Source organism: Magallana gigas, chromosome 6 (assembly GCF_963853765.1).
Source record: "Magallana gigas chromosome 6, xbMagGiga1.1, whole genome shotgun sequence".
NCBI lineage: Eukaryota > Metazoa > Mollusca > Bivalvia > Ostreida > Ostreidae > Magallana > Magallana gigas.
In genome coordinates this window covers 42,464,728-42,536,816 of record NC_088858.1, presented here as the reverse complement: position 1 = coordinate 42,536,816, position 72,089 = coordinate 42,464,728, and the positions used below count along the sequence as shown (strand labels likewise).

At 33.6% G+C, this 72,089-nt stretch overlaps 3 protein-coding genes and 2 long non-coding RNA genes across 7 annotated transcripts; 1 reads left to right on the top strand and 4 right to left on the bottom strand.

Moving 5' to 3' along the window:
* Window positions 1-13,358: 13,358 nt before the first annotated feature.
* LOC109618092 (uncharacterized) lies at window positions 13,359-15,954 on the bottom strand. The gene is made up of 4 exons (XM_066088713.1): window positions 15,810-15,954; window positions 15,534-15,661; window positions 15,281-15,441; window positions 13,359-14,908 (listed from the first exon to the last, which is right to left on the bottom strand). The coding sequence occupies exons 1-4, from the start codon at window positions 15,882-15,884 to the stop codon at window positions 14,475-14,477; spliced, it is 798 nt and encodes a 265-aa protein (XP_065944785.1). The 5' UTR covers window positions 15,885-15,954; the 3' UTR covers window positions 13,359-14,474.
* LOC136276388 (uncharacterized) lies at window positions 15,955-18,097 on the bottom strand. Its single transcript, XM_066088280.1, has 2 exons — window positions 17,464-18,097; window positions 15,955-17,109 (listed from the first exon to the last, which is right to left on the bottom strand). The coding sequence occupies exon 2, from the start codon at window positions 17,107-17,109 to the stop codon at window positions 15,955-15,957; it is 1,155 nt and encodes a 384-aa protein (XP_065944352.1). The 5' UTR covers window positions 17,464-18,097.
* Window positions 18,098-35,911: 17,814 nt separating this feature from the next.
* Window positions 35,912-39,048, top strand: LOC136276186 (uncharacterized). The gene is made up of 2 exons (XR_010714611.1): window positions 35,912-36,744; window positions 37,155-39,048. It is a non-coding gene; the product is annotated as an uncharacterized lncRNA (long non-coding RNA).
* Window positions 39,049-40,146: 1,098 nt separating this feature from the next.
* Window positions 40,147-51,829, bottom strand: LOC105317118 (uncharacterized). Of its 3 annotated transcripts, XM_011413654.4 has the most exons (4): window positions 51,719-51,829; window positions 50,240-50,416; window positions 42,025-44,015; window positions 40,147-41,151 (listed from the first exon to the last, which is right to left on the bottom strand). In XM_011413654.4, exons 2-4 carry the CDS (start codon window positions 50,245-50,247, stop codon window positions 41,060-41,062), a joined length of 2,091 nt encoding a protein of 696 aa, XP_011411956.3. In that variant the 5' UTR covers window positions 50,248-50,416; window positions 51,719-51,829; the 3' UTR covers window positions 40,147-41,059. The 3 variants fall into 3 exon arrangements, with proteins under 3 accessions (XP_011411956.3, XP_011411955.3, XP_011411954.3); XM_011413653.4 differs by lacking the exons at window positions 50,240-50,416; window positions 51,719-51,829 and adding an exon at window positions 47,485-47,655; XM_011413652.4 differs by lacking the exons at window positions 50,240-50,416; window positions 51,719-51,829 and adding an exon at window positions 44,234-44,368.
* Window positions 51,830-52,735: 906 nt separating this feature from the next.
* On the bottom strand, window positions 52,736-55,591 carry LOC136276185 (uncharacterized). The gene is made up of 3 exons (XR_010714610.1): window positions 55,509-55,591; window positions 55,018-55,117; window positions 52,736-54,610 (listed from the first exon to the last, which is right to left on the bottom strand). It is a non-coding gene; the product is annotated as an uncharacterized lncRNA (long non-coding RNA).
* Window positions 55,592-72,089: the final 16,498 nt, after the last annotated feature.

Below are 72,089 nucleotides of genomic sequence, written 5' to 3'. Positions count from 1 at the left end.
TAAATACCTTTTTAAAGTGAAAAAGAATACCAAAGGAAATTGCCTGGGTCGTATAAGACTTGATATTTTGAAGAAATACAGATGCGCTGCATATGTGGGCAAGTCACTTGGGGTCAGCAGAAAGAAAATTAGATCAGTAGGAAGCAAAAGAAAGTGCAACACGATGAAGCAACGACTACAAGAAGTTGTAACCAGTTTTTTGGAGAGAGAAGATAACTGTACTACACTCCCAGGTAAAAAAAAAGATGTAAAAGAATCAAAACAGAAAGTGGTACTTTCAAATTATTTGCACAATCTGCACGAGAAATTTAAGATTGAAAATCCAGAATTAAAAATCAGCCGCAGTTGCTTTTGTAAGATGAGACCATCTCATGTATTGTTAGCTTTTTTTTCATCCCGCAGAACATGTCTTTGATCTACACATCAAAACATGGCCCTGAAAATCAAGAGCTTGTTACCACATGGTGAAGTATGTTCTAAGATGCCAGTTGTTTTCATAAAACAGTATGAAACAGATGAAAAACTGAAAGAGGAGTTAAAAGAAAAACTTGGAGATGAAGTTGCTTTCAAACAGTGGAAGAAAATTAATGATGGTGATAAATATCGTTGGAAAGAAGTTGAAGAAAGAATGCCAAAACACACCTTTGTGGAGCAACTGCTAAAAGATTTACAATTATTCAGGTGTCATGTGCAAAGAGTACAATCACAGTATCGTGAAATTAGACGCCTTAGAGAAAATCTTCCAGCGGGAGAAATATTACTATGGATGGATTTTGCCGAAAATTACACTTGTGCTTCAATGGAGGAAGTTCAAAGTGCATATTGGAACGCAAGCATGGTGAATCTTCACACTATGGTTGCATACTTTCCAGGAGACAGAGCCCCAAGAAACTTGCAAAGCTATGTAGCTGTGTCAGATGTAATTTCTCACAATGCAACAGCTGTTTATGACATTCTGAAAAAGATAATGCCAATCATCAAGGAAGATTACCCTGTCACCAAGAAAATACACTACCTAACAGATTTACTAACTAGTCAATATCGCAACAAAACAATTTTTCAAGTTCTTGTTGACCATGAAACCGATTTTGGAATGCAGGCGCAGTGGAACTATCTGGAAAGTGGCCACGGTAAGGGACCCTGCGATGGGTTAGGAGCTAGTGTTAACGAGCTGCTGATATGGCCATCAAACAAGGAAAAGCCACAATCCAAGATGGTATGGATTTCTACAATTGGACAACCAAGGAAAGTGGAAGCAAGGTGAAGTACATTTATTACAGTCAACAAGACTATGATGAAGCAAAAACCATCCTTGAGAGCAAACAAAAATGTCAAGCTGTTTCAGGTACTTTGAAAATTGCATGCTGTTGTGCCAGTTGATTCAGTGAGCATTGCAGTAAGAGACACATCTTGCTATTGCTCAACATGCATCAAAGATGTCCTAAACGGTTGTCACGGTTGGAAGGTCAACAGGTTAATCAAGCCGGTAAATGAGCAAGATAGTGAACATCCTGAAAACACTTCAAAGGCGAAGGAAACAGAGACCACAAAACCTGTTCAAGCAAATGAACCTGTATGCTCAATTCCAGAAATTGGGGTTTTTGTTGCTGCTGTGTATGCCCGCGAACGGTATATTGGATGGGTTACAGAGGTGAATGAAGAAGAGCAAGAGGTTCAAATAAACTTTATGACAAAAGCGGGCAAATATGGAGATACATATAAGTGGCCATCCGAAAAGGATGGATCCATTCCACCCATATTTTAATGGAGATAAGCCCCCCAAATTCTGTTGGGAAGACGTCCAGATTTTTCCGAATTGAAAAGGAAGTTGAGGAAGCTATAAGCAATAAATTTCATGACTATTGTAAAACACCATAGGATAAATATTTGTGAACTGATACTCTCTGACATCCGTAACAAACATATCAAAGCTTTCAATTTAAAAAAAAGAACTAATGTAATATATTGTTGTCTTTTAATATATGGTAATTGTGTTGGGCATATCAATCAAAACATTTAATTTAGTACAATTAGGTAATTCTCTATTTGAATGGCATTTCATAAGTCGTAATTTAAAAATATATATTGATGTCGATTACAAATTAATTAATGGCAAGAAACAGAAAGAAATGTGCATATTAAGTTCAAAATGTAATAAATAATTCATAGTTTCTACAACGAATAACATGCATTTGATTTTTTTTCTGATACTTGATTGTAAAATGTATTTGAAATATGCTGTATAAAAATGTTCACCAGCTGACTTCCGTAACTTTTGGTCATTATCTTTTAAGATCCCTTTGTCATCAATTTGTCATCAATTTGCGATGTAGAATCCCTCAACTTCTCTGTATAAATGTTCTGTTGTTTCATTGTTGATATTTAAAGTCATTGAACATATGAAATTGTTCCTAGTTTGTAATTAAATTTGAATGAAAGTTGATGCATTTTTGTGTTTTTTATTGTTGAAAATGAAGATGTTTTAAAAATTTGACTATTTTTAAAAATATGTAACCCTTAAAGTAAAACTCTTCACGAATCTGTCAAATATAAAATTGGTATTCAGTATAATATCAAACAATAGTGCTAAGTATGTTTACTGTTATTGTATAGGCCGATGCTTACTTGCATTAGTTCACTTCTGACTTCCGTAACAGAATATTTAAGACTGTCTTCAAAATCAAATATTTGGTGAACGAAGAAATTCTCGTGGGTCAAATTTCATATTTATATCATCGAATGGTTGTACTTCAATATTATTACAATTAAAACACAAAAATCACAAGTTTATTTTTCATGTAAAGCTATTCCATATATGGAACCATTTCTGGAGAATGGCTGTTCTATATATATATTAATTTGAATGATGTTTTGACTGAAGTAATGGAGCGTATACATCACGGAATAGAGAATTGGCCTAATCAAAAGATTTATTCACATCATGTAATAAAGTTTAGACAAAACGTTAAGATATTTTCGCTTCAAGTAATGTACTTTTGAACTAAAGTGATAAAGTGTTGACATAATGAAAGGATGAGTTAACGCCATGTATTAAAGTGTTGATAAAATGTAAGGATATATTGATAACATGTTATAAAATGTTGACATAATGTAAGGACAGAATCGCGATATGTACTGCAGTGTTGATATATTGTAGGGATATATTGATAGCATGTAATAAAATGTTTACATAATGTAAGGATACATTTACCCATGTACATGTAATACAGTGTCAAAATTATGGAACGCCATGGCTGCCTAATGTTAGGTGATTTTTTTATATCCTGTGGGTCTATTATTATATGCTGTGGGTCTATTATTATATGCTGTGGGTCTATTATTATATGCTGTGGTTCCCGTATTATATGATGTGGTTTTATAATTATATGATGTGGTTCCCTAATTATATGCTGTGGTTCTATTATTATATGCTGTGGGTCTATGATTATATGCTGTGGGTATATTATTATATGCTGTGGGTTTATTATTTTATTCTGTGGGTCTATTATTATATGCTGTGGGTTTATAATTATATGCTGTGGATCTATTATTATATGCTGTGGCTTCGCTATTATATGCTGTGGGTTCATAATTATATACTGTGGTTCAATTATTATAAGCTGTGGGTTCATTATTATATGCTGGTATACTTAAATTTTACACAGGGGCTCTTATTATAAATGTTCCTTAACAAAATGGCGGCAGGTTCCATAGGGTTGATAGGAAAGGTATTGGAGGATTTAAACTTACATCTGTTTCACGACAGGTTCAGGGCTGAAAAAATAACCACAGATATTGTATGTAAATTATTTGCACACGAATTCCAAACTTTTGGGATCTCAAATACAAATGATACGATGAGATTAAGAAACGAGTGTGTGAAATATGGAACTGAAAAGCCAAAAAAGGTATGGCCTCAGTGTGGTCCTCCGGTGTATGATATTTCAAAAACAGTATTAGAAATGTCCCTTGAAAATGGATGCACAATTACTTACATTTCAAACCTTCTCTCAGTGTCAAAAAGAACGATTTACAGAAGAATTGCACATTATGGACTTAGTAAAATGAATTTTTCAGAAATATCCGACAATGACCTCGATTTTAAACTCGGGGAAATTTTAAAAGATTTCCCCCTCTGGAGAAAATCTCTTAAGACAGATGATAACTTTAAAAGGGATAAGAGTTCCTAGGTGGAGACTAAGAGAAAGCATACATCGAATGGATGAACGTGGTGTTTGTGAGAGACAAGCTGGCAGACTGCACAGACGTGTTTATAATGTAACGTGACCAAACCATTTATGGCACATAGACACTAATCATGAACTTGTGCGTTGGCGATTCATAATTGTTGGCGGAATAGATGGTTTTAGCAGACTGGTGATGTTCTTAAGATACACAGACAATAATACAGCTGAAACAGTACTGCAGTGTTTTTGTCAGGCGTGGAACAATATGGTTTACCAAATCGGGTTAGATCAGATAAAGGTATGGAAAATATTTCTGTGGCTGACTACATGTTGTCCCAAAAAGGTCATGGGAGTATGCTTACTGGAAAAAGCACACACAATCAGCGCATTGGGAGACTTTGGAGAGACGTGTATGACGGGGTTCTTGTATATTTTTATAACTTATTTTATCATATGGAGAACATTGGTATTCTGGACTGCCTCAACCAACTTCATTTAGCTGTTCTCCATTATTTATTCTGTTCAGAAATCAACAGAAAGCTTGCATTTTGGAGTGATGCATGGGCTAGGCATAGACTACGCACAGTAAAGTCAACCCCATTAATTTTATGGACTTCAGGGCAGTTACAAAACCCAGTTGGTCTGGATGAACATGAAAATATGCAGAACTATGGAGTTGAGGGATTTGTAGATGAATTCATTGTTGAGGAAGGCAGGCCAATATTTGAATCCCTTTCCACAATGATCAGTCAAGAATGCCAAAATGCTTTAGAACAAGAATTTCACAGGGATTGTCAAAGTAATGAAATAGCTGATTTTCAAAGATGTTTGGATATTGTTGAAAGATACACTTAGAAACTGTGACAGCTCAGATATATACATGTACAATTACAAGATATTAAACATACCTACCAGTGTTTCACATCATACACACCTATATATACATATATTGTTTTACTCTTGTTACCTGTCTTTTGCGTTTGGGCAAAATTGCTAGAAAAAAAAATATACAAAAAATATTGTGTGGAACTAAGCTTCACATTTTGTAGTGCGTTACCTTTTCTATACATGTACGCAATGTTGAAAACACTATCTTTTATTTGTTTGAGGAACTAAAGTAGAGATGTGCATTCAGCCTCGCCCAATGCCCGGAAATCCAACACAGATTCAATTTTGCGGTTGGGGATCCAACTCAATCTAGTGGTAATAGAGTACGTGCAATATTCTTAAGCAATAGCAGTTTTATTTTATGCCACTGTCATCGAAGATTTGGGGGTACATAGTTTTTGCCCTTTCCGTCCATCGGTCTGTCTGTTTGTCCGCAAAAACTTTAAAATTGCACATAGCTTTTGAGTGGGTTGGGCTCTGGCTTTCATATTTTACAAAAGTATCCCTTATGAGCAGGCCTTTTTTGCGGTAACACCAAATTTGACCTTTTGACCATGAAGTTTGATGAACTTTTACAAACATTTTCACACTTAAACCTTGGCCATAACTTTTGAAAATTGGTGCTAAGGCTTTCATACTTCACATATGTATTCATTCTGACAAGACCTTTCAATGGGTATATTTTTTAACCTTGACCCAAGAGTTTGACCCACTTTTCAAAACCTTGAACATTGGTCATAGCTTTTGAACATTTAGCACTAGGGCTCCTCCAAGTCCAACGTTACAAACATTGCAGTTGCCGCCATTTTTGTGCTTGTAAATGTAAACTCCAAAAATTATAACGAGAAATCCGGATTCGAATAGCTAGTTTCGAATAAACCGACAGAATATATAATAATTCACCTACAGCATATAATAATGAAACCACATATATAATTATGAACCCACAGCATATAATTATGAACCCACAGCATATAATTATGAACCCACAGCATATAATAATGAAACCATGGCATATAAGAATGAAACCACAGCATATAATTATGAACCCACAGCATATAATTATAGAACCACAGCATATAATTATAAAACCACAGCATATAATAATAGACCCAAAGGATATAATTATAGAACCACAGCATATAATTATAGAACCACAACATATAATAATAGAACCACAGCATATAATTATAGAACCACAGCATATAATTATAAAACCACAGCATATAATTAGGGAACAACAGCATATAATTACATACACACAGCAAATAATAATAGACCCACAGCATATAATAATAGACCCACAGCATATAATTATAGAACCACAGCATATAATAATAGACCCACAGCATATAATACAATCATCTAACATAAGGCGGCCATGGCGTTCCATACGAAATAATGTCATGATGTATTGACCTTTGGTTGTACAAAGTTGGCATAAAGTATGGATGATTTTACATTACAACATAAAACGTTGACATAATGTTAAGAAATGTTTACTTCACCTAACGTGCTTTTGACATCACGTAATAACGATTTGACCAAATGTAAAGATATATTCACACCACGTAATGGACTTTGACATAATGTAATGATACATGTAAGTTGACATAATGTACCTATAGTTTTATGCTATAAGGCAGCGATGGCATTCCATACTTTACATATTCATTAAATGTTATTTCATTGCAAGTATATATTTTGATCAAGACTATCCATGACTTTGATCTGCCAAAGCGTGTCCACCACATTACTCTCATTTTTGCTATTTCGGGCTTGTTTACCAAAAATGAAAGTACATTGTAGGTTTTTGATCAATTTCACAATAATAACTTATCAAGTTAAATTCAATTACAAAACATGTGTTAAAATACGGTGTAAGCAAGTACTCTGGTGCATGCATTTTGTAATTTATTTGCAAAATGCATTAATTTATAGGTATAAATTGTTTACGTGACAAAGAATGATGAGCTCTGTATTTTGCTTATAACTCTACATTTGGTTTATCATTAGAAATGCATTTCTAAAGCATTATCAACACTAAAATAGAAAAATGAAATTTGACCAAAATCATGACCATGCCCTTTTAAAACAACATTGTGCAATTATCTGTTTTCATGTCTAGGATATCAAAGACTCGTTGATTTTTTTAATTTAACTCATTGTTCAGATTCCTATATAAAGTTGTGTACAGTTAACGTTGTCAATGGGCAGTCCGAAATACAGCGGCTAACTTCGGCCACGTCCGATTCACCCGGAATCTTGAGTCCGGTGTAACGAAGAATATTGACCCGGGGGTCATTTTTCAACGTTGAATATTGACCCGGGGGGTCATTTTTCAACGTTGAAAACTGAGACCAAAATCGTGAAATTTATACCCGGGGTCATTTTTCAACGGTATGAGGAAGATTTTTCTAAACTCTGATGACCTCGACCCGTTGAAAATTGATCCTGTTGAGAATTGACCCAAACCTCAGAGTTTTGATCTGAACTGGAACTTACTCTACACGGTTTAAATGTACAATCATACACATATTTGAAAGTTTCAGTTTTAAAATGTACATACTGTCCGATACATATGCGGACGTGGCTAATTTCTTTTAGGCTGTTATGTCCAATTAATCATTTAGTTTTTAGATTGAAAATATGATATCCATTTATTATTACAGTACTATGTATAAAAGCTAAGAAGATGACCGTTTGCTTCGGAATGGAGCAGGCGAGTAGGGCTAGAATACTTTTTGACATAGATGACATGGTTTTTATTCCCTCACGTGACAGAATTTAAAGTTTAAACTTGTCACAATCTCTGATTAATATATATAACAAACATATTGCCCGTTATCGTCACTTTTAAGGCAATTCAACAGAGCTCTATTCGACAGGCACCTGACGTTGTATATTTTTCTAATAATTGAAAATATATAACCTCTATACTGCTTTATTGGGTAAAGGGTATATATATTTTTATCAAGACAAAAGGAGGTAATGTCAGATACCTATGCTTAATTTGAAGAAGTCAGAATATTTCACTGACAAAATAATAAATGATTGGTTGTCATATTTTTATCCTTTTTCATATATACTGGGTTTTTTTTTATACGTATATATACAGCATATACATTTTTACACATGTTTTCAATTTTTTACGACTTAAAAATAATTTTTCATAAACTTGACTGATTAACTTTATTGAAGCACCATCCAATTTTTTGCATATACAGTCATGGTTCTTCTTAAAAATGCAATTTATTTCTATTATTTTGAGTTTTCAATTCTATTATTTACCTGTAAATTAGAAACACAGGCAACTGACGTAATATATTTTCTCAAAATTAAAAACATATACCCTCTACAGCAAAAATGTTATCAATTTGAAAAAAGTAGGTTTGCATCTAAATGTACAGTCGGAGGATTGTTGATCTAATTATATTAATGGTATATACATGAAAATGTATGCGAAAAGTATACAACTGATAGATATGTTGTTTGGAGCACACTGGCGTCGGAAGCAAATTGAAAGTGGGGGGGGGGCTAGACTAATCCTCAGAAATATTGCGAAAAAAAACTATTTCCCAAAATCAGGGAAATCCTAATCCGGGGGGGGGGGGGGGGGGGGGGAGTATACCTATCCAAAAAATTTTTGCCTACCAATATTTTATTTCCCCCCACTGAAATCATGAAATTCCTAATCCGTGTGGGGGGGGGGGGGTAGGGAGTAGGCCTATTACTCCAACTTTCTCAATCTTTCAAGGTTAATTTAGGAACAACTATATTTGCGGCGATAAAAAGTGGGGGGAGGGGGGTGTTCTAAACCCTCTATGATGCTATAAAATATGCTAAGCCCCCCCCCCCCCCCCAGCCTCCCGGTTCCGACGCCTATGGAGCAGCTGTATCAAGGAAAAATCCGAATTGCTTAAACATGTACAAATTGAAGCAACCAGGACAGTGACGGGGATCAGAGTTAATTCTTCTAAAATAATTTTATATAGTGAGCTTAATTTGGAAACCTTGCAATCTCGAAGGGATAACCATAAACTAATTATATTCTACAAGAATATAAATGGTTTAGCACCACAAGATATGTAAGATTGAATTCAATCATATTTTCTTACTGAACATGCATATAATCATAGATCGAATTAGCTTTTTTACTATTTACCACTATATACTTATTACAATAGCTTTGCTCCGTCTACATGTAAATTATGGAATAATCTTCATGCAGAAAAGAAAATTTCATCAACTTTATCTTTCTTTTAAGTCAAAACTTAAAAAACAAAATATACTTAGAGCTTACAAACCTTTCAGTTAAGACAATATGAAATATTATTTTACGTCAATTACGGAATAAAGCTAGTAAAACGTACTTATTTAAGGATTTTTTTTCTGATGTGAGTCAATGTTTATACTGTGGGTCTGAATCTGAAGGAAATGTGATTTTTCCCATGGATATTCAGATAATTATTTAATATTCAAGTACCTCATGTCTTATATACACATAATATACACATTTAACACGTTTGAATTAAATTAATGATGTAGGTGGCTGTGATAGGAAGGTCAATCAGCTACTCCAACGCTGCTGTATGATCTTCTACTACTTACAATGTATTTCTATTCAAAAAATGCAATTTACCAATTTATTGACGAAAATTACTGTATATTTTTGTGATCAAAGCAATTTAGAAACTTTAAAGCAAAATTCTATTGTCATCCTATACAAAAATTAGGTTGCTAACTTGCTACAGATTCCATGAAGCAGAATTGTTAATGCCTAGAAAAATGAGCGATTTGATGATATTTAGTTACATCAAAAGTTATTCTAACGGAACAAACAAAACACCAAAAGCCGGCTTTCAAGATATAGTTACTACAGCATTGTTCATGAAAGAGTACAATCATGTTAGCATATCATCATTTTGTAAACTGTTATTGGCTGGATGGGTGTGAATACAAAATTCAGATAGTCACAGTTCAAACAAACTGAGTGTGTGCAAACAGAAAAATCTCAATATGACATACTGTAATTTTATTTATTTACACCCACTCAGAAAATTTACAATGAACAATATCAAAGTTTCAATTTACTGGGTGAACGTAAAACCAAAATTAAATAATATGACGTATTGTACACTTCTCCAGCAAATTAAAAAAAGAGTTTTACTGAATTGAATATTTTAACGTGTAACCATGTATACTAATATTATTAAAAACATACATTTCTTTAAAAATATATAGATATCACACAGCAATTATACGCGAAAAGTTTAATATGAATAAAATAGTTATAACATGTACATATTTAAAGGGATACTATGTAAATTCAAAAAAAATTATTTAAGTCTCATTTTAATCTAAAGAATGAATATATAAAAACTGATAATTTTTAATGAAATAAACTCAAGTTATAATATTGATTCGCTAATTTGTGCTTCTTTGCTGTTGAATTTTGAACCGGATTCATGATCAAAATTCCACGATGTGGGTCAATTTTCAACGGATTAGGGTCTTTATTCAACACCTTTGGTCTCAATATTCAACGTGGAAAAATGATCCCCGGGTCAATTTTCAACCCGGGTCAAAATTCTTCGTTACACCGGATGCCACTACTGGCCATATCCGACTTGTTTGTAACATGACTGTTAAATTATTATAATGTTTTCATCGTTAAGTCTCGTTCAAAATATTTGGTATCCAGCATCAATTGCCTGTTTATTTTTCTGGAATTACATATTGGTGGACCTTCGGGAATACGGCACACCTACCCTTCGTTTTTACCGTACGGCCCACAGCGCGCTTAAACCTTATACCCTCGACGCCAACATTCCCTCACCCCGTTCTGATGCAGTTCCAGATGAATTACCTTGTACCGTACGAATCTACGCGGTCACATAAACATGGGTACTTTGCGCAAGAGTCCCTGAAGGTTAATTAATCATAACATTTCAAAGTGGAAGAAGGCCGAGTGGTCATTGGTGCTTGTGATGACATATTTAACAGCTAGAGTTCAGCATCGACTGACCCCCACGGAGTGGACGTATACTTGGCCATTTTAAACCTGAAACTAAAACTATAGCATTTTTTGTTTATACACGAATCAATATCAAATTGTACGACTTTAATCAAGTCGATGTACTGTTTTTTTTCATATTTGGTCCGCAGTGCGGAACATGAAGGCTAGGACTATTGGATACGCTTACAAGGGAAGTAGAATTACTGGTATTGAAACCTAAAGGGACCGCTATTGGTTAGCGTTAGCATACCTGACGTGGATGGAGATGCGTCGCTTTGATTCCCGGGGATGACCCAGAAGCAGAACTTGATAGGATCGCAGAGGCAGGAACATGTGAGGATCCTGAAGCAACGCTAGAGGGCGAGGATTGTGGCATTGAAACTACATTGGTTTCGTGGTCAAATAAGGGCCCGGATCCTAAGGCAATCGCATGACGAGAGCCAGAGGCAACATTGGTGGGCCCTGTTTGCGTCGCTGTCACAGAACTAACTGGCTGCGGGAACGCTGGGTATCGTTACTGTTGCATTGCTGAAAGTGGGCCGGGTACCAAGCGCTCTGGACGGGCGGACATTTGGCGACGTAGACTTTAGCTCTCAACATTATGTCTTTAGGGAAAGCAAAAAAAATGAAAAATTAAAATTTTTATTTATATCATTCATACTTTTCTTATGTCAGTAAGTAAATTAGCGATATTTTAATTGACCACGTGCACGGACGTGATTACAAAAATAAAAGATAGGCCTTAAATAAGCAGATATTGCATCGAGATTTTTGGAAAAAATTACTCTATAAGTAAGGCAAATAAAAATGCGCCAAATGAAAATATAAGAAAAAGTAATATAATATAAACTTAGAAATTGCCCTTAACTGATGATTCCGTTAGATTGGATAAGCGATCAGATTATGCGTCTTATCCTGGCCAGTGTTAGCAGCAAAAGGAAGTCCTAAGGCGGAATATTGGTGCATGTTCTCACCGAAATTTCCTAATATGGACAAAAGGGTTTACACGGGATATTACAAGGGTCCTAACAACAGGAGTTATCTTTCCTGGACTGGCTTACTCTGTTTGTCTCCATAAAGGGACTTAACACATTGTGAGTTAAGTCTGATTAATTCAATACAAATATTTGTTACGATTAACCGATGAAAACTTTCAAATTGTTTTATAGTTTCTTATTCCTTTTATAACACAAAACTTTCGCTAATAAAACGGAAAACATCTGCGATTATACTGTAAGTTTAAAATATACGTGAACGTTCGCTACATATTGCAAAACTCTCGCGTTATATCGCTACAATTAAGCACTTTATTTACCGTTCGCTTAACAGCTTATTCCCAAAAACAATATATTTAAGATAGAAAGTCAAATTATTGATGTTATTAATATCTTATTTTCTTCACGTGCATACATAATAAAACTAAAAATCTTTTTTAAACTGTTAATTAAGATAATAAACAACTTTCTCCATGATACAATTCATTAAAAGCAGATGCAACATGATTTCTATTCATTCACAAAAATATTAAACTACAAGGATTGATCCAAAAGCATAGCGATTATTTACTTATATTCAATCTTGAAGTACTTTTCGAATGGGGGGGGGGGGGGTGAGTATTGTACCGGTCCACTGTCACAGAGTCATCACTAAGGCTAACAATTCCTCTTTGTCCAAAAATTGCATGAATATTTTCTCTCTACATTCCCCGGAACATCATATCTAACATATGTATTTTTTAAATTTTGTCGAATGTTGTCATTCATATGTTTCGTACAAAGAAGGTGTGTGGCTTTTTGAAAAACATTATGGATGGCTGTGTTGGTGGCTTTCTCTTCATCACTGCCAAAAACTATCTCTACATCTCTAATCTTCTGCTTTATGTGAACAAAAGAAAAAAACTTTTTATTGTAACTTTCGTAATAAAGCATTACTGGGCCTAGGAATATTGTGAGGTCCTTTGCTTCTCTTTGTATAACATGTTAATTCTTGTATGTGAGGGTGGAGACGAAATAGGATCCTAAATTGAAAGTTATGTCTATGCCAATAATAATACCACACTTTTCAACGCAGTTTGCTTTCTGGTCTTAAATTTGTTCTTTGGTATATAAAAGAATTGGGTCTCTCCTTGGTGGTGAATACTATTTGTTAAATGAAATCATAATCTGGTAGGGAGCAAAGTAGCTAATAAAGGACTTGAGCCACGAACACCCAAAAATGGCCCATTCTCAGATTTTAATGAAATTTTCTATAAATGTTGTTAAGGTAGTCTACTTTCATAATTGAGAAAGTATAATGGGTTTTGGGTCACTAGGGGTCTGTACAGTGGGCTTTGATTTTAGGTGTCAGATGGGCCAACTTAGTGCAAAATTAAGCATAATTGACACAATGATTGACACAACACTTGTAATCAAATATAAAACTGATAAATATTTTAATACTGTAACAACTTGGTAACTTAATCAACAATAACAATAACATTCTGAGAAAAAAATATAACACATTTGTGTGCATGTATAAAAAAGAGTTTCTATGGCAACCAGATAGTACAAAATCTCCACCTTCTGGAAAAGCAAGATTGATTGAGTAGTTTTTTTCGCCTTTATCAAAATCAAGTTAAATATGAAATATTTTCAAACAGAGTATTGTTTTTAAAATGTTTTTACATCACTACATTACATGTACATCATTTATGTATATATCTTAATTTGTAAAAAAAAAAAAAAAAGAATAGTTTCCATGACGACAAAAAGTTACAAATTTTTTCAATGTTAATAGCAGCTGAAGTTGAAGATTGTGAATGTTATTCTTTTAATCTATATTCCAAAAGTATTATATCAACAAATGAAATATGGTCAATAAATAAATGTAGTTCAAGAGATGAAAATACACACACAAATAAGTTTCCATGACAACATAAACTTATTCATACAAAATGCATTACACTCAAATAAGTTTCAAATATTCACAGCAATTTTAACACCATTTATCAAACATGTTGTTACATGCATGCATGATCAGAGGTCCTTCAGTTCTTTTTTAAAGATACTGTATAGGTTTGTGCACATACAAATGATTTAATTATGGATAATAGAAAAAAATAAGCAATCTAAACTTGTGCACATACAAATAATTTCATTATGAATAATAGATAAAATTAGCAATCAAAACTTTTGAAAAAATATCATTTGGGTGTGTAGTGCATTAATAACTACAGTTAAAAAATAATGAAAAGTTATATAAATGAATTATCTTTAAAATTCTATTGATCTGCATGGAAACTGTTTTGAATATTATTTTTATTATTGCATGGATTTTAGGATCTGGGGATAAGCAGTTGATATACAATTGATATTTAATCTAACAATGTTTACAGTTAAATGTCATTCTTCCGTCCCGCTAAGTTCTCCCTCAGAGGACTCACTTTCATCAACTGGAGTTGGAATGTTGTTTGCATCGTCAACAAAGTCTCCCAAGTTTCGAACTCCAAATCCACTTGAGATCCTGTGCCTCGCATTTCCCAAAAACCATAAAATGGCTGCAATGTGGGAACACATCCCAACAACTCTTGCCCCGGCTCTGCATTTACAGTACCATGCTGTAACACTTGCTTCATCATATCTTATCCATAACTGGTATGATCGAGATGATACATGTCGACTCTGTAACCGTACCCTGACAAGACCTGGCTCCTCTTTGTGGACATGTATCTGGCAGTTGCCTTCCAAGTGTTCCTGTGCATAACTGGGTGAGAGTCGAAGCTGGTATATCCCACAAGTGAGATTTCGAAGCTGCTCTTCATCAAGATACGGAAAGCCTAATAAAAAATATATCAAAGTAATTAAGGTCAAATAAATACATGCAGAGAAAAATATATGCTAGCTAGGCTAATCCACTGTACATAAAATCAAAGATTAGCATTTGATTTGGATTAAAAAATGTTATGAACACTCAATACAAAAAATTATGATAATTTATACATCTTTATTTTTCATAAATGAAAAAAATATATCAAGTAATAAGATACTATAACCTGTTAATGTTTTCAAACATTAGGAGAAGACTATCTAACCTGTTTAAAACTTGTGTCTTATCCTTTTGATTTATTCAATAAATTCAGTTCAAACATTTGAAGCAGGACAGGCAAAATTCTGTGTTAACTAGGGTATACATAGTTATTCATACATACCTTTTAGATCATCTACTGGTTCCCAACACACAGAGCGCCGATCTAGGTGATGTTCCTCCACATGTTGTTGTAAGGCGTTGACTTGCTTGGATAGAAAAAGCATCTTACATCCAAGGGACTCATCCTCAGTGGCATTTCCATTAGAAAGTGGTTTCATGTATCTGTAACCAACAAAAACATAAGTGTTAAAATAGTAAAAATATCAAATAGTATAGAGTATTAGTATAAATAAATTACATTGTTCTATTTTTACCTATTGCAAATAGCACAGACAATCCTTATGAAATCCCCTATGTATGGAATCTGACTTGTTGGCAATACATGCTGAAGGTATTTCCATTGCTTGATCCGGGAGTTCGCGGATTCCACAACCCACCTTATCTATAAAAAAATAGAGGATTCAATTTCAATCAATGCTTACATTTAAAAATGTGATATATCATTTCATATGCAGATCTTGGTACATATACTCGCTCTCTCTCTCTCGCTCTCTCTCTCTCTCACACACTACTGAGTCTTTCTCTCTCACCTTTGTAACAAGACGACTTGTATTGGCACTCTCTGTTGTCATCTGTTTCTCTCCTTTGGACATAAAAGAAGGCATGTGGGCTTGGATCCCAAGCTCTTCCAAAAAATCCAGTGAGTCTCGAAACCCCCGATCAACCACGAAAATATCATCTGCAAATGTCCTCTATGTTGGACTTCATGACGTGCTTTAGGATACTTGCGTCATTGTTCCTTGCAAGGTAGGGGCCCATAACTGATAAATAGTAGCCAGTCGTTGAAACAATTATCAATGGCTTTACCAAAGGACGTCCCTTGTGCAAACTATATGATTGCCTTTGGAACTGAAAGTTTCCACTCTTGTTAATGTAGATGTAGGTACCATCCATTACCAAAATTGCTTGATTGCCTGGGCTGGTTTCGAACAGACTTTGAGTTAACTGTCTTGTATGGTGCTGTATAATCTCTGCACGTGAGATGTGCTGGAAACCCAGGTTTTCATGGACAAATCTTCCAGAAAGGGCTGAGCGTACAGAACTAATGCATCTTCGAATACTGGACTTAGATACATTGAAGAGGGTTGAAAGTACTCTGTTTGATTCACCTCCCCTTAATTTCATCAGGAAAATAGCTAAGCTAGTCCGTACAGATCTTGTTGGAGTAGGCCGAACTTTTCCCTCCACGAAGAGCAGAAGATCTTTGAAAGAGTCTTTGGAAATTCCCATGAGATCACGGTACTCGGCATCACTGAGAGTTTTTTCGCTGTTAAAATCAAGTCTTGTTTTCTCTTGCCTCTGAATTTCTGACCTTAAAAACTTGATCAGCTGGGTGATTGTTGATCTATTCACTGTTGTTGTATCAGCTATAGGTTCAAGATCCCCAATATTTCCATGGAGATGGTTTGGACAACACCTGGCACCAGCTGGAATAATGATTTCCTTGGATATAAATATCTGGTGTCTGATATCCACAGGAACAACACTGAGTTTTGGTCCAGGCCTCTTGCAGATGCAACAGGAGGAGTGTCCTCTAGCTGAGCTAGGGAATGGCAGCTGTACTGAAGGTGGGCTAACAGGTGTTGCACATGGCTGAGGAGTACATGTAGAAGAAGTACATGCCTGCACTTTTTTCTTTGCTTTCTCAGATCCCTTAACATATGACTTGCACACATGACGACACTTGTTGCAGAGAAAATCCCCATCACTTGGTGTTCGTCCTGATATTCTGTTAACAACAAGTCTGTGACTTTTGGATATGGCAAATCTGTCAGTCCTTTTTGTTATGCGAGGACAAAGGAAGCACTTGTAGGATTTTTTACCAGGCATCTGTAGCAAAATAATTGAAAAACTAATAAGATTATTCAAAGACTACATGTACATGTATATAATTATAGATTTTTGAATTTTCCTCCTTCCAACTTTATATTTAATGTTTGCATACATATATAAATCCCTTTTTAGTTAATATGGCTAAGACTTCTTTTTTGTTATTACCTATAATAGTTAAGATAAATGTGACAAAAATCTGTTATGCACAGACATACAAGGGCAAAATAGCCTAAGTATACTCCCTATCTCCTTTGATTCAGAGCAGGGGTCTAAATAACAATACACATGTATGTTGTATATACAATATCCGTACTAAATATTATTGAGTAGATGCATAGACTAATTAAATACCTTTAACTCTTATCAAATCAAACATCATGAAGGTCGTAATCTGCTAAATCTTTCATTTTCAAAGAGGCCACGAAGATCCGCCACATAGCGCATGATGCTTTAATTATTTGCAGTTATGAAGATACTGATATTCTGAAAAAAAATTGTGCAAGAAGTAAGGCATATTAGATTTTACAGTACAGTTTGTTATTTAACGTTTCATTGTAACATAACTTTATGAATTCAGTTAGAGTCAGGTTTATTAAGTGAATTAAGTATCTCTTAATAGATTAAATGGAAAGTGTAATTGGCATTTGACTGACTCATTATGATCCATTTATCAGTTAATAGTTTTATAAAAAAAAAAGAAGGGAATACTAGGAATGCTGCACATTCTTATGTTATATAATTACTGAAACTTCATTCATATGTAAACATTAGAATTATCAATTTAAAGACTATCAGTTTCAAAGAATACCAGGAAAATAAATAACCTTATTATAGTTTATTTAAGACATGTTTTAGAATTTGGGATTAAGCATTATACATGTGTAATGTATATCAAGATTTGTACATGCACACAAATATTATACAAGCATATTCAAATTGAAATATTTAATTAAAAAATTAATAATAATAATAAAGAGTAGCAAACACATTTGATAGCAAGTTCAAAATTTATTAGAATAATCTTTATCACTTTGTTTAACAATGTTTGATGAAAAAAATAGCAATTTGATGAAATGCTTTTAAAATGGAAATAAAAGTTTTATTAAGAGCATTGGATTTGTCGATTTGTGAATTTTCTTTTAAATAAAGTGGTAAAAATATTTCTTTTAAATATATGGTAAAAATTAATGAATTAGCACAAAGTTACAATTTCTCTATTAATTATTAATTTTTTCCACAAAGTAAATACAATTTCCTAATTAATGTAGGTGTAAACTAGAGCAGAGCTCGTGGCAAAGCCACGAGTAGGTCTTCCGTTGTTGCTGCGAGTTAAAAATATATGTGATGTGGTGTCAAACGATTATAATTACTAAACTTTCAGTTCTGTTTTTGTTATAAAAACGTGTTGTGATTGAAAGCCTGCATATACAACGTGTATTGAAAAAGAAAATAAGAAAATGTTTTAGGAAAACTATTTGTCGCACACAGTTTATGTAATCGTAACAAACATAATTAAAAAATGAGATATTTATTGGCGAATTAAATTTTCAGAGGGTAGCAAGCATTGTTGTAAACAGTATGTACTCATGGGTCATGTCAGGAATTGTGGTTTTTTTTTAAAAACCGAACCCGTTTACAAAACACGTAACCTTTTCTCTAAGATAACTTCTTTATCTAAATATTTCTAAATTTTTGAAAACAGTGAACAATTTAGAATTGTTGCGTGCTGACAAAATTTACAGACCCTGAAACTTACTACTACACCAAAAAAGCGTGCGACTTACGTGCAAGAAACGTTTCGCGTTAACCGTTTAGGTTTCGTGTGAATCGTGAAGCGTTTCGTGTAAACCGTTTAGCGTTTCGGACAAAGCGTGCAGAGTTTCGGACAAAGCGTGTGAATCGCTTCGAGCAAAGCGTGCGAGAACCATGTGAAACGTTAATCAGAATTTATTCGGAACTCTCTGACAATTTGTTTCATAATGGCGCCCGTGTTTTACATTACATGTACCTTAAACTGTTTGTAATTGGCAAAACTCTTTTGTAGGTATTTTCATGAAATAAAATCTAGAGGAAATTATATACTTATCTTTTTACAACGAATATTTGCCAGAATCGAATAATTTTTAGAAAAATTACTAGTGGAAGACGAAGTTGAGGTTTTAAAAAATCATAGCTAGGTAATTATAAAACAGAAATAAATATTCTATCAGTGCGTGAAGTTGTTTGCCATTTGCACGATTATTTACCGAATTGTTTACAAATTAAAAATGTGACCCAGATATGAGCTGCCGGAAGTTCAAAGCAGAAAAAACGAAAATGTGAAAACAATTAAGCCTTACTATGAAAATAAGTTTGTTATTGATCCCTATTTAGTGGATAATAAGTAAATATATAATTCATTTAAAAAGATAATGCATCATATCAAATAATAATGGAGCTTTGAATGAAATTACGACTTCAAATAGAACCACGTGTAGTTTTCCTAGTTTCGGTTCATTGCGACAGAAGTATTATTTGGCTTCATATATTGATAGATATACGGGAAAAACAAAGGGAAATGGCATCTACTTATCATCAATTACTATTATAAAGTGTTTTTATGATAATTCAATATTATAAAGTAACGCAAATGAAAGCTGTTCAAGTCCAGATTTAATTTGACGGGAAAACGGTATGATAAAAATAACGATCATATTATTTGTTTAAAGGACATATTCCCATTATTGTTTTTCCTTCTTCATTTATTCTCTATTAAAATGTACCTCTAGTATATTTTTGAAATTAATTCGCCTCAAAATATTCGGTCAGAAGTGATAAAGGGCGCTTAATTCGATACTGGAAAACGAATTCGAAACTAGGAAAATGAAGGGGGTGTTGAAATTACTTCCTTTATATTTTTGGAAGTTTGATACTACAGTTTAGAAGGACAAAGAAACGCGATTTAAACATAAAAAAATAATTATTTGGGATTCCGATAATAATAGTTGCATGCACGAAGAAACCGCATACTGATTCGTTACCGGTAAAATGACTGTATAATATTAAAATTCGCTATACATAAAAAATATTAAATACAATTAGCAAAACATGATTTCTGTTGGAACAAGCCTTAATCAACTTTAACTTACACGAGCATGTTTTGATAAGCATGTATTTTTTTTTTTTTACATCGATAACTCTTACTAAGACCATTCGGCTTTGTACAAGCGGCACACATAAACACATAACCTCGGACATCGGGTGAGACCTGCACCTGGCTGAACCTGTCAATCCAACTCTGTGTATTTGTTTTCATTGGATGGTCAAGCGTCCCTTTTTTTGTCAATAGCCAATGGAAAAATGAATGACTTCAAGGTAGTCGGAATCAGTATTTGATGAAGCACACAATTAAATGATAGAAAATTTATTAATTATTTGAACAAAATTAAATGTCAACATAGAAAGAAAACATACTGATCATTTCTATGAATTGCGGTAAGTAAGTTCTTTGGAATCCCGATTATAGATATTTTTACAAGTAATTATTATAATTATTTAAACCACTGTTAACGGAAAACAAGAGGTCTTAGAAGTAATTAATTCACAGGGATTTGCCTACAATGTACACAGTCATGCAATTAATTATTATGGGAATCTTTACGTATGGTACTTAATTCAAATAGATCATGATAATCTATACAATGTACGCCGTTATACATGTACATGTAAGGGTCGCACGTGGCGATTGAATTAACACAGACTGACCGAATAAACAAACGGGTGGGAAAGTGAAACAAAATGTTACACATAAGGCGAAGCCACCAAAAATGATTTTCGACAGATCTTGATATCGTTTCGCCAAAATAAAAAAATACAGCGCGAGCTCCGGTCAGCGGGGCAGGAGGAGGGAGGGGGGGGCAGCAATGAGTTCGCTTCCACAATAAAACGAACATGTAAAAAAACTACAGAAGTGATTAATATGTGACCGATAGCACTAATCTAAAGTTGTTTAAAACTCATGTGAATATTCTTTTAAATAATCATCGAATGCCTCAACTCAGGACATTCTTTTATCGTGCTAGCACCTACCGCAAACATGTAACATGGAACTTTGATTATAATTTGATTTGATTTTTAAACTACCTTGTACGCTATCGTATACATCAATGCTTAATCAACTGTACACGTAAAATAAATTTATCGTTTCAACAGTTGAAAACATAATAAAATATAGTTGTGTCCGTGCAAAATATGAAACATGAACGCATGATAAGGTACATGTAGAAGATCACGAACCGACCGCGGATCACTTGTCCACTCGCGCCGGATCTCCTCAGCCATGTGCGATGGATGATCATCATTTAAATGTTTAATATTTAGGGTTTGTTGTTGTTGATTTAAAGCATTATTTGTACAGTTTATAAAATATTTTACATAAACAAACCAACCATTAATTTATGTCTGACGATGTTTCCGATTTGGAGTAATATCGTTCATTAATATTCATTTACACTCAAATTTAATTAAAAAAATACAAAATGGACAAACTTTGATAACATAAAATTAAAACAGTTCTTGTATTTACGGCTATATTAACTCAAACACGTTCATATGCATGGAAGTGTGAGTCTCGGTGTGCGAATCTTGTGTATTAAATAACCGCTATGTAGTGCAGCCGTGGCCGAGATCCTCGGCCGTGGGCGAACGATAGATTACGTAAAGGTACAACGCACAGACCCGCACAGCTCAGAACCCAGGAAGCTTTGAAAAGATTGCAGTATAATGACCATACTCTATCAAATAGAAGTTATTTATTTTAAACTTAAAACCCACAATTGATCTATGTCTATTATTGCTTTAGATTGAAAATGACATTCCTTTATTAATTAACTGAACGATTTCTTAATTGACACCCAATCGTTTAATCCATAAAAAAATATGTATAATTAAAACGAAAACAATTCTTGAGTTTGCGAATAAATAAAGTCATATATGAGAGACGCAACTCTCGTGTATTAGATAACCGCTGATCGCTAGGTAGTCCAGCCGCGACCATGGTGACCGATTTTCTCGGCCGCGGGCGAGGGAGAGTTTACGTAATGGTACACACACACAGCTCTGATTCAAGGTAGATTTTAAATGCATGGAGTTAATAACTAAAATGTAATGCATAGCTTTTTTTTAATTCCATATTTTGTGGTTTACTAGAAAAGAAAAACAATGATTTGTTTTCCAAATCCCGTTTTTTAAGGATTGTGCATTATAAGAACTTAACAACAATGACTTAAACTCCTAAAATAAAGCACGTATTCTAAAAAAAAATTCTTATGAATTAATGCCGTTTGTATAAACCAGCATACATTTTTTGCGGTAACTTTATGCCAGTTGTACGCGCAAAGACTTTCGATAACTTGTCAAATGAAAACAGGTACATGTTAACATGTAAAGCTTTTTACACTCATACTACACAAATCTCATACAAAATAACATTGTAACGACCTTTATGAGATCCCAACAAACAACTTTTCCAGCGACAGCCATATCAAAATCCTAACCGTTTTTGAGTTATTAAGCAAAAACTTTTAGGGGCCATTGGCCCTTAATTTAAGGGGCCAGCCCTTTTTTATTGGTGTCAAATGAAAGCCCTTAATATTCTGTACAACTTTTATTCTACATGTCTTAACAAAATATTTTTTGTTTAAAAGATATAAAGGAAAACATGTCTAAATTTTTGCACTTTTTTAAATCCTGTTTTTTGACCCCCTACCTTTTCCTAAATAAAAAACGTAATCTAAAAACAAAAACCGATGTGCACCACTACAATGTCTCTGCTATTCAAATTCGTTGGATTCCCATTCCCTGCTATCATAGTCTCAGAGCCTTTGTCTGGAAACAAAAGGCCCTAAAAATTTTTAAAAGGGGAATAACTCTTTAACGGAAAGGGAATTCTAAACTTTATGAATTGCTTAAGATAGTGTTTTTTAAAGTACATTAGCCCTGAAAATTTGAGCAAAAACCGTTCAGAAATGAGCAAGATATGAAGCCTCAAAGTTCGCGTCTAGGAGACAAAAAAATAAAAGAAAAATAAGAACTAGAGCAAAGCTCGTTGCAAAGCAACGAGTGGGTCTTCCGTTAATGTCGGAAGTAAAGCTGGGAGTTCCTGTAGGAAGCAGAGCTCTTAAACCAATAACAAGAGTAACTTAAATAAAAAGATGAAAAAATCGAATTATTCCTGGTACGACTTAACAAAATACGAATGATTTTTAGTACGACTTAACAAACACCTTTCCGATTTTAAGAACGACTTAACAAAAAAATTTCCGAATGTGTTCAAGTACGACTTAACAATTATTTTTGGTATGAGTTAACTTTACTTTGAACATTACGCTATTTTTTAAACCAAGGACGCGGAATCAAAATTTCCGGAAAAATCGATTTTCAAACCCCGATATCTCTGTAATGCATCGTCCGATTTTAAAACGGCTTTCAGTGTTAGATTCAGCTAAATAAGCTCTACAAAACACATATTCATTTTTGATTTGATCAGAAAATTCATTTTTTCGAAAAATTTGTTTCACTTCCGGTTTGGACCGGAAGTGATAGATTTTCATTTCGAGCCTTATTACAGAGGTAAATCGACCAAATCATAATCATTGAAATTTTCAAGCCTCTATCTTAAAGCGTTTTCGAGAAAAGTCCGGGACAAAATGACTTTTTAAAATTTTTAAAATTGACGTCACGTCAAAACGGACGTGACGTTCTCTTTAAAATTTTAATACTTTTGAGGGACGCCAACTTGCAAAAATCTCTGAAAATTTCATCAAAATCGGTTAAAAACCTTTTGAGTTATGAAGCAAAAAAGGAGTCAGAAGAAAAGAAAAAGAATAATAACTAGAGCAAAGCTCGTTGCAAAGCAACGAGTGGGTCTTACGTTAATGTCGGAAGTAAAGCTGGAAGTTCCTGTAAGAAGCAGAGCTCTGTAACCAATAACAAGAGTAACTTAAATAAAAAGATGAAAAAATCGAATTATTCCTGGTACGACTTAACAAAAAACGAATGATTTCAAGTACGACTTAACAAAAACCTTTCTGATTTCAAGAACGACTTAACAAAAAAAATCCGAATGTGTCCAAGTACGACTTAACAATTATTTTTGGTACGAGTTAATATTACTTTGAACATTACGCTATTTTTTAAACCAAGGACGCGGAATCAAAATTTCCGGAAAAATCAATTTTTAAACCCCGATATCTCTGTAATGCATCGTCCGATTTTAAAACGGTTTTCAGTGTTAGATTCAGCTTAATAAGCTCTACAAAACACATATACATTTTTGATTAAATCAGAAAAATCATTTTTTCGAAAAATTTGTTTTACTTCCGGTTTCGACCGGAAGTGATAGATTTTCATTTCGAGCCTTATTACAGAGGTAAATCGATCAAATCATAACCATTCAAAATTTCAAGCCTCTATCTTAAAGCGTTTTTGAGAAAAGTCCGGGACAAAATGACTTTTTGAAATTTTTAAAAATGACGTCATGTCAAAACGGAGGTGACGTTCTCTTTAAAACTTTTACATTTTTAAGGGACGCCAACTTGCAAAAATCTCTGAAAATTTCATCAAAATCGGTTAAAAACCTTTTGAGTTATGAGGCAAAAAAGGAGTCAGAAGAAAAGAAAAAGAATAATAACTAGAGCAAAGCTCGTTGCAAAGCAACGAGTGGGTCTTCCGTTATTGTCGGAAGTAAAGCCGGAAGTTCCTGTAAGAAGCAGAGCTCTTAAACCAACAACAAGGGAAACTAAAATAAAAAGATGAAAAAATCGAATTATTCCTGGTACGACTTAACAAAATCCGAATGATTTTAAGTACGAATTAACAATTATTTTTGGTACGAATTAATTTTACTTGGAACATTACGCTATTTTTTAAACCAAGGACGCGGAATCAAAATTTCCGGAAAAATCATTTTTTAAACCCCGATATCTCTGTCATGCATCGTCCGATTTTCAAACAGATTTCAGACTTGAATTGACCATGGCAAGCTCTATAAGACTGTAGTATTGTCTTATTTTGTTCAAAAAAATGAAAATTTCCAAAAATTGGAACTGCTTCCGGTTTTGAGCAAAATTGATGAACAAAATTTTAAACCCACCAGTACATTATAGAATTGATACGTCTATCATCAGGAAAAATTTCAAAGCGATATCTTTAAAGTTTACGGAGATTTCTTCCGGACAAAATCACTTTTTTTAAATTTAAAAATGGCCGCCAAATTTGAACGGAAGTGACGTAAATGCTGAAACTTTAACATCTTTTAGGCACGGTAACTTTACAAAAATTCTGAAAATTTCATTGAAATCGGATAAAAAATTTTTGAGATATAAAGCCGACAAGGAGTCAGAAAAAAATAAAAAATAAAATAATAATAAAAAGAAACCAAAGAAAAACAAGAGGGTCTTCCGTTGGAAACGGAAGACCCTAATAATAATAAAAAGAAACCGAAGAATAACAAGAGGGTCTTCCGTTGGAAACGGAAGACCCTAATAATAAAAAGAAACCGAAGAATAACAAGAGGGTCTTCCGTTGAAAACGGAAGACCCTAAAAATCTTAACCCGCACAATAATAGAAAGGTCTTCCGTTGGAAACGGAAGACCTTAAAAATGCAAGATCCACCACTGCAACTTTGTTAGAGTTGTCCCCCTTGCAGCTATTTAGAATAGTGCATTCAATTTTTTATGTACGACATTTATTTATTATAACTAGCTAAAACTATGTAACAACAATGACTATTGATAATATTAAATCACCTTTCACAATAATAAAACTACCTATCTGTTCTAAACGTAGTTTTATTCTACGTGTTTCAACTACATATTCCTTAAACACCCAATGACAGACTTTCAAGTCGAATTCTCCGATTGTAAACAAACTGTGTACGATGTACAAATTCTATCTATGAAAGTAAAAAACAATTGATTTTAATGAGCACGTATTTTCTTTTATTATTTACACTTTTTATATGCTTACTGTACATCAGAAACGTCAAACAGTTGCAGTACCCTTGACATTTTCTCATTATAAACTATAGGCCCCTACTTGTTTGCATGGTTATTTAAAAGTTGGCGTTTTAAAACTTTAGAAAAAGAGATACAAGAGTGAAAAAGATGTTTAAACTAAAGTTTTGTATATACTTACACATTATATTATTGCGAAATGATATCAGGATATCTCATATGCAGACATCAACACTCATCATGTTGATCAGTTCATCACAAGCTGACAGACGACAATTTCTCCTCTTCCCGCGATAAGTCCAACGGTATTATTTCGATGACAGCGCATTCCTCGCTGATAATTTTTTTCGTTGGAAAAATTTTCTTTTGACTTTTTCTTTTAATTACACTTAAAATATTTATCAGCGAGGAATGCGCTGTATAAGAAAAAATGTCTCTAATGTTGAAAAAAGCCGAAATTTCCGGGAAAACTACAAACATGTATAGGTTTGACTTTTGTTATGTACGTCTAATGTCCGGTTTGACCAAAAGTTAATACACATGCGATTAGGGTAAGTGTCAGAGTTGACAATGGGTGGTAGATTTTTGTAATAAAATGTACTTCATTTTTCACCCAAAAGATGTTTAAACTAAAGTTTTGTATATACTTACACATTATATTAATAATTATCAGCGAGGAATGCGCTGTCATCGAAATAATACCGTTGGACTTATCGCGGGAAGAGGAGAAATTGTCGTCTGTCAGCTTGTGATGAACTGATCAACATGATGAGTGTTGATGTCTGCATATGAGATATCCTGATATCATTTCGCAATAATATAATGTGTAAGTATATACAAAACTTTAGTTTAAACATATAATATAATATAGTATAATAGGCCATATTTGGTAGAAAGTGGTTTTAGTTCTTTCATCTGCTGCATTGGTCAGTTTAACTGGGGTTGTCTTTACAGTTGCAGGATATTTCATGTTTCTAAATTGTTTGGAGTTTTTCGGAGCTCGAAAAGAATCGTCCCGCCTATCACTTCAATGATTTCGTCTGGTTTCTTTCTTTTTTCATTAAGGTGGTAAGCTTTCTCTAAGATGTCTGAATCGGTCCTAACATACTTTTCTTGACAACTTTTGAATTGCCCATGGGGTAAGGCTATGTCCTAATATTGTCCACGATACTCAACTAATGCCATGCCATTAGTTTTGCTTCTAAGGAATGAGACAATCTTTCAAAAGTTGTCACCCTCATTTTGAACTGATGATTTCCTTTCTGTTTTGTGTAATACCGTCGGATTTGTATTAAAGTTTCATTTGTAGGTTAATGTTCCAGAGGTTCCCAGATCTGTGATGTTTTTCCTTTTAAACGAAACACTTTTTAGATTCCCGGACTTGTCATTGTCATATGAAGTCTTCCGTGTTGGTGTCCCAGGTACCACAGTCATCCAAAAAGTCCGAGCGAATATTGTTTTTACGTTCTTCTCTATTTGCAACGTTGTTTATTACGCAGTAAGAGTCTGATTTATCGCCATTTGGTATTTTTTGATTGGACATGACACACTTCAGGTTATTACTTAATGGTGTGTCACTTCCAAAGGATTATGTGTCACTTCGAGAGGACTCGCATCTATCCAAGGAAGGCAGAAACTCATCATCATCACTGAAACGAACTTGGTTTTTCGTCTCTTGGTTGGCTAAACACATTAGGAATCCGATTAGGATTGACTTGAACAGGAAGACCGGGAGGACATGGACTCCTGACTCCTTCCTTTCTTCCAGGATGCCTTGGTCATCTTTACTTCCCTGTTTGGGGTAAAAATTCCACAGAGTCCACGAAAGTCTCAGTGTCTGTAGCATTTAAACCCAGGGATTAGGAGGACATGGGATTCTGACTGTTTCCTTTCTGCCAGGTTGCCTTGGTCTTCTTTTTTTTCTTTGTTTGAGGTGAAGATTCCATAAAGTCCATGGAAGTCCCAGTATCCAGATCACTGAGATGGTCAAATCTATTGAAGACGCATACATCCTCCTCCACAACACGAATTGTGATATACATGTAGGCGTGGATTTTCTTTTATGCTTTCTCTACTGGTCTTCCTCCTTAGTAGTTTTCTCTTAATGCTTCGTCAATAATTTCCTAAAACCATCGCCACCTCAAGTAAATGATTTAATCATACTTTTACCTTAGACTTTATGCATATATGCAAAATACCTAGAACAATGACAAGCGCCATTTCAGCATCTTGCCGTATTCAATTCATAAAATCACACTTTTTCAACTAATAAACGTTACATATACTGTATAGAGGGAAATATTTGCCCCTGTTTTGTTTTCGCTCCTTTCGCCTTCGTTGTCAGAGGGCGAATTAAAGACTGGCGAATTTTATGTCACAAATAATATCTCTGTTGACACAACTGCATCTGGGCGATTTCAAGACGGGTGAAACCGTTTTCAAAGTGCGTAATTTTTCAAAGTGTGTTACCACATAGCATCCAATACTTACATTTGGATATCGTCGGTCCTTTAACACAATAGGCCGTGCAGACAAATTGCATACCATGCGTTAAATAAACCAATCTAATAAAATTGCATATTGTAATGTCGGGGACAAAATGATCTTGTGTTGTAAATGTATGTAATGTTTTAAAAAGTTGGTCTTTATAATTACTGCTACTTACAATGACCATTGAAACTGACTGTATCTTAGAAAGATCATAAAGTCCTCTACTAAAAGTAATATACAGTTTTCTACTGCATGATACTTAAACATCCATGAACAATATACTGCCAAATGCCGGATTTGAAGATAAAGACCAGTTTTAGTCCTCTACTAGTGACACAGGGGAGTAATTTAGTCTTCAGTGCAGTCTTTCCGTAAACCCTCAGTGATGTTGTCCTAACTTGATTTTCTGGACTTTAATCCGTTATGGTTTGGTGAATTCATTTTAAACTAGCAGTGCAGTTTCGTAAAAATAAACTATAGATCGAGTTTGACTTTCGTTAATTATCATAAATGCAGCGATTGATTGTTTAATGCGACTCGTATTTACGCTCGGCCGTCTACTACGCTTAATCAGTGTCCATTTAATCGACTTGGAAAATAGAGAACACGTTAGGTAAAGCCTCAGTCACAACTGGCCGTACGTGTTTGATGATCGTGCGTATGCTACGAATTTTGTCAGTCGTGGCTCCACTGCCTGACAGTAGCGTTAAAAATCGAATTGAAATGATGAACGTAAGGCAATTGGACGTTTGAAGAGCCAGTCGAGGGTGTCACGTACACTTGTTTGGAGACGGGTTGCCACTCGCAACGTGCGATGCCCTTAGGAACCGTACTTCCTTTTCACGATTGTCATGCACCAAACGTACGTTTGCCTTGAGAACGCAGTTATAACATCCGCGTTGTAAGTCACCTGCAACTCAATCGTACTGACGTCTTTCTGTGCTTTACGACAGCTGCACGGACAATTTTTAGTGGTCATATTGAATAATAAATATATTTTTCCTTATACATGTACTGAAATATATCTATTGTAAGCAAGGTATTATTGAAACGTCAAAACAACTCGTAGAAAAAGAAGACTATTATTATGTAATTGCTGCTTTAGTGATCAGAGTACGTTAACTGGCCGAAACAAATTAGGAATGTTTTGAAAACATAATTTATTTTTTTATCTTATACCATAAAATATTTAAAACTTCTCTGAAATCTAGAAAACATAATTTATCTTTCGTATCTTATACCATAAATTTTTTAATAACTTCTCTTAAATCTAGTAGAAAGTCTGAGTCAAAAACTAATTTTAGCGATTTTATTATCAAACTGATAATTTACTTGGGCAATGAAATATCTTTAAGGGCGTTGGATCCTGCGATCAAAAGTGTTAAGTTTTTTTTTCTAAAGTATTTTTTAAAAATTTACACAAAGCTTAATCAATATTCAAAATGGGGTGTATATGTTTCATTTGGCGCTACGGTGTATTTAATATGACCTTTCTGAACAAAAAGTGCAGATTTGGCATAAATCGTTTTTCTTCTATATATTATGATTGGAATGAACCATGGCATCAAATACAAATTTATACTATTGAAAATAAATAAAATTGAAATTATCATAACAAAATGTTACAATTTCTTCCCCTAATTGATACTGTGACCTTTTTGCACTGATAAAACGCTATTCTTATCCATTACCAATTCAGCATGCAATGAAATTATTTAAAAGTCTCAAACTTTTTCTCAAATTATGTTTAACTTGTTAGAAAAATCTTAAAATTTCAGAAAATAAAACAAAAAAGTATGGGTTTATTATGTAAAATTTGAGATATGGCATGAAATAAGCTGATTTTGGGCAAAAATTGGGATTCATTTTTCTTTGACTTTTATGAAATATAAAAATGAAAATTTGCCAATATGTGTCAATAGAAATATTGAAAAATTGTAAAATTATGTTTTACGTAACAAAATGAAAATATCCTAATGCACAAACTATGTGAAAATTTTGTTTGCACTGAAAATAAGGAAGCTAAAGTGACGGTACTCTAAACAAACTGAGTTATGAAAAATGTTCATTTTCTTCTTAAAAACATTCCGCCACAAAATATAGTCCCATACTAAACTCTGTAAGTATGTAATTTTTCCTTTACTATTTTATTGAAGAGAGTTTGTTTGGCATTATGGAATTTGAATTTTTCAGTAGAATCAATATATAATGCATAATTTTTAGAAAAGAGGTGACCCAAAAAGGCTACCCAAAAACAGCGGAACGAACCTCTTTAAATGATTTTTCAATTTTGTTAACTATTTGTTGAACTTATCTTCGAAAAACATTTGACGAAACTTTCAATTGAAAGTTAAAAGCCACATTGAATAACTTTGCTTTTACAAATGTTATTATTCAAAGAGTGACACCATTTACACCTCAAACATTTTAAAAATTAAAGGCTATAAATTATTTTCAGATATTTGGATTTTGATACAATTATGGAAACAGTATTTAAAAGTTTTAATGGTCATATGAGATGAAAATATTTTCAAAACGGAGAAAGTATTCTGTTTACAAACGAAAATTATCATACTCACGAAACCACAGCTTCTTCCAGTGGAATGTGTTGGAGGTTTTTGTGTAGTTTGTTTTAGTTGAAAATATCGTTCTGCTTTTTAAAGCGTAAAGCACAGCTAAGCGCTTTATTGTCGTTAGACTTCTACTTCCGGGGCATCAAATAACCGTCGCCTATGAGCAGAGATATTCATCATTTAAACTGGTTAGGGAACTAGTTTCAGGGGTTTACGCACATTGTTGCACGGGCTATTGTGAATATAAAGTTCGGGCTATTGTGAATCCAAGGTGCAGGGCTCACGTACATCATTGCAGGAGCTGCCACGCAGTGATGAGGAAATATATTGCCTAAACAGAAGCTGACATATCGTATAATCAAATCGATTCTTTCTAACTAAGCTTGTACAAAGTAAATTCCCTTTAGAACCTAGCTAGGTTAGCGCTTTTCAGTACTATCAGTACTTTGATTGTTTTATTTGTTTGATTTTGGATTTAAGAATAGGGTTACTTGATTCTTTGATTTGATTTTGATGATTTGTAAAACTGTCAATTCTCTTTTCCTTGTGGGAATTTTTATCTTAATAATTTTCTTATAAAAATCTTGTCTATGTGCGATTTGCACGCACCCCGAGCAATTGGTGTACGCATGACGTAAGTGTGACGTACATTTACTGTGCGTCAATTTATATGTTGATTGTGAGCACTGTGTCAAGCTCTAATTATAAAACGCCGGTTAATGACCTTGTAGCTTTTTGCTTGTTTCATTAAGCGTTAGGTCTGCTTTGCATTCGCGACGCTTAATGATAAAAATGCATCAATAGGCGGCGATGTATCATTAGTGGTTGATATTGCCAACTGTTAATGCAAGAATTTTTAGCATTAGGAGTTGAAATTGCAACGCTTAGTGATATTTGTATCATTAGGTTGCGTTTTATCATTAGAGGTTGATACAGAACACATGCGACTTGCAGTCAACCTACGTGTTACGCAATGGTATCTTCTTAAGTGATATCTCCTTAAGTCATTCGTATGATCTTCTTGCGGTTCCTTGAGTGAAGCGCAACTGCATCGTAGATTTTCAGATCACGCAAGGAAACTGACGATTAGTGTGCATGTCCATTAGCCAGCGTACGTGCCCTTAGGAAACGTGCGTCCTTCCAAAATTGTCATTAACGATTTTCATTAAAATCCGCCCGTGGACCACCCGTAGATGCGCGGACGACCAGTTTTGACTGATACTTAATTAAAACATTCTATCCTAGGAAGCGTTTATGCTTAGTGTATTTTGAGAGATAACAAAATACGACCTCGTTAGATTCCCGTCTCAACATCAAATCAATTCCAAATATTTTGTGCCCTATTCAGTAAGATTTTTATTCGCAACGCACAATTTCGCAAAAGATGTTCCCCTCCATCCAAAGTTTGCCAAAAGAGAAAATACATATATTCAAAACCAGCTACACCAGAGCTCATGATAATGTGATAAAAATTGTCTTCCTACAATTTTTTTGATAAGATATATTTATCTTCTACATGTAATAAATACCATTAAAGTGTTGTTGCGAATCATAACTAAGCATGAATAATTATATCTTGTGTTTAATATGAACAAAGGTGCTATTTAACATTATTGTCGTCTTTCGATTTTGCTCTTTGCTTTTCATGTTACAGAATTGCAAAGCAATTTAGAAATGTTTACCAACATACTTAATGCATTTCAATATACATTGTACTTTTATAGACGATTAAAGCTACAGCAAGGTTTTTTTTATTAAATTCACGTGTTTGAGAGCTCGAGGCTGCTGAAAAACAAATAAAACTTCAAGCATCTTTATTGTAAACAAAGATTGTATAAAGTTTAATATATGAAATAACTAATCTTTCACCTCTCTCAGGTTGAAGCAATAAGTAGAAAAACTAGAAGTTACACTGGATGAAAAATCAAGTTTCAGCAAAACTGAAACTATATGGAAACCTTGCTGAAACTTGAAGTTGAAATTTCATGTATAGTTTCCGCAATGCGGAAACCATTATATCGATTCAGCAAGTATCCGTTAGGTTTCAGTCAGCAGAAACTTTAGTCTAAGATTCCTGATGGTTTCCGCACTGCGGAAACTAAATTTGAATCATGTGAAAAGTTGTGTAAATTATTATGGAAATATCAATCAGTTTCAGAACATTTCCGCTAGGTTTCAGAATGCTGAAACTTTAAGTTAAGATTCCGAATGGTTTACGCATTGCTGAAACTATTACTAAAATTGATTTGAGTTTAATAGTGAAATCATTTATTTTCAACAGGTTTAAGTTTAATTCTAGCCTAATGATAATGAATCCGTACATACTAAAATGTATAGTAAGGTTTCAGCGTGACTGAAACTATATGTATACATGTAACTATCTTCAAATGTGGCAAATAAGGCGATTAAGAACCTTACTAAGTAATTAATTGAATTTGAAAAGAAAAACTGATGTCTGATCTTGTTTAATGCATATGATGAAATCATTAATCTTAGGTACTCGGGCACGTGTATACATGTGTATACATTCTTTGTCCAGGTGACCTCCTCTGTGATTTTCCTGTATATTCTGTGTGGATTGCAGGGTTTTTTTCTGTCAGGAGTGAACAAAAGACTGTTACATAACATATACACAGTACGAAGCGTGAGTTTATAACTGGAGCCCGGCGGGAATTTTTTTTCAATTTGTGTGTACCTGAGTTAGTAAAACTGATAAGTAAATTATAATTATTTAGTAAAATAAATTAATATACCAATTTTGTAAGACTCCTTCTTAAAGCTGCTTGGTCCGATTTTATATCAAATTTTATGCACGCTTTTAAACGATGGCTATGCTAAGTTTATGAATAATAATAGACATTGCAGTAGTTTTACCCGTCAATTATGCCAAATTTCAATGAAGAAAAATACGTACAAAATTTGCTAACAAAACAAACGACATTAAAAGGTACCGCGTTATTTCGCCTCATGTTAAATTTCGACGAGACGGGTATGGTTGTATTACGAATTTGACATCGCTTTAAATAAAGGTCAAAATGATCAGACAAATTACAAATAAACATGTGTACGTTTTGTTCGCTAATATTTCCAAAGTCTGTTCTCTTTACAATTGATGCATAGCATGCGGGTTGAATAACCCCAATCATTCGGGGGACGAAACCAAGCGGTCTCCTTTTCTAAACATTCCCGTGATGCATTTTGGTTTGTTTTTTCGTTTGCCCAAAGAGAAATTATTTTTATTTACTTTGAATATTTCTAACTTTGAAAGGAGACTGATTCTGCTCGTGTAAATAGGAGAAAGTCCATAACTTTCTAAGATAAATGATTTGTATGAAAAAAAATTTGATACTGTAATTGCAAAAAAGCTTTAAATCATTTAGTTATCATTTGAATGAACCTTGAGGTACAGTAACTAATTAAGCAAACAAATTAAGGTAAAGTCGTTGTAAATTTTTACAAATCGTACCAAATATTCGTACAACCTGAAGTTTAAAGCTAATTCATTTCTTTTTTAATACCACGCCAACACATGTACACAGGATTTTTTTTGTTTAATTCTACAGTTGATAATAACAAGTAAAACCCACTTGGAGTTTGAGTCTAATATAATAATTGTTTAATTATTTACATGCATTTCAGACTTTACTGCATGTATGACTGTATCATGATTCACTGGCGTCGGAAGCAAATTGAAAGTGTGGGGGGGGGGGGGGGGGCTAGACTAATCCTCAGAAATATTGAGGGGGGGGGGGTATACCTATACTATATACTTTCGAAAATAAATTTCCCTACCCAAATTTTTTTTCCCAAAATCATGAAATTCCTTATCCGTTGCGGGGGGGGGGGGGGGGGGGGGGGGGCTAGTATGCCTATTACTCCAACTTCTCAATCTTTCAAGGTAAATTTAGGAACAATTACATTTCCGGCGAGAAAAAGTGGGGGGGGGGGGGGGGGGGCTATATATGCCTATTGGTTAAGTCTTACTTTGCACTAACTCAGCCCCATACATATATTGATACATGTTTCTGTTATAAGATATAATAAGCATTATTTATAATTTTACTGAAGTTATACGTTATATTACAAATAAGTTTAAAATCCAGCACTAGCCATGTGGTGCACGTGATTTTAATCCCATTTTTAAAATTTGATTATACATTCGTATACATTTGATGAAGAAAGTATACCAAATAATTAAAATTATATTTTGTTTATATATCAGTCCGACGTGTACGTCTTACTTCCCGGCTTGTTTATCGCGTTTGTATTTTAATTTCATAAGTATTCTTAACGTACTGTTCATCGCGTGACCAATCAGTGCACAGGTGTAACTGTAAAATAATTGCAATCAATTCATCGTAGTTGTAAATTCACCGTACGGGTGAACGCTGTTAACCGGACCCCGTTAATTGATCGGCATCTAATTATATTTGTGATTTCTGTGTGTTCATGCAGAACCTGCTCTGTGATGAACATAATATTTTCACACCTCTATATTTTGAATAAGAATATGACCGTGCTTAGAATCGCGGTGAAAATTGGACAAGTCAAGACTAACTTGTCAGTAAACTATATATGGCTCTATCATATTTAGTTTATCAAAATCATCAGTAGATGTAAATAAAATATAGTTAAAGACAAAATCTGATACATTTGTCTAATTAAAACTTGTTTAATTTCATTAGACATTTGTAAACAAACGGTCGGCCATTTTTTTTTTGGGGGGGGGGGGGTTAATCACGTGTTTCAAATACAATTGTAACAAACACACGCCAATACTTTGTCGTATTTAACCAGGAAATACTGACTCCGACAGTTCTTATTTAAAATAAATATACATGTAAAAAGTATACTATTCGGTAAAAAATGATAATTTTGATTAAACATTAATCATTTTAAACTATCCCAAGATGCACTTTTCCAAGATTTAGCGGGTTCTGATTGGTCAGTATTGGCGCACTTTATGATTCCGAGCGAAGGTTAAAATGGACAAGAAGGTGCTGTTGTAAAATGGAGAATTGAGAAGCATTAATAGCCTCTACAACAAGGAGATAATGCAGGAACGAAGAACTCATGTCAAGGTAACTTAATTCACAATATAGATACTCCCAATAACATTTTCAAGGCTCTAATTTATCTCTCATTTGTAAACGAGATCTCGCGCCATCAAATCAAGATGGCGTCATTTTATCAAACTTGGTTCGGCGTTTTAATTTTTATTACCGTATCTCTTTTAAATATACGTTTTGACCAAGTTAATAAACCATTAACCAACTTTATATGCATAATAATCAAGATTATCCAGGGTATACACATATATAATTATATAAACGTCCCTAATATATGAATGCTTGGTTGGTAAACAAGACGAACAATGAATCTTTCGCACATTAAACAATTTACAAACTCTAAATGTAACGAAAAAAAAATATTTATTAAATCCGGAAAATGAAATCTTTCACGTTTTTCTTTTTCAGCATTGACAGCACAAGGACAATGTTTCCGGTGATTAGTTGCATCCTCTGTTCGATGATTCGGGTGAATGTTTTGACCAGCTGGACGATGTGAACGCAAGGTATTGCTTTGAAATTGATTATTTTCACCATTAACTTATACATGTGTTGGATGTTTATAATTTACGTTAGTAATGTTTGGGAAATCCAGGTCTAAGTTCTTGAAATTCAGAAAAGGAGGTTGATGGGGGGGGGGGGGGTGAAACACACTTATTGTTGATAAGTTTTTCCATTGTTCAACAAACAATAATTGAATCAAAATGAAAATAACATAGCTTCAAACATAAAATGAAATATTTTAGACCAGACACTACTGTAGTCATTATATGACATAGTTTAAACAGCAACTGGCAACTGCAAAGTAGCTTCTGTATTCAGAATTTTATTCAGAAAGCTTTTATTACATGTTAGGCTGAATGACTTATGTTTATTGTTTAAAAATCTAAATGAAACTTTATTATTCATGTTTAAGATAAATAGTACAGCCCAGTGAAAGGAACAAGTTCGTCGCAAGAAGAAGAATTTTAATGCTACCACTGTCCAGAACTACTAAGTCTGCTGTAGCCATGATGTGATCATATGAGTGCTTCACCGGTCTGGACAATGCTCGAAAGTCCCCCAAAAAGGCCTATTTCCATAAACTACGACTCGGGTTACATCAACAACAGCCAAGGACACTCCTTATTGATTTGAATAGACACATCTCTACGACCCGACTAAACCTCTGCAGAACAAGACTTTTTAACTGTAAAGTATTCTCATTTCAAAAAATCTATTAACTATAAAAGTACTTTTTTTATATGATCAAATACCAGTATATTACAATGTCTGTCTGTAAGCTAGAATCTTAGAAAATCACATGGTTTTGACTTATTAAATGATTGATTAGACCTTGCAGATATTAACTTTCATTTTCTTAAATAATTTGTTATATTTGCAAATATTGCATAAAATATTAGACTCCATGTAACATATATCCTCACACCTCCAAGTTGATAAGTGTTAACTACTTTTTTTTCCATTTTCTTTGTTTAAACATTTATTGATAACTTAGTTTTTATTTGCAGCAATATATGAAAAATTAAGAAACCAATCTTAAATGTAAAAACACTGCATTAGGAGATGAATGCATGGGTCATAGAAATGATAAAATTCACCAAACAATATTCAATTATGTCGTATATGAAAATATATAAAGACAACATATACCCCATGTATTACAATTTTTATATAACAAAATTTCTTGGATGGAAAGTTGTTTCCATGTGGGTTTTATTTTAATCTGTGTTATGTAACTAATATATAATTGGAATTAGCTTTTATATCATAAGTAAAATGCTGGTATTGATGAGAATTGTAAGGTGAATGATCTGTGTGATACTTTGTATTTTATACATTCATGCTACAAAAAGCAAGTACATGTACATGTAGTAATACTTGTCATATATAAACAATGTATATTTTACTTCATGTCTTGGATTTAAAAATATTAATGTAGGTAAAGTAGTGAAATGTAGGAAGGTAAACCGTGTGTAAAGAAGAATATTCATCAGGAATGAAGTGTGTTGCAATCAGCATAATTAATTAAATGTGTACATCATATTTTTGCACATGATTTGACAGACTGCTCCATTGTTAGCTTTTTATTGGCCAACAAGCTTTTCATATCTCCCTCTTGGTCATCTATTAAATACTGACAGGCTTATGATATTAAAATCTGATCAGTTGGTACATCATGGGTGGAAATGAAAAGTTCACTTGGACTTGATGGATTATCAAAAAAATGATATCAAGTCCTGTTCTATTGTAAAAGATCAGATTAAATTACTAACAAAGAAAAGGTTTATCCCAACTTGTAAGTGGGTCACTATGACCTCATTTTGGAATTTATTGACATATTCAAATCAAATCTGGGTCATACCTCTATAGTCAACTACTATTTTGTAGTGTATTTTTTTTTTTTAAAGATGGATACTTTAGACTTTTCAAAAATATTTTATGGTGTACATATTCATTGTAGTTCAAAACAAATTGAGACAAGTGTATCGTGTAACAGTGAAGTTTTCTTTGTTTATTCATGTACGTGCAGTTATTTTGTAAATTGCATTCATATTTTTAAAAAAGTAAGATCTTTGTTGTATTTTTAAAGGTAGATTTGATAGGCATTTAATCGAGATGAAAAAAAATACAAATGTAAAGATTTCTATGGGAGTTTTTTTTCTTGTGCAATTTTATCATTTTTTTAATAAAAGTCCCTAATGAGGGAATTGCCATATGGATGTTTCTCCATTATTGTGTCTTGGCTGTATTTTATTTATTATTGGAAACAATTTAAGATTTTTGAACAAAATAAATTTGGAACTGTTTGAAATTGTTTTGTTTTTACATAAAGTAGAAACCTTGCTCAGCTTTTGTGAAAGCAAAAATATAAAAAGTTTCAGTAAGTTTCAGTTGCGGAAACCCTTTGTAAACAATATGTTTCCCAATTGTATATGGAGGTTGAAACTATGCAGAAACTTCAAGTTTCAGTAAGTTTCCATCGCGGAAACCATTTGTAAACAATATGTATCCCAAACGTATATGGAGATTGAAACTATGCAGAAACTTCAAGTTTCAGTAAGTTTCCGTTGCGGAAACCATTTGGATTCATGGACAGCCTAAGTTTCAGCACTGCGGAAACTTAATGAAACTTGAAGTTTCCGTGCTGAAACCTGTCGGAAACTTAAAGTAACCTTAAGTTTCCGCAGAGTTTCCAAAGGGTTTCCGCAGCGCTGAAACCAGATATTTCATCCAGTGTTATTAGGCAAAAAACAAAATCAATAATCAAACAGTGCTTTAATAATTAAAATCTACGGCTTTTTACATAAAAGATTTCAAATGATTCACAAATTTTAAATCTAAATTTTAAATGCTGAAATATCCATCAGTGTTCGCTAGAATTGTTCCATGTTCTTGAAGTGCTGAATGTGTTTTAAAAAGAATCATAAATGCAACACTGCAACAGTTCAACACAACAGAAAAACAGTTATCCACAACGTGTAACAGACGTAAATTTCATTTTCTTTAAAATTGCAAACGCTTCCTAAGAAATACAATTGTAATTTAAAAATAAATCATCATATCAGCTGATTTATATTTTTGTCTAAATCTAAGATATTACAACTTTCATTACATACTTTTTTTATTTACGACACAGCTTCACGTTCACATACAATGTAACGTTCCTGACTTTATGAGATTATAAAATTAAAAATTTTCGTAATGATCACCTGATCATCGCCTATAAACTTACCGCCAATGAGAATAAAAGACATTGAATATACTAATTTTTACTACATGTTTTTTTATGCACAATTAGGAATCCTGACTCTGGAATTATAAAATAGACAATAGCTTTATAATTTATCCAATCCTTATATAATATGTTTGTTTTTGGTGGGTTTTTTTTTTGGGGGGGGGGGGGTGTTAGTTTGGTTTTTTCCCCATATATATACCTAATAATGATGTGTATATCAATATTTACACATTTTATCCAAGTGATAAATAAGGGTTATTTACAATTTAAAAAGTTCACTCACCCTTTTTATAATACATATCAAGTATGAATTAAATTGGTTTGTAGTATTCGTACAGATTTTAAAAATGTTCAGATGTTATTCGACGGAAAACAACAGATGAACATGGATTACAATTATATCTTTGTGATTAATACTTGTGTCTCTCAGTGAAAATAGTTATCATGCAATGGTTAGAAACTTTAAATCAAGTTAATTTGTAACCTCCAGGTTTAGCTTATAATTTCAGATGAATTTAACCAACAAACTGCGTAGTGTTCATACTTAATCTTTTATCCCTATTCTGCTTTTTTTTTTAAATCAAGTTAATTTTCCTATTTTCCGTTTCATTTTCACGATTTGTAACCTCCAGGTTTAGCTTATAATTTCAAATGAATTTAACCAACAAACTGCGTAGTGTTCATACTTAATCTTTTATCCCTATTCTGCTTTTTTAAGAGAATTTAATGATTCATTTAAAAAAAAGCCTTTCACATAAAACTATTATATGCACACGTGGTTGCAAATTCCTAGTTCTTTATAGAAAGATCATAAAGTGATAAGAAAATCCGTATACGGTACTTAAACCTTCAACTCAGATCAATCCTATTAAAGTTCAAGCAATATAATAAATACTATTAAAATTTAGGGCAGTAGAGCATCATAAAATTGCCAAAACATTCCATAACCCTATAGATAGTACAATATATTCACTTAAAGTCGATCATTTACGTGCTATTATATTGTCAAATATGTACAAAAATATCAATAATCATAAACCTCAGTCCGTGTTAATATATTTCCTTTTTATCTGGAATATTTTTCAAGCCAGCAAGAAAGCCAATCCAAGGAACGTAAACAAAACAATTATGTGATAGCTCCTCTTCCCACTTGAATCCCCTCCGCTGCTGGGATCTGTTTAAAACATGAAATACATAATATGAAATGCATTATCAACGTTTACCGTGTTAATGTAACTTTTTTGTTTACCTTTTTAAAGATAATGACCCTCCATTACAAGAGATAATTTCTGTAGAAAATATTAAAATTATCAGAAATCCGTTTTATCAGGTTTCAGTTATATAAAAGAACAGTAATTGATCTTTTGTAAATAATGGTAAGGAATGTATGCCGTTGTTAATGTTGTTATTGTAAAAAAAGGAAGTGACCGGAATAACATATAATGAAACTTGCATGTTTATTAATAGAAACCCGTATCATGTTATTCACTGAAACACGCAGTATCTTTTTTAAGGTAAAATAAAGAAAAACAAAGCTATAAAAACTTTTGTCTTTTTATGCATCATTTGAAAGTAATAGCTTTACATTAAGATTTCAAAAGTAGAATAAGGATTTTCTGTTATGGGAGTGTAGATGGTAAATTGAACAATTAGAAAATCAATATATTTAAATATATCTTAACATTAACTACCAGATGGTCATCATACCAATTACTGTTAATTTATTATTAATAATTACTTTTCTTTAATTTTAAATTAAACAAATATTGTTCTCCCTTTCTGCTATTCCAACATTTTCTAATTTGTTTAACACTGTACATTTCTTAAAAAAAACTTTTCCCGATTAAAGAAAATATACAAAATCTTGTGTGAAGAAAGATAACTCCAACAGTTTTTAAAACATTAAGCAGCGCTTTATACTTTAAAATATTTGTATTAATTTGATATTGATGTTGATGAAAATTAGTGTATAGACTTTTTAAATAAAATATATAGTAAAAACGATAGCTGTAGGTCATTACCCCTGGAAACAATTTATGTAATATACCTTTGTGTGGGTACTTTTCTTTCGATTCTAACAGAACCATTCCCATTCCATTTGTGTTGTGAAGGTCGATGTGGCAGTGGAAAAACCAGGCACCAGGATTGTTGGCTTTAAATCGAATAATTACGTATCCACCCGTCGGAATAATAATCGTGTCTTTTTCTGGAGGATAATTTAACTGGAGACCCGGAATAGAATTACCTGCATTTGTCCAGTTGGTGTTAGCCCATCGAGCGGAATTACAGTAATTTTTGGAACCGATACATTCAATGTCAGTCGTTGAAGTCAAAAATTTTCCCGAGACCGTATTGTACCTTCCAAATCCCATTTTCATGACATAGAAATAATGACCGTGTAAATGAACAGGATGTGACCACCCTCTACCATTTCCCAAATTAGTCAAGACAAACTGGTAGACCCTATCCGATGAGAGCTCAACGTTGTAGGTGCAATTACATATTTTGTCCTCACCACAATCAGTATTTCTACAATGTGTCGTAAGATCTTTTTCATTTGTTAATATGGGAGACGTGGGAGAAATAAACTGATGTCCATTGACCGAGCCTGGTGTATTTCCTAGTTCTCCGGGAAATGCAAAATTAAAAAACAGTGTTTCATCGGCATTTTGAACTTCTCTGAATTTCGACAAACGTTCATTGCTATTTGCTTCGTCAAACGTAATACACAGACGGTTATCATCAGTCGGATAATAAAGATATGGACAATTAAATGTTGCACATGGTGTACCGGTTGTGCAATGACTTTGTTCGCTACTGTCTTTATTCGGATAGGTTGGAGATGTTCCTTTATATCGAATTATTGCCTCTGCTGCATGATATTCAGGTGGGTTTTTCTTAGAAAGGTCTTCAATGCTCTCGGCTACCAGTAGATACGTTCCTCGGTTTTGATTAGCATTTAATGTAAAGTCAAACCTTTCACCAGGATGGATGATAAAGGATTCCACAATTAAATCCCTGCTATTGTTTCCTGTACCACGAACAATTTCAAACCCGTCAGATGCCCGGATATTTAATTCACGATGACCTTGAACGTATACACGAAATGGGTATAAGGTGGCAGCACTTATAACACGGAACCGATGTGAGTACGAATATTGTATTTCAAACGTTTCTAATGGAGCACCATTGTGAGTGAATTTCTTTCTGTTATATCTGTCGTAGTATCCAGTGTAATAACGCCCTTTTCCATTGATCAACGCGGAATGCATATGAAATCTACTAAAATTGGCTCCATCAACTGACTGTGTTGGTTCAATTAGTGTGTTTTTACTTAGGTCATACACGCCGTTAATCATTCGCTGGTATAATGTTTCTGGCTCATCGTCATGATTCCAGTCCTGTAGAAGAACTGTGAACCCCACTTGGGGCTGTGGGAAGAACTTATCTTTTGGATATATTATAAACCCTCCGTATAGTCCCATGCTACGCTGGTCGCCGATGTGTGCGTGGTAGAAACAACTTCCGTGTGGTTGAGCAGTAAATTTATATGTAAATGTCTTTCCAGGAAGGATAGGATTCTGGCTGATAAAGGCAACTCCGTCAGATTCTGGAGTTCCTTTCTGATGCATGCCATGCCAATGGATTGTGGTGGAATCAGTGTGCATTAAATTACGAACATGGATGATCATTGTCTGATCTTCGTATGCTTCAATTGTAGGGCCAGGAAACTTTCCATTGACGGCTATGACAAGACGAGATCCATATCCATCACCAGTGATGACGTCTGACACTTTTTCGTCGGTTAATGGAAACCTGTGATCTGTATCATTGTACAGATAAAGACGCCCATTATAAGGTCGAACAAGGATGGGAGGGTTTGTCGTCATCATGGTAAGTCTGTGTTCTATTGTCAGAAAACATTCACACATTTGATCGTTTTCTCCACATGATCCAGGTTTGCAGGTAGACCCATTTTCTGGACTATGCCACGATGTACAATTTTTCACAAAAAGGATACAAAACATAATCTTTAACCTGAAAAAGATATGCCAAATCAATCTTATCTACATCAAATATTATATTATTTTTTAAAGAAAAGAAACTAGATAAACCGTTGACTGAACACATGCAGTAACCCTTTTTTGTCTGCTGTCTCTATTTTTTACTAGTTTTGTTTTGGTAACTTTACATAAAAGTATATGAATTGCAAAAAGGAAATGGTAGAGATAATTTTCTACAATTTATACATTCACCCTGTCATGTTAAAGGTAGTGCAACATTCAATGTTTTCCGTTACTATGCCTAATGCATACAGAACAGGCTCATGAAGAGTGTCATTGGAAATTTGATATTGTTTTTGACATACTGCATGGAACTGAAAACAAATTTTGACAAGAATGTTTTAAAAATACTGGCATATATACAATGAGTTGACTTTATTCTAAAAGACAAAACAATCGGTTCCGTTTATTAATTTTTTTGTGACAGAAACTTCCATTGTATCCTAAACAATAGCATTTGAGTTACGTTGTGTTAAGCAAGGGGGTTGAAAAATACAAATTTAGTCAAGTTTATCGAAAAATTGAGTCAACTTTAGATTAAAGTTCTTGCAAATAAATGAACCAGAGTATTCTACAATGGCAATAATTAATAATTTATGTTTTTTAATGCTACGTCTTCGAAAATTGATTTATTTCTATTATAAAATTGTGAAGAGTGTATATATATATATATATATATATATATATATATATATATATATATATATATATATATATCAATGGTAACAACGTTATTGTTGACAAGCAAATCGTGTTAAATAGTTCGTGTAACGTGGGTGATCGTTCGTGTAACGTGCGGGATCGTGCGTGTATCAGGAAAAATAGATTGCGTTTTTTACCGTGCGTGTTCGTGCGTGATCGTGCGGTTTTTTCGTTTTGTAACTTTTTTTACTGAATGTCAGGATTTATTCTTAAAACAACAAGTAGTTTTTGTAAAACAATGTGAATTTTAAACTTTTTTCTATAGAAGAACATTGACATTTGTTAACATTCATTCTCTCTTCCGTGGTTAAATACATTTATCAAGTATTTCCACAGCTCATTCAATCCTTTGTTCGGTCGAGTTAGTTTTGCATAATGTTATAGTCAGCCTTTATCAAGCATCCATTGTGTCTTGACACATAATTTTAATCATATTAGCAATAGCGGCACGTTGAATGAAAGCAGTCAAGCTTACCCACTCCCCGTTTTAAACTAAACGATTATCCCTAACGTTTTTTTTTTCAAATGAGAATACGATACGCATTCCTATCTGAACATTTGTTTAAAATAATTTTTTTATAGATGCTTTAAAATTTAGAAGAAATTATGTACTGTAAATAATGAAAAACTTCAATGTGTAAAATCGAAATTCTATGGAACAAGGTGACAAATTTACCTCTATCCCGCATAATCAAATCGTACGTAAGGGAACTGTATTACATAAACAGTCAACTCGTATGTAAATAATTTCGTATAGTTAATGCATTATCTTCATTTCATTTACACTTAAATTATTATTCCTCATGGAGCCAAAAAAATGTATTTGTGTATGAATCATTGATAAAAAAAATTTGTATGGATGTGTAAATTGTTTACTTGTAAAATATAAAACAGTGCATTACTACTGTACATGCCGCTTTTCAATAAAACACAAACATAAAGCAATACAAATTAAAGCAATACGTTTTCTTAATGCTAATCTTAAAAATTAATTTTGATTTTGCGTGTTTAATGTTGTAGAATCCTTCGGTTGCGTGTTTTATCGTTTTTGTTCGTGTATCGTGAAAATTCAGTAAGTTAGTGATCGTTCGTGTATCGTGCGTGTTCGTTCGTGTATCGTGCGTGATCGATCGTGTATCAGAAACGTGCGTGTCGTTTGTCAACAATAACGTTGCTACCACTTTCAGCTGATTTTTTAAATTGTTATATATATATATATATATATATATATATATATATATATATATATATATATATATATATATTAAGGTAGTTCTAATGGGCAGATATGTATTGCATTTTCGTAAAAAAGCCCAAATAACAGAGCTTACAAATCTCTGTAATGTAAACATGGTTCCCACCATGTTTTGGTGCACATTGCTTTAATAACTATAAACCGTTCCGTTTCAAGCAGATTTTATCTTTTTGCTGGTTTGTTATGAACACGGAAAAAAACCAGTTTGTAAAGTTTGCCTGATTTAATTTTGTTAACCTGTTTATTTTCTACTGAGCAATTAAAGTGGCTTAAGATGTGTTTACGTAACAAAGAGTTGAGGTCTGAATCTCGCTCTAACTCGATGACAAACACTCATATTTTGATATATTTGACCATTAGAAAAACCCTAATGTAGCACTGTATAAATTTTAAAGAATGCAATTCTCAGATCAAATCATCAAAATACCCCCTTGAATTATGATGGTTAAACCTGAACAAACAATAAATGCTTTAAACTGTGCTCAATTTTACATTACATTCATATGTTTACATTAGGTAACGATTGCCTAGTTAAGTTGTTTGAGAGATCATGTCGATAACACGTATTGTCTTTAAACATAAAAGAATGATTAATTGAATGTCTTTGTTGTTTTGCCTGAAGTGTTAAATTGTGTGAAAATTGGTTATGGCGTACTAAACAAGTTCGGAATCTTAGACACAGAAATAGTGACTTCACCGCAAACACGCATATTAAAGCTGCTTGGTCCGATTTTATATCAAATTTTATGCACGCTTTTAAACGATGGCTATGCTTAATATATGTATAAAAATAGACATTGCAGTAGTTTTACCCGTCAATTATGCCAAATTTCAATGAAGAAAAATACGTACAAAATTTGCTAACAAAACAAACGACATTAAAAGGTACCGCGTTATTTCGCCTCATGTTAAATTTCACCCCTAGCGACGAGACGGGAATGGTTGTATTACGACTTTGACATCGCTCTAAATAAAGGTCGAAATGATCAGACAAATTACAAATAAACATGTGTACGTTTTGTTCGCTAATATTTCCAAAGTCTGCTTTCTTTACAATCGATGCATAGCATGCGGGTTGCAATAACCCCAATCATTCGGGGGACGAAACCAAGCGGTTTCCTTTTCTAAACATTCCCGTGATGCATTTTGGTTTGTTTTTTCGTTTGCCCAAAGAGAAATTATTTTTATTTACTTTGAATATTTCTAACTTTGAAAGGAGACTGATTCTGCTGGTGTAAATAGGAGAAAGTCCATAACTTTCTGAGATAAATGATTTGTATGGAACAAATGTTGATACTGTAATTACAAAATAAATCGGACCAAGCAGCTTTAAGTATTGGAATGTAGATAGAAATCAGAATTTTTTATCGGCTAATTAAGCTTTTCATTTCAATTCTCGAACAATTAACCGTTTATTTAATAACATTGCAAAAAAGTATGATAATAAATATTTAACTACAACATATACATTAACCAAAAAACTCACCATGCCATTTCAAAGATAGTGCAACGTTTAATGGTTTTCGTGATTAGGTATTTTGCATATGGGATCACAAACGATTGTCCTTGGAAACTTGATATACGATTTACATTTAAAGAGAACAAGTTTTGGCTTGTGTATTAACGTATCAGCATACATTTCTTGAAAGACAAATCGGTTATGCCGGAAGATGACAAATAATGATAAACCTTTTAGTGGTAACAACGTTATTGTTGACAAACGACACGCACGGTTCTGATACACGAACGATCACGCACGATACACGAACGATCACGCACGATACACGGACGATCACTAACTTACTGAATGTTCACGATACACGAACAAAAACGATAAAACACGCAACCGAACGATTACCCCATTAAACACGCAAAATCAAAATTAATTTTTAAGATTAGAATTAAGAAAACGTATTGCTTTAATTTGTATTGCTTTATGTTTGTGTTTTATTGAAAAGCGGCATGTACAGTAGCAATGCACTGTTTTATATTTTATGATTTATACACAAATTATTTTTTTTTTGTCTCCATAACGAATAATAACTTAAGTGTAAATAAAATGAAGATAATGCATTAACTATACGAAATTATTTACATCCGAGTTGACTGTTTATGTAATCCAGTTCCCTTACGTACGATTTGATTATGCGGGATAGAGGTAAATTTGTTACCTTGTTCCATAGAATTTCGATTTTACACATTGAATATTTTCATTATTTACAGTACATAATTGATTTATTTCTATATTTTTTAAATTTTGAAGCGTCTATGAAAATTTTTTTTTTCAAACAAATGTTTACATAATGTACCAGATAGGAATGCGTATCGTACTCTCATTTGAAAGAGAAACGTTGGGGATAATCGTTTAGTTTAAAACGGGGAGTGGGTAAGCTTGACCGTTTTCATTCAACGTGTCGCTTTTGCTAATATGATTAAAATTATGTGTCAAGACACAATGGATGCTTGATATAGGCTGACTATAACATTATGCAAAACTAACTCGACCGAACAAAGGATTGAATGAGCTGTGGAAATACTTGATAAATGTATTTAACCACGGAAGAGAGAATGAATGTTAACAAATGTCAATGATCTTCTATAGAAAAAAGTTTAAAATTCACATTGTTTTACAAAAACTACTTGTGATTGTTTTAAGAACGAATCCTGACATTCCGTAAAAAAAAAGTTACAAAACGAAAAAACTGCACGATCACGCAACTACACGACCGGTAAAAAACGCAAACTATTTTTCCTGATACACGCACGATCCCGCACGTTACACGAACGATCACCCACGTTACACGAACTATTTAACACGATTGGCTTGTCAACAATAACATTGTTACCACTGTAGCCTCCCCATACCTTTAGAGATGCTTCTTAAGGATAAACTACACAAATTTTACAAAGCAAGATATTGAAATCCCATCTGTGTCTTCGAAGCTACCAAGCCCACGCTGTCAGATCATGAGTTCAATAACTTTTTGTGGATAATTTTTACATGACTCAGAGATTGTTGTAAACATAAATAAACAGTATTTATTTTTGTCCTCGGGGTTATTCTATCGCTTTTCTCTAGAACTACTAACCCTAATGTATTGTTCAAAACGATAGTTGTAGACTTTTAAAAATCTGTAAAAAGTGTACCTTTTTGCCTGAGCTGCAAAAGGGGTGCAATACAGCCGCGTAACTATCGAATTTCAAAATTATATAATCAGAAAACAAAGTTTGAATCTAATACCTTGCCGGTCGACGTGTTCCGGCTTTTTAAAAACCGTGTGAAAAAAAGTTGAAATCAGATAAGGTCGTTCTAAACATATTATGAAATTTCAGACGGCGCGCACTTTGAACATGCACAAAGTACGCGCCGTGGCTAGGCGTTCTGATCAACACGCCGTAGAAGCGTAGTGAGATCGCTGATAGCACCGTAAGATCTCCAACAGCGACACGAGAGTCCTATGGGATCTCAACGCTGTTCTATCGCGCTCTCACTGCGCATACACAGCGTTTGAACAAGTTGTTTTTCATTTGGCTGCGTTCACACAGCGACCCCAAAAAGCTGTTGCTGCGTTCATCGCACTCACGTGACGTTTCTTCTGCGTTTATACCGCGCTCCCACGGTTTCTAGTGCGTTGTCAAGCAAAGTTATAAAATTCTTTTCACATTACAGTGTGTCAATTTGCATAAAAAATGGCTTCCTGTACACTTAAATTGAAACGGTATAATGAAATGCTACTTGGCAAAACTTAAGGTAAAAAAACAAACAAAAATAAAAAACCAAAAAGAGTCTCTGGGTGTCAGAAGCTTTATGGAAGAAATGTCAATTTGAGTTGTCATTTTCATCAGGTTCCTCCAACGAATTGCAGAAACTTCCCTTATGAGGGAGCTGGGAGTAGAAATCATGATGAACACGGGGAATTACATTTTTCTCGCACAAACCAATTAAATCTTTGAATTTGGCATCTGAGATTGGGACTAAGGAAGAGTAAAGAGGTTTCAGATGATAATTTTTCATGTTCTTAAGTTTTGCCCCTCTTCGTCCACTTCGAATATCAATAGAATTATACTCTCGCTGACTGATTTCGTATTTGAAGAATATCTTGTTTGGCTCTTTCTTTTATTATCGGCTAATTAAACTTTTCATCTCAATTCTCGATCAATTAACCGTTTATTTAATGACATTGCAAAAAAGTATGATAATAAATATTTAACTACAACATATACATTAACCAAAAACTCACCATGCCATTTCAAAGATAGTGCACCGTTAAATGGTTATTGTGATTAGGTATTTTGCATATGGGATCACAAACGATTGTCCTTGGAAACTTGATATACGATTTACATTTAAAGAGAACAAGTTTTGGCTTGTGTATTTACGTAACAGCATACATTCCTTGAAAGGCAAATCGGTTGTGCTGCAAGATGGCAAATAATGATAAACCTTTTAGTGGTGTTGAAATATAATGTTTGCTATATATTTTATGATGTCGAAAACTCAATTGTTTTCCAAAATATGATGTTCGCTTTCACTTTGTATTATGTCAAGAGGTCTCTTTATGCAATTTAAAATCATTGAACGTTTTCATTTTGAATTAAGCAGACACAGTTCTTTAAGATAACAGTTCTTTTCAACGTGATTCCGGATGCGAAATAAATAATTGTTAAAGTCTCTGATACGTTTTATGAAATTAATTATAGTATTCGTAAATATGTTATAATTATACAGTAATATGCAAAGTCACGCAATTATTAACTACCACTTTTAACAAGATTTCAACGCGTGTGCTATGTTGGGCCAAATAAATTATGTCCAAACATAATCAACCGCTCAAATTTCCAATTTAGTAAATTGGTTCATTATTAAACCTAAAGATTTAGATCATCTTGCTTTGAGCTATTATTGAAGAGATCCTGTATTTTAATATTTTAATCAGATTAAAGTTGGCAGAATATATTTAAGGATTTTGTTTAATATGTCCCATTGAAATAAGCAAGATTAAAATGAATACTCGTCATACTTCCAATTATGAATTTCTTAAACCAGTCACCGATTCCTTTTTTTTTCCTCATTATGCCTTGCCATGGTCCAAAAAATTCAATTATTCAAAATTAAAATTCGTTATTGTTCGAAATGCATTATAGCATTCTTAATTTATCTCATTTTCTAATTAACTAAATACACCGTGTTAAACTGTATTGAAATGTATGAGTTTTTAAATAAGAATGGATAACGTGAAACCAAAAACTTGTTTTAGCCCTCTTTAGTAAAATCTTCTGGTGTTCAGTTCTGCTATTGTTCTTAGTTTGGTGATTAAACTTGATAAAACAATGCATTTGCAGTGTGCTGAATATTACACGTCACTAACATATTCTTAATTAATGGTTATGAATGCAAATTACATGAATAAATTTAACTCTTTGGTGTCCCCATTAAAGTCGCCAAAAGACCATGTTGATAAACAGCATTGTTTTTTAACTAACGGAAGCAAATGAGGTATGCGCAAATGCCTTTCTCTTGAAACGATCAATTTTTTAACAATGTTTATTTGATGTCAGAGTTGAGAAGACCTGAACTTGCCAAGTTTACAGTTATCAAAATATGAATTTATAGAAACATAAAATTATCTGGAAGATGACAACATAAAGTTCAGTTTCGATCAATAATAAACAAATCGACTTTCATATCTATATTAGTCAAGCTGCTAGCATCTCCATACCTTTAGAGATGCTTCTTAAGGATAAACTACACAAATTTTACAAAGCAAGATATTGAAATCCCATCTGTGTCTTCGAAGCTACCAAGCCCACGCTGTCAGATCATGAGTTCAATAACTTTTTGTGGATAATTTTTACATGACTCAGAGATTGTTGTAAACATAAATAAACAGTATTTATTTTTGTCCTCGGGGTTATTCTATCGCTTTTCTCTATAACTACTATCCCTAATGTATTGTTCAAAACGATAGTTGTAGACTTTTAAAAATCTGTAAAAAGTGTACCTTTTTGTCTGAGCTGCAAAAGGGGTGCAATACGGCCGCGTAACGATTGAATTTCAAAATTATATAATCAGAAAACAAAGTTTGAATCTAATACCTTGCCGGTCGACGTGTTCCAGCTTTTTAAAAACCGTGTGAAAAAAAATTAAAATCAGATAAGGTCGTTCTAACCATATTGTGAAATTTCAGACAGACAGCGGCAGTTTGACCGCAAACTTTAACACATGCAATTTTAATCTAAATATCATGCAGACTGACACTGGATGAAATATCTGGTTTCAGCGCTGCGGAAACCCTTTGGAAACTCTGCGGAAACTTAAGGTTACTTTAAGTTTCCAACAGGTTTCAGCACGGAAACTTCAAGTTTCATTAAGTTTCCGCAGTGCTGAAACTTAGGCTGTCCATGAATCCAAATGGTTTCCGCAACGGAAACTTACTGAAACTTGAAGTTTCTGCATAGTTTCAATCTCCATATACGTTTGGGATACATATTGTTTACAAATGGTTTCCGCAACGGAAACTTACTGAAACTTGAAGTTTCTGCATAGTTTCAACCTCCATATACAATTGGGAAACATATTGTTTACAAAGGGTTTCCGCAACTGAAACTTACTGAAACTTTTTATATTTTTGCTTTCACAAAAGCTGAGCAAGGTTTCTACTTTATGTAAAAACAAAACAATTTCAAACAGTTCCAAATTTATTTTGTTCAAAAATCTGAAATTGTTTCCAATTATAAATAAAATACAGCCAAGATACAATAATGGAGAAACATCCATATGGCAATTCCCTTATTAGGGACTTTTATTTAAAAAAATGATAAAATTGCACAAGAAAAAAAACTCCCATAGAAATCATTACATTTGTATTTTTTTTCATCTCGATTAAATGCCTATCAAATCTCCCTTTAAAAATGCAACAAAGATCTTACTTTTTTAAAAATATGAATGCAATTTACAAAATAACTGCACGTACATGAATAAATAAAGAAAACTTCACTGGTACATGAACATGATACACTTGTCTCAATTTGTTTTGAACTACAATGAATATGTACACCATAAAATATTTTTGAAAAGTCTAAAGTATCCATCTTTAGTAAAAAAAAAAAACAAAAAAAAAACACTACAAGATAGTAGTTGACTATAGAGGTATGACCCAGATTTGATTTGAATATGTCAATAAATTCCAAAATGAGGTCAAAGTGACCCACTTACAAGTTGGGATAAACCTTTTCTTTGTTAGTAATATAATCTAATGTTTTACAATAGAACAGGATTTGACATCATTTTTTTGATAATCCATTAAGTCCAACTGAACTTTTCATTTCCACCCATGATGTACCAACTGATCAGATTTTAAAATCATAAGCCTGTCAGTATTTAATAGATGACCCAGAGGGAGATATGAAAAGCTTGTTGGCCAATAAAAAGTTAACAATGGAGCAGTCTGTCAAATCATGTGCAAAAATATGATGTACACATTTAATTAATTATGCTGATTGCAACACACTTCATTCCTGATGAATATTCTTCTTTACACACGGTTTACCTTCCTACATTTCACTACTTTACCTACATTAATATTTTTAAATCCAAGACATGAAGTAAAATATACATTGTTTATATATGACAAGTATTACTACATGTACATGTATTTGCTTTTTGTAGCATGAATGTATAAAATACAAAGTATCACACAGATCATTCACCTTACAATTCTCATCAATACCAGCATTTTACTTATGATATATAAGCTAATTCCAATTATACATTAGTTACATAACACAGATTAAAATAAAACCCACATGGAAACAACTTTCCATCCAAGTAATTTTGTTATATAAAAATTGTAATACATGGGGTATATGTTGTCTTTATATATTTTCATATACGACATAATTGAATATTGTTTGGTGTATTTTATCATTTTTATGACCCATGCATTCATCTCCTAATGCAGTGTTTTTACATTTAAGATAGGTTTCTTAATTTTTCATATATTGCTGCAAATAAAAACTAAGTTATCAATAAATGTTTAAACAAAGAAAATGGAAAAAAAAGTAGTTAACACTTATCAAATTGGAGGTGTGAGGATATATGTTACACGGAGTCTGATATTTTATGCAATATTTGCAAATATAACAAATTATTTAAGAAAATGAAAGTTAATATCTGCAAGGTCTAATCAATCATTTAATAAGTCAAAACCATGTGATTTTCTAAGATTCTAGCTTACAGACAGACATTGTAATATACTGGTATTTGATCATATTAAAAAAGTACTTTTATAGTTTATAGGTTTTTTGAAATGAGAATACTTTACAGTTAAAAAGTCTTGTTCTGCAGAGGTTTAGTCGAGTCGTAGAGATGTGTCCATTCGAATCAATAAGGAGTGTCCTTGGCTGTTGTTGATGTAACCCGGGTCGTAGTTTATAGAAATAGGCCTTTTTGGGGGACTTTCGAGCATTGTCCAGACCGGTGAAGCACTCATATGATCACATCATGGCTACAGCAGACTTGGTAGTTCTGGACAGTGGTAGCATTAAAATTCTTCTTCTTGCGATGAATTTGTTCCTTTCACTGGGCTGTACTTTATGTCTGTTCTATTTATCTTAAACATGAATAATAAAGTTTCATTTAGATTTTTAAATAATAAACATAAGTCATTCAGCGTAACATGTAATAAAAGCATTCTGAATAAAATTCTGAATACAGAAGCTACTATGCAGTTGCCAGTTGCTGTTTAAACTATGTCATATAATGACTACAGTAGTATCTGGTCTAAAATGTTTCATTTTATGTTTGAAGCTATGTTATTTTCATTTTGATTCAATTATTGTTTGTTGAACAATGGAAAAACTTATCAACAATAAGTGTGTTTCACCCCCCCCCCCCCCCCCCCATCAACCTCCTTTTCAAGAACTTAAACCTGGATTTCCCAAAAATTACTACAGTAAATTATAAACATCCAACACATGTATAAGTTAATGGTGAAAATAATCAATTTCAAAGCAATACCTTGCGTTCACATCGTCCAGCTGGTCAAAACATTCACCCGAATCACCGAACAGACGATGCAACTAATCACCGGAAACATTGACTTTGTATGCTGTCAATGCTGAAAAAGAAAAACGTGAAAGATTTCATTTTCCGGATTTAATTAATAAATTTTGTTCGCTACATTTAGAGTTTGTAAATTGTATAATGTGCGAAAGATTCATTGTTCGTCTTGTTTACCAACCAAGCATTCATATATTAGGGACGTTTATATAATTATATATGTGTATACCCTGGATAATCTTGATTATCATGCATATACAGTGGTTAATGGTTAACTTGGTCAAAACGTATATTCAAAAGAGATACGGTAATAAAAATTAAAACGCCGAACCAAGTTTGAAAAAATGACGCCATCTTGATTTGATGGCGCGAGATCTCGTTTACAAATGAGAGATAAATTAGAGCCTTGAAAATGTTATTGGGAGTATCTATATTGTGAATTAAGTTACCTTGACATGAGTTCTTCGTTCCTGCATTATCTCCTTGTTGTAGAGGCTATTAATGCTTCTCAATTCTCCATTTTACAACAGCTTGTCCATTTTAACCTTCGCTCGGAATCATAAAGTGCGCCAATACTGACCAATCAGAACCCGCTAAATCTAGGAAAAGTGCATCTTGGGATAGTTTAAAATGAATAATGTTTAATCAAAATTATCATTTTTATACCGAATAGTATAATTTTTACATGTATATTTATTTTAAATAAGAACTGTCGGAGTCAGTATTTCCTGGTTAAATACGACAAAGTATTGGCGTGTGTTTGTTACAATTGTATTTGTAACACGCGATTAACCCAAAAAAAAATGGCCGACCGTTTGTTTACGAATGTTTAATGAAATTAAACAAGTTTTAATGAGACATATGTATCAGATTTTGTCTTTAACTATATTTTATTTACATGTACTGATGATTTTGCCAAACTAAATATGATAGAGCCATATATAGTTTACTGACAAGTTAGTCTTGACTTGGCCAATTTTCACCGCGATTCTAAGCACGGTCATATTCCTATTCAAAATATAGAGGTGTGAAAATATTATGTTCATCACAGAGCAGGTTCTGCATGAACACACAGAAATCACAAATATAATTAGATGCCGATCAATTAACGGGGTCCGGTTAACAGCGTTCACCCGAACGGTGAATTTACAACTACGATGAATTGATGGCAATTATTTTACAGTTACACATGTGCACTGATTGGTCATGCGATGAACAGTACGTTAAGAATAGTTATGAAATTAAAATACAAACACGTTAAACAAGCCGGGAAGTAAGACGTACACGTCGGACTGATATATAAACAAAATATAATTTTAATTATTTGGTTATACTTTTTACATCAAATGTATACGAATGTATAATCAAATTGTAAAACTGGGATTAAAATCACGTGCACCACATGGGTAGTGCTGGATTTTAAACTGATTTTGTAATATAACGTATAACTTCAGTAAAATTATAAAAAAAGCTTATTATATCTTATAACAGAAACATGTGCATGTTTCATAAACATGTATCAATATCTGTGTTTACAGTACAGAAAGTAAATACAAAGTATAGAAATGCACGAATCACATAGGCGTCGAAACCGGGGGAGGGGGGGGGGGGGGGGCTTAGTGCCAAGTTAGACTTAACCAATAGGCATATAGCCCCCCCCCCCCCCCCCCCACTTTTTCTCGCCGGAAATGTAATTATTCCTAAATTTACCTTGAAAGATTGAGGAGTTGGAGTAATAGGCATACTAGCCCCCCCATTCATTGATCCATTCATCCATTTCATGATTTTGGGAAAAAAAATTTGGGTAGGGAAATTTATTTTCGGAAGTATATAGTATAGGTATACCCCCCCCCCCCCCCCCCCCCCCCCCCACGGATTATGATTTCATGATTTTGGGAATTAGGGTTTTTTTTAGGGTTTTTCCTCAATATTTCTGAGGATTAGTCTAGCCCCCCCCCCCCCCACTTTCAATTTGCTTCCGACGCCATTGAATCATGATACAGTCATACATGCAGTTAAGTCTGAAATGCATGTAAATAATTAAACAATTATTATATAAGACTGAAACTCCAAGTGAGTTTTACTTGTTATTATCAACTGTAGAATTTTTTTAAAAAAATTCCTGTGTACATGTGTTGGCCTGGTATTAAAAAAGAAATGAATTAGCTCTAAACTTCAGGTTGTACGAATATATGGTACGATTTGTAAAAATTTACAACGACTTTACCTTAATTTGTTTGCTTAATTAGTTACTGTACCTCAAGGTTCATTCCTATGATAACTAAATGATTTAAGAAGGAGTCTTACAAAATAGGTATATTAAATTATTTTACTAAATAATTATAATTTACTTATCAGTTTTACTAACTCAGGTACACACAAATTGAAAAAAAATTCCCGCCGGGCTCCAGTTATAAACTCACACTTCGTACTGTGTATATGTTATGTAACAGTCTTTTGTTCACTCCTGACAGAAAAAACCCTGCAATCCACACAGAATATACAGGAAAATCACAGAGGAGGTCACCTGGACAAAGAATGTATACACATGTATACACGTGCCCGAGTACCTAAGATTAATGATTTCATCATATGCATTAAACAAGATCAGACATCAGTTTTCCTTTTCAAATTCAATTAATTACTTAGTAAGGTTCTCACTCGCCTTATTTGCCACATTTGAAGATAGTTACATGTATACATATAGTTTCAGTCACGCTGAAACCTTACTATACATTTTAGTATGTACGGATTCATTATCATTAGGCTAGAATTAAACTTAAACCTGTTGAAAATAAATGATATCACTATTAAACTCAAATCAATTTTAGTAATAGTTTCAGCAATGCGTAAACCATTTGGAATCTTAACTTAAAGTTTCAGCATACTGAAACCTAGCGGAAATGTTCTGAAACTGATTGATATTTCCATAATAATTTACACAATTTTCACATGATTCAAATTTAGTTTCCGCATTGCGGAAACCATCAGGAATCTTAACTTAAAGTTTCAGCATACTGAAACCTAGCGGAAATGTTCTGAAACTGATTGATATCTCCATAATGATTTACACAACTATTCACACGATTCAAATTTAGTTTCCGCATTGCGGAAACCATCAGGAATCTTAGACTAAAGTTTCTGCTGACTGAAACCTAACGGATACTTGCTGAATCGATATAATGGTTTCTGCATTGCGGAAACTATACATGAAACTTCAACTTCAAGTTTCAGCAAAGTTTCCATATAGTTTCAGTTTTGCTGAAACTTGATTTTTCATCCAGTGTGAAAGGGATAAAAAAAAAGAGTCTAGTAAAACCCCTGTCACACCAGAGTTGCGTCCTCACGCCGATCCCGCTGCGTCCTTAAATAATGTTAAACGCCAAGGTAAACGCAGTAGAGTCTCCTACAGCGCCGTAAGAACGCAACGGCATCTTCGTCCGTCGCGGTTGGATCGCCTTGAACATTGAAGAATGCCATGCGACGGCGCGCACTTTGAACATGCACAAAGTACGCGCCGTGGCTAGGCGTTCTGATCAACACGCCGTAGAAGCGTAGTGAGATCGCTGATAGCGCCGTAAGATCTCCAACAGCGACACGAGAGTCCTATGGGATCTCAACGCTGTTCTATCGCGCTCTCACTGCGCATCCACAGCGTTTGAACAAGTTGTTTTCCATTTGGCTGCGTTCACACAGCGACCCCAAAAAGCTGTTGCTGCGTTCATCGCACTCTCGTGACGTTTCTTCTGCGTTTATACCGCGCTCCCACGGTTTCTAGTGCGTTGTCAAGCAAAGTTATAAAATTCTTTTCACATTACAGTGTGTCAATTTGCATAAAAAATGGCTCCCTGTACACTTAAATTGAAACGGTATAATGAAATGCTAGTTGGCAAAACTTAACATAAAAAACAAACAAAAATAAAAAACCAAAAAGAGTCTCTGGGTGTCAGAAGCTTTATGGAAGAAATGTCAATCTGAGTCGTCATTTTCATCAGGTTCCTCCAACGAATTGCAGAAACTTCCCTTATGAGGGAGCTGGGAGTAGAAATCATGATGAACACGGGGAATTACATTTTTCTCGCACAAACCCATTAAGTCTTTGAATTTGGCATCTGAGATTGGGACTAAGGAAGAGTAAAGAGGTTTCAGATGATAATTTTTCATGTTCTTAAGTTTTGCCCCTCTTCGTCCACTTCGAATATCAATGGAATTATACTCTCGCTGACTGATTTCGTATTTGAAGAATATCTTGATTGGCTCTTCCTTTCGATACTGGAATGAATGAATATTATTCCATTTCATTATTAATCCATCTTCTGCACGGTTCCTGTTGCCTATACAATCATCTGTAAGCTCTTTGAAATGCATAACATCCCTATTTCCCAACTCCTTCACTACATACCTAGGTGGGTTTACTTTAGCATTGCGGACACCAACCATCCAATCACTTGGGGAAAACATATCTGAATGTTTCAATAGTTGCATGTACAGAATCTCCTTCCATCTGTAAGTGTCCTCTTTCAAAATACTTGTGTTATTTTTTGAATTGGGAAATTAACCACAGAGTAGAGACACATTCCACTAAATGGCAGATTTCTTTGCTGGCCAGTGCAACTGTCTGAATAGTACACTAGTTCATCAATAGACCAAACACTATTGTTGTAATCTAAGAGACAGGAAGCTATGTCACAACTTCCCCGCTTTGCTATGGTTTCCCACCACATATTACAGACAGTTTCTTTGGATACAACATCAAATATAGTAAAGTTGTAAGTTGCAAGTTTTCTGCTGTGGTACAGTTCATTAATTTCAGCCTTGGGGGTAACGAGTACCTTCTCCAAATCAAAGTTTATAGTTTTGTTCATTCCATTTTCCATCGATCTTTGCTTATCTTCCTGCTTTTTCATTCTGGCTTCCTGCTTTCGTTGCTGATGCTTTTCAAATTCATTCCTATTTTCCTGTTTTTCTTTCTCAGACATTTTTCCAAATGCATCACAAAATGAACATACATCCTTTTAGGGTTTACGAAACCCTAAGTTGAACTCAGTAGCGAACACAGGGCGAAAAACCATCTTTAAGCAAGTCCTTAAAGGTGGCTTAAAGGTGACTTAAAGGAGCTTAAAGGCTATACAACCTTTAAGCCGCCTTTAAGTCACCTTTAAGCAAGTGCTTATAGGTCCTTAATGTCCAAACTTCTTTATGCCACCTTTAAGCCACCTTTAAGCATCTTTAAGTGGCATTTACGCTCTCTTTACACTGCCTTTACACTGTCTTTAAGTGGCCTTTAAGTCAATATTGATCAAGCTGAACAATAAAAACATATATTAAATGCAAAAGCTCTTTTATAGAGATGGGAGGGGGTCATCCGAGTGATAATATAATTTCCAAGGAAGGGGGGGGGGGGGGGGGTGTTCCAGGCGGTTTTAATCGTCGCTCCATTAAACACAGATCGCTATCATCAGCACCGCTCCGATGGACACAGATTGCCTTTATAAAATTCTTTATAATTTTTGGGGGGTTTCAAAATTATTGTAGGGATGAGCGCAGTCTCTGTATCTTAATACCGGTATGTGCATAAAACTAATTAAAGTATGTTTGTTTCTTATTATAAATTAATCGGTGAAAAACTCTCTCTCTCTCTCTCTCTCTCTCTCTCTCTCTCTCTCTCTCTCTCTCTTTCTCAGTTCATCCGGTTATTAAACAAAATAAAGTTAATGAACCAAAAATGCATGATTTAATTTGATAATCGGTTTAAGGTTTGTATTTTTTTTTCAATTTTCATTATTTCTTACTCTAGATCTGCTAGATACATGTTAAAGATGAAAAGACTCTCAACTGCCTTTGTTATATCGGGCAGGATATTACTGCTTTGTTTGTCTAGACATAGTTTTGTTCGTTTGTGTATATCTAATTAGAGTCTATTGTTTGTCCAACTTCAGAAAACCCCTGGAACTAACACAGAATATACAAGATATACACAACAATTGTGTCGTGTGCCCAGGTGCATGTTTGTTTATACCTAATTAAAGTCTATTGTTTGTCCAACTTAAGAAAACCCCTGGAACTAACACAGAATATACAAGATATACACAACAGGTGTGTCGTGTGCCCAGGTGCACGTCAGGGTTTCTAAAGGCGTTGAATCTTAGTATGTACGACTGTCGAGTATACGATAAGTCTAGTGAATAAAAGTTAATTTACATTTGTAATTCATTTTCAAAGTATTATTTCCTAGCTCTGGGTTTCAAAGATGTTACGTCTACAAATTAACGATACATGTATGTAAGAGTAAAATCTTGAGGCTAATTAATTAATGTACCGGTGATCATAAATAGGGGTTGATTATTTAAATTAATATATATATAAGGGTAAATATGTCAAATATACCCGGCCTGGCACATCATACAATTGTATGTACAAGTCATTTGCAATTGCCACATGCAGTAAATACGTCACCGGTAATTGGTAATTTTGTTTGTTATAGAATTGATAGTTTAAAAATCATGTACTTACAATTACATGTACATATTTAAACATATTGGAACGGCGCCGCGATCATGAAAACCGGGAAATTGCGGGAAATTGAACAAATACCCTAATAGTATCAATGCATTTAATAAAAGAAATGATTTCATTTTCTTTCTTACATTTTTATAGCTATAAATTAGATGAACGTATATCTACTCGGTTTAAATTTATTAACTAAGAAAGCCTACTATAGTGAACCTAACGGTTTCCATTTAGGTATAATATATTTTTGTTCACTGAGGACCAAGTTCCGTATTTCATTCTAAATACATGCATGCATATAATTTATAAATTAGATATAATTGATTGTTACAAACTGAATGGTTTGTCAAAATCTTTTCAAGTAAACACATTCAATACAGTGATTCAATATCCACTGATATATAGGATATAAAAACGCTCATATATATGTAAGTTGCCGTGGCGCAGAGGAAGTGTGGTGATGCTAGTAAACTAAGGGTCCAGGGTTCACTTCTCGCCGTGGCCGTTTTTTTTTTTTTCTTTCATTTTTCTTTCTAGAACAAAAACCGTTTTAATACCTTTTCTTTCATAAAGTTAATACATTTTGTTGGAAATTAAGCACAATATTGAATTAAATTTTTTTAATGGCTTAAAGGTGGCTTAAAGGTAGCTTAAAGGTGGCTTAAAGGTGGCTTAAAGAAGTTTGGACATTAAGGACCTATAAGTTGTCCTTAAAGGTGGTTTAAAGATAGTCTTTAAGCTGCCTTTAAGCCATCTTTACGCTTTCTTTAAGCCACCTTTAAGCAACACATATAGGAGAAGAGAAGAGAAAAAGAAAGAAAAGAAGAAAGAAAAAAATAAGAAAAGAAGGAGAAAAAAAAGAAGAAAGAAAGAAAAAAAAAGAAAGACTTCCGGTTTGCTAATGGACAGGTGAGCAAGGTGTATTTTGACTGTTCGAATACAACCAACAGCGTCTATTGTTTATAGTGAACCAATTAACTGTGTCTTCCACGTGAAGACTCTATGTATATACTTTTGTTTGTTTTGCTAATTTGTATATATTGTGCTGAAAAAAAGACAGTGTAAATAGTAAATCAAGTGTGAATGGCTGCCACGTCAGGTGGTCGCCATTTTGGCGGATCAAAGAATTTGTTTGCTGGCAGAAAATACTGTCGAGAAAACACGTTATTCGTTAATGTTAAAGACAATTCCTTTGTCAAACCTGAGGAAGTAATCACATTTATTCACGAGACGTGTGGAGTTGGTAGTTTATTAGCATGTGTACCGAAATCTGGGAATCTGTACGAAATTACATTAGACGGAAAAGCCCCCATACAGTACCTCCTTGAAGGGATAAAAATAGGTGACAACACTTTCGAGTGTAATGAAGTTGTACCAAGCTCGTTAGTGGTTAGTTTTATGCACCTCCCTGCATACGTCGATGACAATGAAATCGAAGCAACGTTAAAATCAATGGGTGTTGAACTATTGTCACCAATCAATAGAAGGTTTTATCCAGGTACTACGATAGCCGACGGCACACGATATGCAAAAGTCAGACTACCAGAACATATGACCTCGTTTCCTTACACATTAAAGTTTCAAAAAGATTACTACCGATGTATTCACAACGGACAATTAAAAGTGTGTTCGCTGTGTTATTCTAGTGAACACCTTTTTAGGGCATGTCCAGAATTCCGATGCTTTAAGTGCAAAGAACAAGGACACTATGCAAGGGCATGTAAATCTACCAGATGTAAACAGTGTGAGGAATGGGAACACAGATGTTCGTGCAGGGTGAGTGAACACGGAGACGAAGGCGAAATCGATGAATGGGACCATGAGGTGAATAACGAGGATGACATGGATGTACACAGTGTCGGTGACGAGGAGGCACCAGAAGGGGACCAGGAAACCGGTGATCAAGAGATCGGTGACCAAGAAAAATCGGACACAAAAGAACAAGATATAGAGGGAAAAGACACGGAGGAGACCGAAACTAGTGAACAAAACGGAAAAAGTGATAACGATAAAACGAAGGAAACACAATCCGAGAAAATACCACCTGATGTTATAGATTCCGAAATACGCGAAAGTGAAAAAGAATCATCAACCGTGGAATCAGACCTCGACACGGAAGTTACCGTTAAAAACACAAAGAAGAGAAAAGGTAAAGAGAAAAACAAAGGCAAAGCAAAGAAGAACAAATAAAATGAAAGGAATACTAAGTACTTACTTTATTTTCACAATGGTTTTTATAACATCGTGGAATTGTAACGGTTTGTGCAATGTTGATAAAATGAAAATGGTATTTCATTTATTTGAAGATAGAAAATATGACATTGTAGCTTTACAGGAAACCCACTGGAAAGACAATTTTATTGAAAATTATAAACATCTATGGAACGGTGATATATATTATGATAGCACAAGTGTGTCATCTAAAGGTGTAGCATTTTTAGTTAAGAATAGCATCAAAACAAAAGTTGAAAATATAAATGGGTTTGATGGTAGATATTTACATATAACATACAAAGAAAATGACACCAAATATGACATTATAAATGTATATGCACCAAATGATGTAAAAGAAAGAGCATTGTTTTTTAAAAATATTATTGAAATAATGCCACGTTCTACAAGTTTAATTATTATGGGAGATTTTAACAATACTCTCGCAGACATAGATAGATATGGAAAAACTGTACATAAGTATGATCATAGTTACAAAGCGTTGATAGATATGATGATTGAACATAATGTGGTTGATGTTTGGAGACAAAGAAATGAAAAGAAAAAAGTTTTTTCAAGAAAAGTTGTAAGAGGAGATATGATTGTACAAAGTAGAATTGATTTTTTCTTGATCACAAAAATTTTATGTGCCTATGTTAGAAATATTTTTTTATGTAGAAACAACAATGAGTGATCACTCTATGGTTGTTATGAATTTTGATACAGATGTGTCTGAAAGAGGTCCAGGTGTTTGGATACATAACAATTTACTTTTACATGATGAATATTACGTAAACAAAGTTCAAGAACTCATTGAAAATGAAAAACAATGTATATTATTTGAGCAATCAATTTTGGTGTGGTGGGATAATTTAAAGTATAAAATCAAAAAATTTTCACGAAATTATAGTCAGAATAGAGCAAGAGAAAAAAATAAAGAATATTATAGAATTCAAAACAGTTTACAAAGATTGTCAGAAAGAATAGCTGATGGTGAAAATATAAACATTAAAAATTTTGAAAAGCTTAAAACAGATCTTAGTGAATTTGAAAATGAAAAATGTAGAGGAGCTATACTAAGATCTAAAGCACAATGGGCTAATGAATCGGATAAGTGTACGAAATATTTTTTGAATTTAGAAAAGAGTAGACAAGAATCAAATACCATAAAAGAGTTGGTGGATGAGAATGGTGAAGTTACAGAAAATGCAGATTCTATATTAAATCTGCAGTATAACTTTTATTCTAAATTATATTCATGTGTAACAATTGATTATGATAGTAAAAACCGGTTGTTATCATTAAATAATACAAAGATTGATGACAATGATGCCGCATCATGTGATAAATGTATTGATGTTAATGAAATACAACAAGCTGTGAAAGAAATGGCCAGCAATAAAAGTCCTGGTCCTGATGGGTTGACTATTGAATTTTATAGAAAATTTTTACCCCATTTAAAAAACATACTGTACAGACTATTTTTAGAAATTGAAAATCAAGAAACATTGTCACATTCTATGAAGATGGGTGTCATTACATTATTATACAAGAAAAAAGGTGATAAGAGATTGTTAAAAAACTGGCGACCAATTAGTCTTTTAAATGTTGATTACAAAATAATAGCAAGAATAATGTCAAATAGACTCAAACATGTGTTACCTAATGTAATTTCTAATGATCAAACATGTTGTATTATTGGAAAAGATATAGCTGATACGTTAGTAAGTATTAGAGATATAATAGAAATGGTTGAAATGGATCAAGTAGAAGGTTATATTGTAAAAATTGATCAAGAGAAAGCGTTTGATAGAGTAAGTCATGAATATTTACTAGATGTGTTACAAGCATATGGTTTTGGAGATTATTTTAGAAAATGGGTAAAAATATTTTATACAGATATTTATAGCAGTGTAAAAAGCAATGGACATTTAACAAAATATTTTCCAATTAGAAACTCTGTTAGACAAGGTTGTCCAATATCTGCATTGTTGTATGTGTTATGTTCAGAACCTTTAAATTGTGCAATTAAATGTAACCAATGTATTAAAGGAATAGATATTCCTATGTGTGATAAAACTGCATTAGTTTTTCAGCATGCAGATGATACAACGATAACAGTGTCTGATAAAAAGTCTATTTTTCAAATATTGAATGTTTTTGAATTATATGGAAAAGCATCTGGTGCCAAAATTAATGCACAAAAATCTGAAGTTATGTGTATTGGAACAGGGCAATTGTTATCAGATGATAAACAACTTATCAATATTACAGAAACAAATGTCATGAAAATTCTTGGAGTTTATTTTGGTAAAAACCTTTTAGAATGTGAAAATTTGAATTGGAGAAGCAAAGTTCAAAATATCAAACAAGTTCTTAATCTGTGGAGACAAAGATTGTTGACAATACATGGAAGAGTTAGTGTAATAAATACATTACTTATGTCTAAACTATGGTATTCATTGTCTGTAATTTGTATTCCATTTTGGGCTAGAAATACAATTCAGAAGGAATGTATTAATTTTTTATGGAATTATGGTACACACTTAGTGTCATATAAGACAATTGTCGGAGAAAAAGAAAATGGTGGTTTAAAAATGGATGATATCTATTTGAAAATGCTTTCTCTTCGATTAAAATTTTTAGCAAAATATTTTTGCACAAGAAAAGAGCTTGTATGGAAATACACTTTTAGTTATTTTATATCAAGAATTTGTGACTTGAAAGGAGGGGTGGAAATGTTTCTTCTACAGTTGAACAAAAAAGATTTACAATGTTTACCTTGTTTTTATAAAGAAATGTTTAGTGCTTGGTATGCTGTGAAGGACAATATTGAATACAATGAACGTTTAAATGATGTGTTTAATTACTGTTTGTTTTTTAATCCAAAAATTGTCAATCAAAACAAGACATTGTTATGGAAACATTTTATAAAAGCGGGGATCACAAATATCAGAGACATTTCTTATGAAGTGATACCTGGATTTTTACCTGCATCTTTTATTGTAGAAATGATACATGAATGTGATTCTGAAGTTAATGCAAAACATATCAAAGAAGATTATAAAACATTATTATCTATTATTCCAGAAGAATGGAAAAGTGTTGTTCAAAACAATGATTATAGGAAAGAAGTATGGTTACCTTCTTTTTTACTTTTAATTAAAAGACACCCTACTATGAGGGAAAAGCTACTATATAGTAGCTTTTCCCCCCGGGGGAAAGGCTACTATATAGTAGGTTTTCCGGGGGGAAAAGCTACTATGGGGGAAAAACTGCTATACAACACCGGCCGGACCCTTGTCCCCGGAAGTCGGCCGTCTGTAGTTTAAATTCCTTCTGTGATCTATCCGAACTCTGCATCCAATGGCTATGTGACCTTCCTGTCCGCATCTATAGCAGACAGTGCTGTTGGTGCTTGGAGGCATCTGTTGTCTTGGATCTACATCAGTGACTCTTGGCTCAGGCATCCTGGGAGTGTATCCTCTACCATGTCCTGAGAAACCTCACTGTCCCCTTTGGAAGGATGGTCTACCCCTGTAGTTATTAAAACCATAAGAGGGGGGCCTATAGTAAGATGAATAAGATGTCTTCATCTGATTAATCTGAGCCTGAAGATCTTCAAACTTAGTATTAAGAGTACTTGTTGAATCAACCTGAGATATATATCTGATTTTACTGTCGCAGGTTTTGGCTTAGATCTGCTCTGAACTGGATGCTCAGTTTCAATTTTTCGGATTTCTACCCGTAACTCATCAAAATCAGTAATAGAGTGGTATAAGTGTCCACTGGATATCCTTAAGGTCTTGCCTTAAACCTTTATAAAACATAGTTCGTAGCATTTCGTTTGCTGCCTGATCCTGCACTCTGCTCATCTTCATTGCTTTACATAAAATTTCCTCAAGGCGACAACTCCATGCAGAACAAGTCTCATCATCCCTTTGCTTAGCGCTGTAAAATTCAGCCAAAATATCCTCTTTCTCCAACACGTTTCCATAGATACTGTCTAACTTTGACAAAATGTCTTGCACATTAGCACCAACTCCTAATCTCATAATAACCTTGGTTGCTTCACCTTTCACAGACCTTCTAATAGCTTGAAGAATAGACTGTTCAGAATGAGATTCCTTCATGAGACAAATGACCTCATATTTCCATAAGTCGTATGAGTTTTTCTCTTCACCTGAGAAGAATGAAATTCTCAATGGTATTTTATAGCTGTTATCTGATTGTGGCGTTGGTGGTAAGTGTCGTGACAATGTTACAGGAGTTTTAGGTGGAATTGGATTTTAGGCTTCTTTTCCTCCTCTGTCTGCTTTGTTAACCACGAAATGAAGTTATCTGGTTTAATCTTCATTTTGTCTAAAGTAGCATATAATTCTGTCATATCTTTCTCTGATAAACCACCAGTTGTGGCACCCTTTTCATCTTTTGCCTCATGTGGGTTACCTTCCTCGTGTTCCTGCTCTTCATCTCCTTGAGTACGCGGCATATTGGACAATAATGATATAAGTAAAATATAATACAACAATGCAATGATTGATATGGTAGGGCAGTTCAACTTGAACTCTCAAAGTTTAGATATACTGAAATGTTTACAGGTGGGAGTTCATATCAGAACTATCAAACATGGGTCACCTTTGTTGTTCACATTGCAGTGATCTAGCAAAGTCTTAATATAGAGCAATAAGTGGGTAGTTCACTCTAGGAACTATAAACACATAGGGAGCTTTGCTATAATCAAGTATGTTGCACAGTGATACAATTCAGTGTACGACAATCAACAATGATCAATCAGCTGATTGAAAGTGTTCAAATACTTATCAAATTCAAATTTTATTCTGAAATAAAATGACCTGAAAAAGAAATAAAGTTGTGACACTTACTTAAATAAACTTATAGGTTCACCTTAGTAAATGAATAACTACAAAGACAGGTAAATCCAACAAATATCAAAATTTGTTTACTAATTCACGTTGTTTAAAATGACTTCCGGTTAACTTGCAAAATTAATTTTTCGAACTTCGAGCTCGATCGGATTGCGCAATAGAGTAAACAAAACCGATCGCGATGCAAATATCGTAACCGAACCCGACGGAATTTAACCTAAATTTAAAGTTTTATAGGCAGATTATTTACCTTTTTTTCTTAAGTTATAATAACTTTTAACAACTTTTTTACTACATCAAACAACTGTAACAGTTACTAATACAAGATATCTGACAAATTGACTAAACACCAATACACAATACTATTAAACTGTAATAACTGAACTCGGCTAACCAACTTGAATATTGAACAAACCGAAGAATACCAAACTTTCGTCTTTTGTCAAAGTCAAAAGAATCGGTAGTTAATTTTACTATTAAAACGACATGGTCAGTGACCAGGGATGTTTGTTGGCGGGTAATTTAGCAGTGCGGCTTGGAAACCTTACTTACCAATCTTACACACGCAATAAATATTATACAGCAAATAAATATATCACATATAAACTACTAAGTGGGTACTCAAATGTAATAATGACAAATAACTTAACTAAACTAATATGACTTAAAGAAAAAAATATTGTGCACACCGATTTCTAGACAATTGTGATTTCAAAAAAATATTGAGTTACAGAATTGTTTCTTATTAAAAAACTTGCAAGTACCTGAGCTCAATATGAACAGTTTAAACACTCACTATCAGCTGATATGTATACTACACAGATATCACATGACAACACAACACAAGCATATACATTTCAGTGAACACAAAATCACGCTTGGATGAACGGGTCACTGGTATTCACAAGGATAATGGATAACGGACTGGGGTACGCATGGTTGCGGATTCCGTTGTATACAACTAGTGTAGTAGTCCCATGGTAGTCCCGATATCCTCAGAATTTCTTTTGATGGTTGTGGCGCGGAGATGTCCCAACGTGGGCGCCAAATGTAACAGGGGTACTTTATGCATCTGCTGGGGTTTGAACCCGGGTCATCTGGCACGCTAGTCCAGCACTCTACCGATCGATTATGAAATTAATAAATCTGTAACTCCTACAGTATATCATCGCTATCTGAAATATCACTTTCCCTTTGGAAAGCTTGACATAGTATGAGATCCTCATCACTGTCGAAATCTCTTTCAGGACCTGCCATTTCAAAAATTTTGTGCAAGGTGATCCGACTCTACGTGTTCTTTAACTGATTTGTTCCAATATTTTATCCTATCACATAGTGAATCAAGTCTCATTTTGTCGTTCAGTACATGACTGGCCCACATCAACTTTATTTCAGTTGATATATAGGGTTGCAATACCTGTTCTCTTAGAGTTGTGCAAGCAAAGGTATAATTGCTCAATACTATCTCCTGCTCAGCCTCCAATTCTCTCAAAACTACAGAAAGTCTTTGACAGTAGATACAATCTGTCATCTGAATGATGTAGTATGTGGTTAATATGACCCTTTTGAAAAAAAAATCATGACAAAATTATAATGCTTTGGTTTCATTAATTTCAAAATGCTTTGACTGGCAATTATTTCAAAATTGCAATAATTATGAAGGGGAAATATATTATCATTTAAATTAAGCCTTTAAAAAAGCTTTTGTGTTAATAGTCTATTATAAACAATCTCTAAAGTAATTATGATTGCACTTACGACCTTTTTTTTATATTATAGTGTTTACAGGTACATTTAAATCAAATCCCTATGGTTCAGAACTTAATAATAGTCAAAATTCTTATACGAATAAATTATAATTTTATTTGTGATTTTATATTTCTGAACTGTGCAAGATATAATGTAATAAAATAGAAAATTTTTGCTTACCAATGTTGCTGCAGTCATACACATCCGTCAATCTCTGGATTCTGACACGGACTGACTTTTAAGCATGGTGTAGGTAAATAACTGGTTTATTGGATGCTTATTTCAGACAGATATAAATAAGAACATCACAATATTACCAAATATATACTAATATATAATTCAGAAATAGTTTTTAAATCCCTCAAAAGTTTTTAAAGGTCATAAGTGGTATATAAGACCTACTGCTGCAGATACCTTAGGTACATGTAGTTTCTGTAATTGAAATTGTCGTATGTGCCACTTATGACCTTTTGCTTCTGTAGAAAATAGAGTTACGACCTTATTCTTATTACAAATATTAAACTATTTTCACATACGACAAAATTGTATTTGGTATTCCTCATTAACAAATGCAGCTACAGTTACGACCTTTTGACATGTGATAGATATGACCAATCAAATAGGGATATTGCTAAAAACTTATTTTGTGTAGTATCTACCACATACGACCAATTGCTTCTATCGCGACGAATTGTACAAATTACATTGTAATATTAACCTACCAGGAAGTAAAGAACGTCTTGTGCACGCAGTCAGCGCGCAGAGCACGCCGTGGACGCGTGGTAAAATCTCCTAGCACGCCATGGGCGCGCGGCGGAGACTCAGCGAGAGCGCAGTTAATCGCCAAGTAGAACTGCGTGGAAACGCAGTTCCTCCGTAAGAACGCCTCGGTTGCCGTCAGGACGCCGTGACGACTCCACTTGTAAAATTTTCAAATAAAACTGTGCATTTTTTCTTAATTTTCCTTGCGATCCTACGGCGATTCCGTAATGGATAAATAACGAGATGGTGTTGAATAGTTTAGAGAAAACATTCCTATGTGGGATGTTTTCTCTAAACTATTCAACACTATCGAGATATTTATCTTACTTTAAAAAATTCCCCCATTTGAGCCTCTAAGAAGCATTCACCCATTCATATATCCAACTGTGATGACATACAAAAGTATAATTCCAGCAATACCATACACAATAGCCTAACCAAACACACCTTTTTAATCATGGACGAGTGAACAGGTGCGCATGTTATAGAAAACCATACCGCTGTACTGAGAAGACATATATTTAGAAGATGAATTTTTTACACAAGTACACACTTGTACAATGTTTATAGAGATCCACAGTTCCTGGAAAGACATGGATACCGTTTGAATGAATGGTGTTTTAAACTTGCAAGGAGAAAGGAGAAATCAGAATTTTGACGTTATTTAACAGACGATGATTTATCTAAAAAATTGATAGGAGTCTTATGAAGTCATAGTGCGACAATATTTCCTGTATTGTTAAACTAATAAGAAGGGGTGATATGGTTCAAGGTTCAAAGAGGAAGTCTAAAAGTTTATGAAAGTGATTTATATGTGATCCCGAATCTATCAAAATTAAGAAAAAGGAGATATTTCTGCAAAAAATTTATTCGTGGCTTATCGGATATACATTTATGGATGACAAAATT

Bases quoted from the DNA above. Each gene is read 5' to 3' on its own strand.
- LOC109618092 (XM_066088713.1), bottom strand. From the start codon at position 15,884: ATGCCTTCTTTTATGTCCAAAGGAGAGAAACAGATGACAACAGAGAGT. The intron at 15,662-15,809 runs GTGAGAGAGAAA...ATTTTTTTATAG, and splicing joins CAAGTCGTCTTGTTACAAAG to ATAAGGTGGGTTGTGGAATC. The intron at 14,909-15,280 runs GTATGTATGAAT...ATTTTTTATTAG, and splicing joins ACCAGTAGATGATCTAAAAG to GCTTTCCGTATCTTGATGAA.
- LOC136276388 (XM_066088280.1), bottom strand. From the start codon at position 17,109: ATGCCTGGTAAAAAATCCTACAAGTGCTTCCTTTGTCCTCGCATAACA.
- LOC105317118 (XM_011413654.4), bottom strand. The intron at 41,152-42,024 runs GTATATTACATA...TGTTTTAAACAG, and splicing joins AGAAAAGTACCCACACAAAG to ATCCCAGCAGCGGAGGGGAT.